The sequence below is a fragment of the Castanea sativa genome, chromosome 1 (genome assembly GCF_040712315.1).
Source record: "Castanea sativa cultivar Marrone di Chiusa Pesio chromosome 1, ASM4071231v1".
Classification (NCBI taxonomy): Eukaryota; Viridiplantae; Streptophyta; class Magnoliopsida; order Fagales; family Fagaceae; genus Castanea; species Castanea sativa.
The window spans coordinates 73,912,078-73,984,166 of NC_134013.1; the positions used below are offsets into that span (position 1 = coordinate 73,912,078).

The 72,089-nt window shown below is 34.2% G+C and overlaps 5 protein-coding genes and 1 long non-coding RNA gene across 7 annotated transcripts; 2 read left to right on the forward strand and 4 right to left on the reverse strand.

Annotated features, from left to right (window-relative positions):
• Nucleotides 1-15,754: 15,754 nt before the first annotated feature.
• LOC142642451 (uncharacterized) lies at nucleotides 15,755-20,484 on the reverse strand. 2 transcript variants are annotated; one of them, XM_075816816.1, is made up of 7 exons: nucleotides 20,080-20,484; nucleotides 19,719-19,813; nucleotides 18,683-18,800; nucleotides 18,444-18,562; nucleotides 17,088-17,274; nucleotides 16,781-16,924; nucleotides 15,755-16,332 (listed from the first exon to the last, which is right to left on the reverse strand). In XM_075816816.1, the coding sequence occupies exons 1-7, from the start codon at nucleotides 20,368-20,370 to the stop codon at nucleotides 16,042-16,044; spliced, it is 1,245 nt and encodes a 414-aa protein (XP_075672931.1). In that variant the 5' UTR covers nucleotides 20,371-20,484; the 3' UTR covers nucleotides 15,755-16,041. The 2 variants fall into 2 exon arrangements, with proteins under 2 accessions (XP_075672931.1, XP_075672924.1); XM_075816809.1 differs by having other exon boundaries at nucleotides 16,781-16,930; nucleotides 20,080-20,482.
• An 8,717-nt stretch (nucleotides 20,485-29,201) lies between these two features.
• On the forward strand, nucleotides 29,202-31,179 carry LOC142607565 (F-box/FBD/LRR-repeat protein At5g56420-like). Its single transcript, XM_075779100.1, has 2 exons — nucleotides 29,202-30,454; nucleotides 30,580-31,179. The coding sequence occupies exons 1-2, from the start codon at nucleotides 29,483-29,485 to the stop codon at nucleotides 31,012-31,014; spliced, it is 1,407 nt and encodes a 468-aa protein (XP_075635215.1). The 5' UTR covers nucleotides 29,202-29,482; the 3' UTR covers nucleotides 31,015-31,179.
• Nucleotides 31,180-34,813: 3,634 nt separating this feature from the next.
• Nucleotides 34,814-36,609, reverse strand: LOC142643120 (FBD-associated F-box protein At5g60610-like). The gene is made up of 2 exons (XM_075817659.1): nucleotides 35,507-36,609; nucleotides 34,814-35,397 (listed from the first exon to the last, which is right to left on the reverse strand). Exons 1-2 carry the CDS (start codon nucleotides 36,494-36,496, stop codon nucleotides 34,951-34,953), a joined length of 1,437 nt encoding a protein of 478 aa, XP_075673774.1. The 5' UTR covers nucleotides 36,497-36,609; the 3' UTR covers nucleotides 34,814-34,950.
• An 11,243-nt stretch (nucleotides 36,610-47,852) lies between these two features.
• Nucleotides 47,853-48,506, forward strand: LOC142634151 (uncharacterized). Its single transcript, XM_075808440.1, has one exon. It carries the CDS (start codon nucleotides 47,853-47,855, stop codon nucleotides 48,504-48,506), a length of 654 nt encoding a protein of 217 aa, XP_075664555.1.
• Nucleotides 48,507-53,585: 5,079 nt separating this feature from the next.
• LOC142622303 (uncharacterized) lies at nucleotides 53,586-57,582 on the reverse strand. Its single transcript, XR_012841889.1, has 3 exons — nucleotides 57,431-57,582; nucleotides 55,518-55,594; nucleotides 53,586-54,302 (listed from the first exon to the last, which is right to left on the reverse strand). It is a non-coding gene; the product is annotated as an uncharacterized LOC142622303 (long non-coding RNA).
• A 5,310-nt stretch (nucleotides 57,583-62,892) lies between these two features.
• LOC142616867 (ras-related protein Rab7-like) lies at nucleotides 62,893-67,689 on the reverse strand. The gene is made up of 7 exons (XM_075789627.1): nucleotides 67,462-67,689; nucleotides 66,739-66,765; nucleotides 66,520-66,619; nucleotides 65,856-66,002; nucleotides 65,699-65,779; nucleotides 65,149-65,294; nucleotides 62,893-63,264 (listed from the first exon to the last, which is right to left on the reverse strand). The coding sequence occupies exons 1-7, from the start codon at nucleotides 67,512-67,514 to the stop codon at nucleotides 63,198-63,200; spliced, it is 621 nt and encodes a 206-aa protein (XP_075645742.1). The 5' UTR covers nucleotides 67,515-67,689; the 3' UTR covers nucleotides 62,893-63,197.
• Between the last annotated feature and the right edge of the window lie 4,400 nt (nucleotides 67,690-72,089).

Below are 72,089 nucleotides of genomic sequence, written 5' to 3' on the forward strand. Positions count from 1 at the left end.
ATTCGTGTAATATGCATCAATCCATCTCACAGTCTTAGATTGTTTCCGACCTCTCTAAGAAAAAATAAGTTTAGGATTACAACAATTTTCACAACTTTGTCATGTGGAAACTCGTGAGTTGTGGAATTATGGACCCATTATATTATTTCCACCACTCACGAGTTGGCACGTGACAAAGTTATGGTAAAGTTGTAGAAATGATTGTGGTGCTAAATTTACTCTTTTCTTTTCTTTTTTGTCTTTTCCATTTTTTTCTTAATTATAGACATAGCTTGTATCTAGTGCATTAATGCATTATATACGTTAAGATACATGTATCCAAAACTAGACATGTGTCTACAAATTAACATAGTGAATAGACACCATCTCAACCCTTTAATTATTAAGGATTGCAGGTATCCCAAGACTTTAGCACATGTTAGGGTGGGTTAAAATAGAGAGGTTAGCATCTATGTTTGAGATTTTCACGTTTCAGGCCTTTTTTTTTTTTTTTCCTGTGCGCAGATTTCAATCAGGAGATATGGCGCATTGTTCACCACTGTGCGTGAACAGTAACCGCACAGTGGTGCACTGTTCATGCACTTTTCATTTTTTTTTAATTAAAAATGGGACCTGCAACACTATTCACACATTTAAAAATTATTTTGTTACAGTGTTTTCAGTTTTCAATTTTCAGTTTTCAACTGTATCCAAATGGACCCTTAATATCCTAACGACTTATGTAAGACGTTTCATACCTACGCAAACAATGATAACTACGAAAAAGTCGAACCTCTTAGAAACATACCAAAGACCTAACCAACTCAACTAACTCCTCGTAATGGTTTAAACTTAATGAGAACGTACCAAATGTGACGACTTGCACCTTGAGCAAGTCATAGAAAAATTTGTGGTTTTAGCATTTTTATTTTTATTTGAATATTTTCATTTCAATTTCATTTTTTAAAAATGTTTTTTTTATAGTTAATTTTGCATAGTACCATTTTACTATTTTCAGAAGATATTATTGTGGTCCTTTTCACCTTTTTTCGGGGCCGTTTACAAATCGATTGACATGACAATTTTTCGATGACTTGCCTTAATTTAAATATTAAAAATATATATTATTTATGACCAGTAAACATTAAGAATATAGTTCACTCGCAATCCATTCTGAGTCGCAACATGTGCTGTAGTTGTTTTTTTTTTTTTTTTTGATGGGATGTGCTGTAGTTGTTGATTAGGTATTATGTAGGAAAAGAAAAGTGTCAAATCAACAAAGTTTGTTACTTGATGCAAAAGGGAAAAAAAAAATGGCCATTGATCCTCGTAGGATCAATTTGATGCACAATGCATTTTTAATAACTTCAACTTTGAGTGATTTTTCATTAACGAAAGTATGATACGTATCATTTAATATTAAACAACATAATGCAGCAAGCCCTCGACTTTTTCTATATGTGTGTTATCAATAAATTCAACTATGTTAATTAAAAGTGAAGTTATGGTTTATTCTTCTCCCCTTCCTTTTTCTTCTAGAACTATAGTTTACTTTTTCATTTTGGTGTTGTTATTGTTTTCTATTTTGGAAATGAATAAGGACTTCGGGTGTCAATAGCGGAGTTAAGATTTTAGTCTAGAGGAGGCAAAATTAGAAGACGATATTAAAAGTGAAATTTATCTAAAAAACATTAATCAACAATAATAACAAAATAAATAAACGATTGTAAGCAAATATGAATATATTTCATATTATTAAAATAAATAAACAAAAACAACCAATTCATAGCTACTAAAAAACTTACAAACTGATGGAGTAAAAATATGATTAGAGTTACTTAAAAAATATAATGAATAAATGTTTGAAATTATTTTTTGTGATTGATAACATACCAATTTGTAAGACATAAGTAGTAAAATTTGTAATATCTCTAGCATCATTCAAAGATAAAATGCTGTGAAAAGTATCATAAATAGTAAAAATTATGTAAATAATGATATAAAATAAAAATAAAAAAAATAGTGAAATAGGTGGTTTGGTCACTTTCAAGTTTCAACAAGTAGAAGTCTTTTTCTTTTTCTTTTTCTTTTTTCTTCCATGTGATTACTAATACAAAAAAAAAAAAAAAAAATTAGGAGTCAAGGGGGGCAGGTGCCCTCCTCACCCCCCCCCCCCCCCTCTGGCTCCGCCAGCGTCGGGTGTCTAGAAGGCACATATTGATGAAAATCATCTCAACTTTTGTTAAGTTGTTCTTTACCTATTTAAGAAATTTTGAGCTCCTAATCTCTGCATACATCATAGGTTACACACTTCATTCATATATAAATAAGTATATATATATATATATATATATATATATATATATATAAAAGTTAAATTACTAATTATACCCTCTAAAATTCAATCTGTTTTCTATTCTATTTTGCAAGTTCCATTTTTTTAATTCAATATTACTTTAATCAATTACTAAATTAGTTATTCCATCTAATTTTGTCTATTTGCACCATTAATTTTTTATTTTCTTTTTTCCAAAAATAACGTCATTTTAGTGGACTTAATGGTGTAAATTGGACGGAAAGAATACATTGAAAACAAATTAAAGTCAAAAGACAATATTAATAAAAAATGAAATGAAAAAATATTAAAATTATAGAGTATAATTTGTAATTTAATCTATTTTTATTTCATTGGTTAAATAATAAGAGTGAAAATCAACCCATACTAAGTATTAAAATGATCCACAACTTAATGAAATGGAAAAGAAGATAACATTATAGAATGTCATGCATAATTATAGTCTCAAGGATGGTGTCTTGTTACCAAGGCACAATTCCAAAATTATAACAACTTACTTTTTAGTGTTTGGCTTCTGATCATAGTTTTAAAAGTTGGATCGGACCGGTCTGTTCAATTGGTTCAACTAGGAACTAGGCACCAATTTGGTCTAGTAAAAACCCCTAAAATCGATTATAAACTGAGTAAAACTGAGAATTGGGACCAAAATCGGTTCTTTGACCATACCAATTTTTAAAACCATGCTTATGATAGCTTGATAGTTGAGGAATGAGCAATATATTTCAAATATTAATATATTGCACAATACAAAATATCTACATTAAAATTTGATTTAAGATCCAATTCATGATTTTTAACAATTATGCATAACATGATTATAGTAGGTAAACAACTAGTTACATTACTTTAATTAGAGAGTTTTTTGGTATATGAGGGATACAAACTCACATTCCTTATTCATTGACAAAAAACTTTAAGTGGTTTTCTTGCAAATAAAAATATAAGATTGAGCCCGCCTAACATATAACGTCAATACATTGTCTTTTCGTCGGTTTTAGTTAACTCAATTAGTGAAGTTTTTATCATCAAATAAGAGATTTAGGGTTCAAACTCCACATACACCAAAAACCAATTACTATTTTGGTACAATGTGAAATAAATGTCATAAATTGAAATTTTTTATATATTCTTTTCTATTTGAAAAATTGATAGACTAGAACGTAATAACATGATAATGATTTAATGACCCTAGAAAATACCATGTTAAAGTATTTTTGTTACTCACATTTTGAAAATACCACTTGTTGGTCCCTAGGAGAGACTAAAACTTCATAAAAATTAAAATGGAAAACTAAAGGGAACAAAAGATAATAATAGAAAAACTAATGGTGGCGTCTTCTATTTTATTCTTTTCTTTTGCATATTTTTCAAGTTTTTATTCAAATTTATTCTTGGTTTAAGTGATAGTGAAATTATTTATGGCATCTATGACTCAAACCCTACCTCTCACTTTCTTAATTCTTTATCTAAAAAATAAATAAATTTTAAACAACTAATGACTGCGCGCGCGCACGTGTTTTACAAACCATTATTATCTCCTATTTAAACATGATTGCAAAAATCAAAGAAAATGCTACCCACATTAATTACAGGAAACTCACTTTAAAAAGGAAAGGAAGAAGAAGAACAAGGAAGGGAAGATGTATGTGACAAATTATATCTACTTTTAATTCAAATATCAAGTAATTGCTCATCAAAAAAAAAAAAAAAAAGTAATTAACTTAAGCATCATCGCTTAACACCTCGCTAGTGTCTTTTTTTTTTTTTCTCTATCTAATATATATATATATATATATATATATATATATATATATAATATAGAATAACACATTAAGCTAGGTTTTTACACGAGCTCAGTTATAACACTTTATGATCTACAATTCACAATTTATTAATTACCTGTTGTCAATGTTTATAAAAAGAAGAAGAAGAGCAATATGAACATGTGATTGTGAGCTGAGTAAAAAAAAATGGTATAATATTAATGTTAGGGTAGTGTGTTAAAAAAAAAAACTAAAGCAATTGCAAACAAAAGACATGTTGGCAAATTGGCAACAGAAAGAAAAGAATAAAATAGAAATGAGCTGCGTGTATGAAGTGCAAGCCACAAAGTTAACCAAACAAAACTAGTAACAACTATCCACTACCACTAGGAATTGAAAATGAGAGAAATGATAAGGATTGGTTAGTACATGTTGAAGATGACCCACCCGCAATGACAATGGGAAAAAAAGTAAAACCTTAGCTCACTCATCACGGTGCCGTGTACGTCCCTCAACTCACACACATCTCAGTTCAGTCTCATCCATTATCATTGCCATTGGGTCATCCATCAGGACCCACTCATTAATATCCATTACAAACTTATTTGCCTTCTAAATTTTCTTCCAAAATAAAAATAACTTAGCCTTGAAAATAGGTTTTATTTTGCTCTAAAAGTTTGGTTTTTGCATTATTTAATTATGTAGTTTCTTTTAGGACTCAATTTTGGCAAAATCGAGTTCAGAGTAGAGTTTGAATTTCATATCGGTTGTGCCACATCAGTGTTACTTGCATATAACTCGATTTTGACAAAATCGAGTTTCAAAAGAGATTATATAACTAAATAGTTTGTTGAAGAGGCTTTTTAATTATATAATTAAGGAACTTTTCAAAAAAAAAATATATATATATATATAATTAAGGAAAAAACTATTACAATACTTAGCAAAATAGGCCTTATCGGTTGTGCCACATCAGTGTTACTTACATATAACTCGATTTTGACAAAATCGAGTTTCAAAAGAGATTATATAACTAAATAGTTTGTCAAAGAGGCTTTTTAATTATATAATTAAGGAAAAAACTATTACAATACTTAGCGAAATAGGCCCTTGAAAATATCATCAACTGATAAAATATCTGATGGTTGAATAAAAGATTTGAGATCCAGTCCCCATTTACATCAAATACCGATTGGTGTTTTGGTTTAATAATAAAAAGTTATCATCAGGAGAAAACACCATAAGTTAAAACTCTCTAAAAAAAAAAATACTGGTTCAAGTTTGGATAGCAAAATAGACGTCTGACTCATTAAAAAAACAAAAACAATAAAAATCCTAAGTCGTGTGGATGGCTCAAGTTCGTAAGCTTTTGGTTCTAGTTTTTCTTTCTTCTATTTTTTTTTTTTTATCAAGGAGATTAAACAAACAATAATTTTGTTAAGAAGTGTTGTAATTGTACAAGTTTTCAATTATTTTATTTATAGTGTTTTAAAAGTACAAGTAATGTTTGGTTTCAAAAAAAAGTACAAATAATATTTATTTAATATATATTATTATTTGACTTGCAAAATGTTTGTATGGGTTTATTAATAAAAATTTGTAAAATAAAGGAAAATTTTATCAAACTTATATAATTGAAAATATTTATAACAAAGTATATAATAAAAAGATCACCCTAGGTTGCGTTGTAAAATATATTGTTGAAGTTGCCTTCTCAAAAAAAAAAAAAAATCATACATTTCTTGAAATTGCCAGAGCAACCTTTTAAAATTAATTTTCCCTATTTTTAAAGAGTTAGTGGTTAGCAAAAAGATTAGAATGCAAATCTATGGAAAGCTCAATGTACTCTCCAATGCATTTTTCAAAACAATTTGTCAATTTGAACCCTAAAAAATCGAAGTGTATGTATGGACCACTAAACCCTGTAGTTCATGTGATATGGCTGTCTTTTCACTGCAAGTACATAAAAGTATACGGATTTAATCTAACAAGGACCAAGTTTTTTTTTTTTTTTTTGCTAACCACCAAGGACCAAGTTATATATATATATATATATATATATATATATATATATATATATATATATATATAAATTTGAGAACATGCAGCAACACATGAGTAATATCCGAATTGACATTCCAGGCACTACTATTTATTTATTTATTTAAAGGCTGAGATTCAACATTAAACAATTAACTTTCTCCCTCACTTCTTGGATCATAAAAGTTTGGGATAATTACACTTTGCTCACATGTGCTTTCCACCGTTAGTCTCCTGTTATTCACCTCTGTTAAAAAAAAGGATAAATATGTATTTTTGCACTATTTTTATGTCTCTCTCCTCCAAAACATAAAAAACATAAAAATTCAAGAGAAAACAAGATCAAAATGTGCTATTGGTAAAAAAAAATTATGCAATTTCTTAGAACTTCAACTTGTATTTGAACCTATCATCTCAACCACAAGCAAACAACAAATTTTAAATCTAAAAGCATGATAAAGGCGTATGAGAAAAGAAAAATAACAACTTATATAAATCCAAATTTAGATCCAATTTCTACAGAGCAATGAACTATTCATATACAATTGCTCTAGCGAACAAAAAAAAAATCCTGCCAACAAAAATTAGAACCCAAAAAATTTTAAAAACTAAAAACCCAAAAAAGTTCAAAAAATCCCAGAAAAATTAACAACCCCCAGTCTTGCCGTAAAAATAAATAAAAAGTAAAAACCTAATCTTGTTTTGGAGTGCATTGCAACAAAAAACCCAAATAAAACCAACACAATTTCCAAACCCACCCTTCACTCTCTTCCACCTCAAACCAAAACCAAGACCAGACGGTGGTGGAGGATACGATTAGTTTCTTTGCGGTGCATCAGATGGCGTCGCATGAGTCTTAGATAGTGGTGGTTGGTGGGACTGGGAAGTATGAGAATGCAAAAGGGTACGCCACGTTAGGGTCGCTTCATCAGGAGGATCAGCACACCACGGACGGCGTGGATACCATCTTGCAGTTCAGTGTTTACCTTTCATTTTAGCAGTTTGTAAGTTTGTGGTTGTTGTTGATTGGTGTGGTTGTTTCTGTGTCTGTGTCTAAATTTCAAGTATCTGTATTTGTATGAGAATGTTGTTGTTTATATATTAAAAGAAAGTTTGGATCATTTTGGGTATCGATTTGAATGAGTCTGAACAATGCAGTAATGCTTGCTTACATTTTTTTTAAAAGGTTAATGCTGTACTTGTTGAAAATTCCTAATCTTTTTGATAAAGTACAAGTGTACAACATAAAATGTTTTTATCAATGGAATCAAAATTTGAAACAGCCAGGTCAATTCCTTTATGGGTTCTCTCCCTCTCTCCAAACCACTCACTCAAACAAAATTAGAAAGAAAAATCCCACCCTCAACTACCATAACTATGCCAGATCAGGATCTCATGCCTTTGAAACTAACCTTCTTGAGTTTTCTCCTCCTTATCCTCCTCTCCCATGTGGATCCAAATCCAGCCCCTTAGTGGACCTCCAATTCTAATTCAAAATGGTCTAGAGCCATTGCTCTATTCAAGTTTCTGGATTTGATGCCCACTGGTGGAGCTCCATCGCCATCGATTTCACAAACCTCATCTCCAACATCTTCATCATTTCAGACCAAACCCCAAACGACATGTACAAGAACTCCACCTTTGTCATGCACTTGAAAACATCTCCTGAGATCTTCGTTTGGTGAGCAAGTTGGGTTGAATGGGAGTGAGTGAGTTTTGGGAGTAAGTGTGTTTTGATCTGTTTGGGCTTTGGTTTTTTACATTTTCTGTGTTAGAGTAACAGCTGGGGGAGAGGTGGGTTACGGTAGAGTAATGGTGGAAAGTACAGGTGGGCAAAGTGTCAAAATTTAAACCACGGGTAGGTACATCAAATTAGAGGCAAACCACATGTGAACAAAGTGTAATTATCCCTAAAAGTTTTTAACTTTCCAAGAATCCAACTTCAAAATCAATTCAAGGCTTCGTTGTACTGCTTTGTTTTTCACATATTAAGGATTTTCATCAAAGTGACTTCATTTATAATTGTGCTTTCTTTAATATCTTTACAATATGATTTATATTGCCTTTTTTTTAATAAGTTGATTTAAAAATTGCAGCATCAGTATTCCATGGTGAAACATACCACATTTTAAAAACTATAAAATTGAACTTGTGAGTTCTGATGCACAGGAGTAGGTACCTACTTCAAAATCAGTTTTAACTTTTAAGGCTTTATTGGGATTTTTTTTTCATATATTAAGGGTTTTCTTCAAAGTGACTTTATTTATAATAATTCTTCTTTCTTTAATATCTTCACAAAATGATTGCATTTTTTTTTAATGCCAGCATTAACTAAAAAAAGATGATGGTGCACTTCATTGAGAAAATAGCACAAGTTGTGCGCAGTTACATTTCTTGATAGGACATTGGTTCAAGGTCAATGGATGCCAAATCTAATTGGTCATCGCATTTGCATATTCAACATTATATTATCTCACCACAGACCAAATGATAGAGCAAAAGGCATCTATATATCAAAATTGCACTAAGCCACTCCATCTTTTACATGTCTATCAGAATCAAAATTCATGTTAGCACATACACCTTGTACCACATTAACCCATCCTAGGTGGCTAGGCAGCAAAGATATCATATTGCTAAAGGGAAATCCAACTCAATTTGGGAGCATTTTTGCGGTCGGCCAAACAAACAGAATTTCAAGATACCAAACCCACAAAACCAGAAAGAAAATGTGCAAATAGAATTAAGAAACAGGAAACAGATACCGAAAATTTTAATAAGGCCACCAACCATACTGTTCTATTATAGAAGACAAAAAAAAAAAAAGGTGTGTGTCTGTTAGTTATGTTTGCATTCTCCAATCCAGAGAATCTACTTTTCATGTGTTTGGTGGTTGAGGACATATATTAAAATAAAAAATTGATCCTCTAAATTTCTTCAGATTTCATTTTAATCTTCTAACTTTGCTTTTGTTCATTTCAGTCCTCTAACTTCTAAGTTTATTTAATTAAGGCTTGTCTATCAACTTTTGTTATATGTTTTAGTTAATTTTTCAATTTTATAAATTTTTCTTCAAATTTTTTAAATTAAAAAAATTCAATTAATAATTGAAAAATATTTTCCAATTTTCTTTTTCAAAAAATTTTAACAAAAGTTAATGGAAATACCTTAATTGAATAAATCTAAAACTTAGAGGACTGAAATGAGCGAAAACAAAGTTAGAGGACTGAAATGAATTTGAAGAAAGTTAGAGAGTCAGTTTTACATTTTAGCCTACTACTTTTTTTTTTTTTTTTGATAAGTAAGAAAGATATATATACGAAAGGCTACTCTATGCATGAAAACATAGTGTAGACCCAGAAAATACAAGAAGAAACAGAGAAACAGAAGAGAAAACCAAACAACAAAGAAATTATAAGAGAAAAATGGAGCAAAGAAAAGAAGGGAGGGAATCACTAGACGTGAGTCCCCATGCCCGAGACCAATCAAAAAGAGTTCCACTAAAAGAAGCAAGCAACTGATCACTGGAGCTATCCAAATCCTCAAAAGTCCTCTGATTCCGTTCCTTCTAAATACACCATAGGATGCACAACGGGACTAAATTCCAGATCTGAGACGAATGCTTCCCCAGCCAATTCCACCAACCAAAAAGTAAGTCTGGGATCGATCTAGGAATAACCCAAGACAAGCCAAAGGTTATAAAAACAAAGCTCCATAACCAATAAGCCATCTCACAATGTAGAAGTAAGTGGTTAATCGTTGTCCACAATGACGGCACATAATGCACCAATCCACGAAATTCAATCTCCTCAATCTCAGATTATCTCCCGTTAGGATCTTATTCCAAGCAACACACCAATAAAAAAAAAGAAACTCGCCTAGGGGCCTTTACTCTCCAAATAGCTTTCCAAGGAAAGACAGTTAAGGGAGGATCCCTTAATTTGTTATAATACGACCGGATGTCAAAAGCCCCATTAGGCTTCAATTTCCATCTCATCTGGTTTCCAACCTCCATTGGAGGGTTAATGGAACCCATTAAGCGAAGAAACTATAGCCCTTCATCCATCTCTCAATCATTAAAAAATCTACTAAAACGAACATTCCAAAATCTTCTCTCCTCCGCCTCTTGCCTAAGCAAAGAAGCTTCAACAGAAGTCTCCTTATCAATAGCAATACCATACAGCCTTGGAAATGCCAATTGAAAAGGTTGATCCCCATACCACCCATCCTGCCAAAACCTCACTCTATTCCCCAACCCTACAACAAATTGACAATTTTTGCGGAAATCCTCCCATCCCATGCGAATACTTCTCCACACACCACACCCATGAACTCCCCTACCCAGCTTTGAAGTCCATCCCCCCCCCCCCCATTCTTCCCCATATTTTGAAGCTACCACCCTCCTCCATAACCTACCCTCTTCCTTCCTAAACCGCCACAACCATTTCCCCAATAAAGCCTTATTAAAGGTAGTAAGTTTCCTTATCCCTAATCCACCTTTGGCTATAGGCGCACAAACTTTATCTCATCCTACCAAATGAATCTTGCTATCACCCCATAAGAAATCCCTTTGCAACTTTTCAATTTTATTAGCCACATGAGTAGGAATAGTGAATAACGAAAGAAAGTAAGTCGGAAGACTAGATAGCGTACTCTTGAGTAACATCAATCGACCCCCTTAGACAGGTACAACTTCTTCCACCCAGCTAACTTCCGCTCAATTCTTTCCAAAATTGGATTTCAAATTGAAGGGGAGTTATGAGAAGCCCCCAACGGCATGCCAAGATACGACATAGGCAAAGTTCCAACTCTACAGCCCAAGATATCAGCCAAAGCATGCACATCAACAACCTCCCCTATTAGAACCATTTCACTTTTATGCACATTGACCTTCAAACCTGTTACCACCTGAAAACTAAGCAACAACAACCGAATATGAAGAATTTGCTCCACATCCGCATCACAAAAAAGGATAGTATCGTCTGCATATAATAGATGAGAAACACTTTCCCCTCCATCCCTCCTACCCTCAAGATTAAAACCACGGATCAAACCAACTCCCTCCACTCTTCTCAACATCCTACTAAACACCTCCATCATGATCAAAAACAGCATTGGAGATAGCGGATCTCCTTGTCTTAAACCCCTTGAACTACCAAAGAAATCGGCTGGAGACCCATTAATCAAAACAGAAAACTGAATAGTGGATATACAAGTACGGATCCACTTGCACCACTTCACTCCAAAGCCCATCTTATTCAACAAATACAGCAAAGCCTCCCAATTCACATGATCGTAGGCTTTCTCCATATAGAGCTTACAAATGACTCCAGGAACCCTACTCTTCCTTCGGCTATCCACACACTCATTCGCAATAAGAACCGATTCAAGGATTTGTCTCACACCCACAAAGCTATTTTGATTCTCAAAAATCAACTGATCTAAAACCACTCTCAAGCGATTTGCCAAGACCTTAGCTAAGATTTTATACACACTCCCCACCAAACTAATAGGTAAAAAATCTCTAATATTAGATGCATCATTCTTTTTAGGAATTAATGCGATGAAAGTAGCATTAAGGGATTTTTTGAACTTGCAATGTTGGAAAAACTCTTCAAAGACCGCGAAGACATCTTTCTCCACTACCCTCCAGCAATGATGATAGAATGCCATAGTAAACCCATCCGAACCTAGAGCTTTGTCCCCTTCCAAGTCACCTACAACTTGAAGAATCTCTTCTCTTTCAAACTTCCTTTCAAGCCAAACCCTCTCCATATTCTCAATACAATCAAATTCCAAACCCTCCACAAAAGGCCTCCACTCCTCAGTCTCCTTTTACAAATTTTTAAAAATTGTACAACTTGATTATTTACCTCGGAGGCCTCCTCAAAAACCACCCCATCCACCTCCAAGGTCCTTAGATGATTAAACCTTCTATGGGAGTTAGCCATTTTGTGAAAAAACTTGGTGTTATTATCCCCTTCCTTGATACATAACATCCTAGATTTTTGTCTCCAGGAGATTTCTTCCAAGGAGAGAAAATGCTCCACTTGGGACCTCAACTTAGCCCTATGACATTTTTCCCCATCGGAGAGACCAAAATCCCCTTCCTTTGCGTCTAAAGATATCAACTCCTCTAATAATTGCTTCTTTTGACGCGCTACATTACCAAACTCTCGGCGATTCTATTGCACAATGTCCTCTTTCAGAGCCTTTAGCTTTTTTGCAAGCACGAAACTAAGTGTACCTACAAAGGAATGCTGATTCCACCAGGTTTGGACTTTATCCACAAATCCCTCCGACTTCAACCACATATTTTCAAATCTGAACGGACTTTTCCCCCTTGCCATTCCCCTTGCCTCCAAGAGGATTGGACTGTGGTCAGAGATAGGACGGGGTAAAATCCTTTGAGTAACATCTGGAAAATGGTCCTCCCAATTTGGAGTGACCAAAGCTCTATCAATCTTAGACATCGCTGGATGATCAGAACCACTAGACCAAGTATAGCTACCTCCCTCCAAAGGCAAATCAACCAAGTTAAGATCCTCAACAAATTCAAAGAATTTTTCCATAGCCAGGGTCAAACGAATCTCGCCCCTACGCTCGCTAGGAAAGCGAACAATATTAAAATCCCCAAAGCAACACCATGGAATCCTCCAATATTGCTGAATAACTAACTCATTCCACATGTGGCCCCTCTCAATATTCTCATTTGGGCCATAAATGCCTAAGCAAGCCCATATAAACCCGTCCCCCACCCCTTTCCACTTTACCGACACTGAGAAAGTACCAACCATAACCTCTACCTTCTCCAAAACTCTTTTATCCCACATAAGCAATATACCACCGGCAGTCCGATCAACCTCCAAAACAACCCAGTCCACATATGGACAGCTCCACAAACTACAAACCAACTGTCTATTCATGCTAGCAATTTTTGTCTCTTGTAAACAAACAACATCACACTTCCACTCTCAAAACAAGTTCTTCACCACGAGACGTTTTCGAGGATCATTTAAACCTCTAACATTCCACGAAATCATTTTTATCTTCATAAACACTAAAACATCCCCAACTACAGACACCGTCACAAGACCAACCTCTATCTCCTGTCATAATTCACCGAAGAGATCAAATTTTGCAACTCTCTACGTCCCTTATTTTTGGACTTAGCCACTTTCTTACTACCCGTTGCTTTCCTGTGTAACACATTGGCTGCCTCCATCACTGATTCAAGTCTCTGTAAGAGAGCAATGCACAAATTCTCATGTCAAGTCATAGATAACCTAACCAGTTTACTAAAACCAGGAATTCTGTGTTTCACCCACCCAGAAATATCTAACTTAGTCTCAATGCTTAAAACCTCATTGACCTCCTCCAACTCTGCCAAGGTTGTCGACGCACTTGGATTAACGATTTGCAGAGGAAAGCCCACTGACAAATCAGATTCACCAACACCCTCAGAAAAATCAACTGCTTCCTCCCCAGGCAAGACCTCCCTAGGAAGGCAAAACTCCTTACTATAGGAAGAATTAACCTCCTAACCCAATACCTCCAAACCCAGTGATCCAACTTGCACCAACTCCACAAAGAGATCAGGGAAAAAAAGTCCTAACGATCGTGGCACTAAATTAAGAGTCACCGTCCTCTTACCTTCAAAAACCAACCCACCTGGCAACAAATTGGAGCCCAAAATATTGTTCCGGTAAGATGTAAGCCTGAAGACCATGATCGAGGGAGACTCGGTACACCTCGACACTCCTACCAGCGAAACCACCTTAAGCCCGGTACGGCACATCTCCTGTAACGGCACAACAGGGCACCTCGGAGGCACCAGAGGCACCGAGATGCTCGAATCACCCATCTCAGTTTGAATCCGTGCCGTCAGTGTCTACTTGTGACCTCCAGCCACCTGTATCGACATCTCGGAGCCCGTCGAACTTAGCCCGGAGCGACACACCTCCTGTAACGGCAGAATAAGGCACATCAAAGGCACCAGAGACACCGAGAAACTTGAACCACCCATCTCGGCCTGAACTCGTGCCGTCGGTGTCCTCACAAGACCTCCGGCCACCTGTGTCGGCACCTCAGAGCACATTGTGCTCACCTATGGGCTCTCCCTTTCCTTCCTGTGAGTATTGGTTGAGACTTTAAGCCCTTCACAATAGTCAGAACATTCCCCAGGCTCTAATGTTTTTGGGCTTGTGAGATCTGGACCTAAACTTGAGCTACTGACTGGCAGTTGGGCTGCCAACTTGTTAGGGCCCAAGCCCAGCTTGCCTTTGCTCAAAACCTTCCCAGCTCGTGATACCCATTTAAACTTCTGAACACCCCTTTTCTTTCTATCCCAGGAAACCCGCCTCCTCCCTTTCACGTCAACCTCCACGATTAGACCACTCCCTCTCCAGCATAGTCTCCTCACATCACTCGTCTTCCCATGTGCATTGGCTTTTGAGAATGATGGGAAGCGTATCCTAATTCCTGCCGGATTGTGCTCATCAAACTCTGACTCCTCATTAATGCACTGCTCTCCCCTTTCTCCTTCTCCCACCACCATCTTCTCAGGCTTACCCACCGGAAAATCCCCCCCCCCCCCCTTGGCACTTGTAGAACTCAAATTCACCACCATCTTCCCCACCATCGTCTCCTCTCCTAACTGTGTCCTCTTCCCCTTGTCTGTGGTACCTGATTGCTTTAGCTGCTGTCTATCCTCTGCTTGTCCATGATAGCCTTGCACAGCATCAGCAAAAGTTCTAGAATTTTTAGCCTCCAAGAAATGCCTATGCACCTGAGGAATAAACATTAGATGACCATTCCCGCCCACATATTGGGAAGGATTCAACATCTTTCTTAGTTCAAGGCCAAAAGCCCTCCAACCACTTTTCTCTTTGCCTTCCAGGATAATAATCGACCTCCTAGACCCGCCAACTTTGAATTCAGTCAATAGAAAGAACTAACCAAAAGAATTGGTACTTCGTGGGAGAGTATAGGCAGTGTCACCATCTCTGAAAGTGAAAAACTGTTTGGAATTAGCCCCAACAACAAAGTGTTCTATATTGTTCATCAGCCATTGTGCTGCATTCTTGCCCATGAAGACTGATCTCATGGAATATTTGCCCCTCCCAAAAATCCGTAACAAGAAATAACGTCCCCCTTCCTCTACAACTAATTGAAAAAACTTGGATTCAATGAAAAAACTACGAAATCCCCCCATGTCTGATCAGAAAAAACGAAGAGCTACTTATTAGCAGCAACAGACGTGGTTCAGAGTTCTGCACCACTTGTGCAATGCTAATTTCAACATGAAGTGTGGAAACCAAGCTTAGCAAGTTGATATATCTATATATATATAACATGTTCTGCTATGTTAAACTGTCAATCTAGAGGAGAAGTAAGCAAGGTCGGCAACGATCGATACTCTAAAAAAAAACATCTACAAATCACTCCAAGAAGCATTTTGCTACATTTTTACTAGCAGCAAATCATGATATTAAGTTGTTCATAACATACTTCATAAATATTTGAGATAATTAATGCTTTTATTCACAAAACTCCCTGCCTCAAGAGCAGTCATTTTGATTTTATGTCAAGAGAAAAGTTGGTGATTGATTCCATGTGAAAAACAGCAATGCTCATTTATAAAATAATGGAAATCCTTATTCCCTGGGCTTTCCACATAGTGGACCATTTACAATGATAAAATTATACACCTTGTCTTACAACAATTGAATAGAAGCAATTGTAAATTAATACAAAATCTCATCCTGACTGCTGAGAGTAATAGAAGCAAGCGTAAATCGATACATCATTTGGGTCTTTTTCCGAAACATATGCAAGCAAATATGGGTAAAAGGATCATTCTCTATTCAATTCAAAAGTACGTGTACATTAAAATTGGGCTACTCACAATTTAATCTCAGAAAAATAAGTTGACGAGACAGCCAAGCCTTCAACATCATAAGTACGAACTAGCCTCTGTCTCTTGCCGGGTGCTTCAAGCCAACAGAACTCCAAATGGAATGACTTGTATTCTGCCACACTTTTTGCCACATCACATGGGCATCCCATATACATGCCACCAGGCAAGAGTGTAATCTGGTAACCCCCATCAAATATAACTAAATTGCCTAACTGGGTACCCGTCCATGGAACATTAGTGGTAACTTCACCCCCAGTAGATGTTGAAGTAATATCCTTATTTTTTGTGTGGAGGAAAAAGAGAAAAGTGACTTAGTACATAACTTTACATAAACAGATCATAATATTATTATTTCCATTTTTATCCTGTTTTAACAAACAGCTGTAACGAGTAGTATCACAATACAGCACGGCAGTATTTTACTACTTGATCATATTCCAGAGCATGATTTGAGTTGCTGAAGTACTTTATTATCCCAAAACAGAGGGAAATGAGCATGTCAGACAGACTGGGAAGCAATAATCGGCAGTTTAGAGTATGTAAAACCTGTTTGTTGCATGCTTTACAGAGAGACAATAATAATGTCAAATGCTTTATATCTTCATTTTTATTAGTGAAGCAGCTCATATTTCTGCTGTTTACATGTTATTAATAATAATAACCAGCTCATATTTATTATTTTCAGATTCATGAGGAAGTAATTTGCCTATGAGGGTAGGATACCTGAATGAGCTGACCCTTGTCATTTATTTCAAGCGATGAAACTGTATCAGCTTCAGCAATTGTTGCTCCATAAACACCACTGCGTTTTGTGATAGAGTGACCTTTCCACTTACCAAGATATGGAAGAATCCTATTTGAGTTTCCCTGCAACTGAAGAAAGATATCTAATGTGACCACAATCACACTGAACATGTTTCCTTGTAGTGGAAATATTTATTAAAAAATAAAAAGAAAATAAAAATAATGATGAAAACCCAGAAGCTACTTGCTATCTGCTGCTCAACAAAAAATTGGGTATTAAACTCACCGTGGTATTGTCAAGGGAAGGAGGAAAAGGCACCCCATCTCCTCTTTCCTCAAGGAAGACGAGAAGCATTTCTAGGATGCCCTTTGGGTCCATAATATGGAATGCTCTTGCTCGCATATCTTTCTCCAGTGAATAGAGGCAGTTCTCGCATACAATAGAGGGACGACGAGAGGGAAGCTTAAGATTTCTGCATGGTGAGGGGCATTGGAAAGAACAAGGAAGTAAGCATATTCATTGAGAAACAATGATTGTTAGAAAGGTTTATAGGTCCTCCACATAAAGGTATCAAGGTCACATAGTAGCAATCTACAACTTGTAGATCCTCAATTGTGAAACTTTGTGCAAATGAAGGAGGTCCAAAATAATTAAATTGATAAGTTCCCATCTGGGAGAGAAGTTCAAAATCGCATTTTTTTCAAGTTTCTCAAAACCTCACATTTCTCTAGGTACAATTTTTTGAAACAACATTTTCAAAAAGTTGAAAAAATAAGTTGTAGCAAACAAATACTAACCAAATCTCCAAATAGGACATTAACTGATTAATTATTATAATGTTTTAAACAAAAAGAAGTGTTCAAATTATTAATTTTCCAGTAACTGGACAATTGCTCAACTAATTGCTCTTTTTGTTATTGCCCACTAAGCATACACAGGTTCATCCTATGGGCAGTCTGGATGGTTAAATAGATGACATACAAGTGAGAGCTTGACACTATGGAGACAATCATATACCATAAGCATTTGCAAGCATCTACTCTTTCCACGTTGAAAGTGTACAGCATCTGGCCTATGTGCATACCATATTTATATGGAACTATCCATTTCAGTTTTCCACATTTGATAGTGAAGAACCAGCACTTCAAAGGGAGCAACAGCCACTATTACAATTTATAGAATTTCATAATAATCCTTAAGATGATAATTTTGAAAGTCATTTTGCACAAAAGAAAAAATTAAGAAAAACAGAACATTTAATCCATAGGCTAGCTACAGAAACCTGTTAAAATGAATTGTATGGAATAATTACATATCGATGGAAAGATTGAGCAAATGCAATAAAAAATATAAACAATAAAAGCTAATACATAGAATACTGGCTACCTATTGGCCAATATTCATTTTGTTTAATGTGTTGTTACAAAGAAAATAGACATTCAAATATGACAACATAAACTTTGTAAAAATCTCCATCAATTGCAGCCTTAGTTTCGCCAAATAATGGGCAAAAAAAAATTCTATTCATTTTTTTTCCTCATCAATTTTAACAGGCATGAACCATATTACTAATGTGACAGCATAGTCCCACTATTAATTGCCAATAACGCATAAAAAACATTATTAGAAGAAGTAACTTACTTTGGCGATTCTTCACCAGTGTCATCTTCCCCTAGAACCCCTTGCCTTAATACAGTCTCTAACATGCCAGCTGTCTGGTATCTTAAAGCAAACGCTCTCTCCTTTGGGAAAAAACCAATCTGCAGACTAGTTCGAATGGATATTCAATAGAAACACTGGGATCACAAAAACCTATTCCACGGGAAAGCTGATAAGTAAACTCAAAACCTATTTAATGTAAAAAATGCTAGAATACTTACCTGTTGATATTTGTCCACAGTGAACATGTTGGTTTCTTTAATTTTGTACTCTGCCCATTCTGGCTCATCATCATATCCCGAAATTGAAGTGCTTGAAGGAGGCTGTTTTATGTATAACCTACATAGTAGATGATAATTAGTACAATAGAATCATACAGCAACAAGAAGTGCAAGATACACTGCTATTATTATTTGAAATGATATTAAGGTCAATGCCCTCTAGAGCAAATGGCATGTCCTCCCCCATTCATAAGTAAAAGGTAAGTTTATAGGTTCAAAACTATGCAGGAACGTGAGTTGTAATCACCCATTTTAAGGAGAAAAAAATACTTGATATCAACAAGTACCATAAACTCCTTGTTCCGGTTACATTTCCTTCAAAAAAACCAGAACCTCAATGAACTGCCATTTTTTCTTTCATTTCTTTTTTCCAAGTATAAAAAATGTTGTACCCAATACACAAAGCTCCCACTTTTGTGGAGTCTAGGAGAGGTGATTGGTATCAAAAATGAAAATGAAAGTTACCCAAACTTGCTCATCAAAAGACTTGTTCGTCTACTCCCAAATTCATTACAAAATTCAGTATAATCATATATAACTGGCCACCATCATTAGAGACTGTAGCAACAATATTGCAATGCCAATCATTTCATGATAAAAGCCGATCATGTACAATTACCAATGGAGATAGACCCTGCTTTGAAGCCCTATTCTGGGATGAACTCTCAAAAATGTCCTTAATAAACATAACAATCACTTCTGATCAACAAATGTCCAATGCACTGCAATTTCTCAAGCAAATGGATCATGTTATACTTAAGCAATCTTAAATCCTTACATAGACTTGTGTCCTGTAAGTCCTGACATGGTTCACTAGACTTCCCCTTTCATTTCAAAATATTTTAACCATCATTATTATATCAATCTCAGAATTACAAACAGCGTTTTTCATCCAGTTTATTGCTCAGTGAACAACAATTAATCAATAAAAAAAGTTTTTGATCAACAACTAATGCTCATTAAGAGTGACACTTACGTCTGAATGAGACTAATGAGTTCATCTTCTCCATAGGAGCTCACGGCAAGCTTTGTACTCACTTTTTGCAAAAAATTCCCGTAAGCATCAAATTGCTGCCAAAAATAATTTTTATATCAGTACCCCCAGAAAACAAACAAAACACTTTTTTTTCTCTGTTTGGCCTGGCAATGAAAGATATTTAAAACATAACTAGACACAAAACTTCATATTTGGAAATTGGAATCAAATATAAATAAAACGTAAGACCCAGAATTCATTTTCTCAGAAACCAAACAAAGAGCTCAGAAATAGAAGAAGAAAATATATATACAAAAAGTAGTTAAAAGCAAATGAGCAGTAAATGACTGAATAGACTTACAAAGAAAGAACCTTTCCACTTGCCCAGGTTGAGTTTGAAGAAGCTGTGAAGATTATCAATGCTCATGGAGTCTTCTTCGCTTGGTTTTTGAGCGTCTCCTTGTTGTTGGACAGTGGTGGACGAAGGTGAGTCATTGGCCCGGGTTACGGAGCTCCGGAATGTGTGAATGGAGCGGAGAAATGGGTTTGGGATGGAGATGGAGAGACACGTGGAGAAGGGTCGAGTTGTATGGGAGTTCGGTGGTTTGGGAATGGGAGGGAGTGAAAGTGAGTAGTAGCAAATGGAAGCCATTGAAGTTCTGTGGAGGAGTGGAGTTAGTGTTGTCTCTTCACTCTTGTCTGATATACCATATCCTTATTTTCTGAAATGGGTTGGAGAGTTTGGGAGAGTTCAAAGCCCAATTTCAAATGGCTTAATATAGGGTTCTGGCCTTATGTCTGGATTATCTCCCATTCTTCTTTTTTATATATATATTATATTATATACTAGTCTCACTGCGCATTCTGTGTGCAATGGCCTTTTTTTTTTTTTTTTTTTATTTGGTCTAGTGACATAATTATTCTTTTATTATTTTGGATAAATTTGTTTTAAAGACATAGATTAGTAGGAGGGGGTTCTATTTTGTAGGTACTTTACGTAAAGTTGGAGATATATTTTTATTAAAGTGTCCTTATTAAATCTAGGGTAACCACATAAAAATCCAGTTCAAAGAGAAAAATCCTCTCTCTCTCTCTATATATATGTGTGTGTGTGTGTGTGTGTGTTTTAATATCATTTTTTTAAGATTTATATGGTAAAAAATTGAGTTTTTTTTTTTCATGTGAGAAACAATTTATTTGAAATATGGTATTTCTACTAAAATTTAAATTTTTTTGCAACAATTGAAACAATGTCCAACGAAAAGGAAAAAATATAATTGAAGGATATATGCATTTTTTAGTAGGCTTGAAGGATATATGCATTTCTACTAAAGATTAAATTTATTTACTAGGAAATTTATTGAATTTTTTTTTTATATATCAATATTTGGGGGTGAAAATCTGAATCCTAAATGTCTCTATTGGAAATTAAAGTGCTAACTAATTAAGTTATAAGATTCTTGGTAAAATTTATTAAAATATTGGAGAAAACTAATAACAAGTTACACCACACTCAACTATTTGCGTAACATTGAGCCAACTTGCACTCAAATTTGAGTTGTGTTGCTTTGAGAAATGTTGCTCATATTCGGGGTAAGGATTTTCCCTTCTTAATGAATTTGAGTATGTTTGGTTAAAAAAATCTTGATTTTTGCAAGGAAGTATATGCTTTCCTAGTAATTGCTTCAGGGCTCAGAAAAAAGAAACAAACCAAGAATAAGAACCTAGCTCCTCCTACTCTTAAATATTTGAGCGCAGGAAAGGGTTATCCAATTTTAGTGGAAATTAAGGGCAAGCTATACGCCTTTACTGGATTACCATATGAACCCATTGGGGACTTGCCTAAACCCAGTTGTGAAGTATATAATCCTTCAGTTTAAGAGTAGCTACCCTTCCCTCCCCTCCTTTTTTTCATACCTCAAATAGTATTTTATCCATAATTTTTTGGCTTCAAAATATATGGGTTCGAATAGATGGACAGTTTTGTAGTTTAGGGTTTTGATTCTCTTTCATCTATAAAAACTTTCGATATTATAATGACAATTTAATGCTTCAATATCTTACAGCAATAGGCTATTACTTCAAAAATTTTATTGTAATAGATTACAAATGATTGACATCTTATCGCAATAGGCTATTATTTCAAAAATTTTATTGTAGTCGATTGCAAATAATTGACAAAAATAATTCGACGTAAGTTATTGCAAACAATATCTTTGTTGTTTTTCATATCGAATAATATCTTCAACTTCATGTTTTTCATAGATATCTTCATTGCAATAAGCTATGACTTTGAAATTTTCATTGTAATAGATTACAAAAATAATTGATATCAAGTTATTACAATGATTTCTTTAATTTAATTTATTGCAACAAATTTTCCTAATGCAATTTTGTACTAAAACCTCTATTGCAACAAAAAATTATAATTTATTGCAATGAATATGTGATATTATATTTAATATTACTATACTAATGGACCAAAGTAGACGATATGATATTGTGTTTATTACTAGAAAACTTGTTGCAAAAGAAATTCATTGTGTAAAACGTAATTGACACCGTACAAAATATGCTAGGATTGGATTTGAAGGGAAAAGAGGACAAGATTTAGGAGAGAGGGACATGAATTAGAGAGTTTAGAGCATTGGCAATAAAGGTGTTAAAAAGCTATAAAGCTATTTTTAACACCTCAAACTGGGGATGACAATTTTTCTCCACCCCGCTTGACTTGCCCCTTCCCGCTTTGCCCTGCGCAAGTTTACCCTACTCTATAAAGGTGGTGGGGCAGGGATGGGGCAAGATTTTAGCCCCACACTAGGAGGCGGAGATGGGTTTAGACTTTTTAGACCCACCCCGCCCCGCGTTGCTAAGAGTTATAATTGTAAATTTTTCATATTCTAAAACCCTAGTATTTAAACAAACATATCAATATTAGCTTATTTTATTCTATCTAATATGGTTCTTTGCCTTTATTTTGTTATGTGTTATACTATAAGATTTTTTTTTTTTTTTTAATGATTGTCTTGTTCAACACTTGGATGTATTATTCAATTTTTTCTAAAAATTCATTTGATTTGATGGGATAAATTTAGTTGTAATTTCAAGTATATTTTTATTAATGAAATAGGTTTCAATAAAAAAATTGTATTAGTTGTAAGGTAAATTAATAAAAAGTAAAGTTTTACAAGGTGGGGTGGGGATGGGGTAAGAAAGTTTTCCTCGTCATGTGGACTAGGACGGGAATGAGGTAAGACAAAACCATGCAGGGCGAAGACGAAGACTCCATCCTTCGACCCCGCCTCGCCCCATTGCCATCCCTACCCTAAACTACAAAAAATGTCCAACATCAGTGGTGCTAAAACTTTTTTTTTTTTTTTTTTATAATTTGCTACAGTGAACTACCAAGACTAGTAGTTCACTGTAGTAAAAAGGGATAAAAAAAAATATATTACTTTATTATATTTCTCTCTCCTCTTCTCATTATAAAAAAATTCTCTCTTTTTTCTCTCCCCTCTCTCTTTTTTCTCTACCAAAGGTCTCTTCTTCTTAAAATTTTATTTCTTCTTCTCTCATTTTTTTCTCTAACCCTCCACTAAAATTAATTGGCTTGTGGAGGTGGTGGGTGTGTGGTGTTTCATGGGTGTGGGGGTCATGCCATGGGTGTGGGTGTGGTGGGTCACGTTGTGGGTTGTTGTGGATTTATCGATGGGTTGCTATGGGTTGGGTTGATCGATGGGTTGTCATGGGTTGATCAGCCTGTGGTGGTTGGGTTAGTGATAGAGGTGTTAAAAAGCTATAAAACTATTTTTAACACCTCAAACTAAGGATGACAATTTTTTCCCGCCCCGCTTAACCCGCTCTTTCCCGCTTTGTCCCGTGCAAGTTTTCCCTGCCCTGTAAAGGTAGTGGGGCAGGGATGGGGCAAGATTTTAGCCCTACACCACGAGGCAGGGCGGAGATGGGTTTAGAATATTTAGACCCCCCTCACCCTGCGTTGCTAAGGGTTATAACTGTAATTTTTTCATATTCTAAAACCCTACTATTTAAACAAACATATTAATATTAGCTTATTTTATTGTACTTAATGTAGTTCTTTGCCTTTATTTTGTTATGTGTTATATTATAAGATTTTTATTTTTATTTTTTATGATTGTCTTGTTCAACACTTGGATGTATTATTCAATTTTTTCTAAAAATTCATTTGATTTGATGATATAAATTTAGTTGTAATTTCAAGTATATTTTTATTAATGAAATAGGTTTCATTAAAAAAATTGTACTAGTTGTAAGGCAAATTAATAAAAAGTAGAGTTTTACAAGGTGTGGCAGGGCTTCGCAGGGCCCAAGGGGCGGGGATGAGGTGAGAAAGTTTTCCTTGTCATGCGGGCCAAGACGGGGATGGGGTAAGACAAAACCATGCAGGACGGGAACAAAGACCCCATCCTTTGGCTCCGCCTCACCCCATTGTCATCCCTGCCCCAAACTACAAAAAATGCCAACATCAATGGTGCTAAAACTTTTTTTTTTTTTTTACATTTTGCTACAGTGAATTGCCGTAGTAAAAAGGGATAATATATATATATATATATATATATATATATATATATATATATATATATATTACTTTATTACATTGCTCTCTCATCTTCTCATTATAAAAAAATTCTCTCTTTTTTCTCTACCAAAGGTCTCTTCTTCTCAAAATTGTATTTCTTCTTCTCTCATTTTTTCTCTAACCCCGGTGCCTCCATCTTCTTTCTCCCTTGAAATTAATTGGCTTGTGGAGGTGGTGGGTGTGTGGTGGTTCATGGGTGTGGGTGTGGTGGGTCACGCTGTGGGTTGTTGTGGGTTTATCGGTGGGTTGCTATGGGTTGGGTTGATCAGCCCGTGGTGGTTGGGTTAGTGGGTTGCTATGGGTTGTTTTGCTAGATGGCAGTTGTGTGTTGTTAGTTTTTTTTTGGGTTGTTTGGTAGTGGCAATGTGGGTTGTTGTTGGGTTTTGTGAGGGGCAGTGGTGGTGGCTTGTTGGTTTTTGTGAGTGGTGGTGATGGTGATGGTGGGTTGTGGAAGCGGGTGTTGGTGGTGTGGGTTGTGGAAGTGGGTGTTGGTGGTGTGGGATGTTTCTCCAGGCAGCAGTTGTGCTTGTGGTTTTGGGATTTGGATCAGATGCAATACCTAGGGTATTGCACTTGGTGCAATTCACCCATTTCCTCTCACAATTTTTTTTACTTTTTAATTTTAACTCTTTAACTCTCTTTTAATATATTTTATTTAATGGTTGAGATTGAAAGTTATTTTTTTTAACCTTCAATCTTAGCCCTTGATTACAATTGCACCAGGTGCAATACCCTAGGTATTGCACCTGATCTGAATCCGTGGTTTTGTGCCTTTTGTTGGGTTTTGGTGGCAGGGAGGAAAAGAGCGAAGTGAGAAAGAAATTAATAAAAAAATAAATAGTGTTTGACAAATGGAAAAAATAAATAAATTGATATAGGATTTGTTGTGAAATTGTGCGTTAAAATAGATAAAATAGCTTTTTAAGACGTTAAATACTAAAATTGTTAGCTCCACGCATTGATGCTTTTAGGAATTTAATTTGATAGGAGTTTTTGAAATAAAAAGTTGCTTAAAACCAAGCCCAACCCGTGGGTCCACAAACTCTAAACACAACTTCCCAAAATTACAAACCAACCCCAAATCTTTTTATTTCCTAAAAAACCCCAAATCTTTTTAAAATTACCATTTTGACCCAAAACATTCCAAATCATATTTTCAACCCCAAATATTTTCTGAAATACCTTTTTGATCCAAAAATTTTCCAATTATACCCTTTCATCCCAAACTTCCCAAAATTTCATTTTTGAACCCAAAACTTCTTGAAATTGCATTTTGACCCTAAAATCTAAAAAATTGCACAAAGGCCCTTGAGGTCACAAAAATTATTTTTCTTGTTTTGCAAAAAATAAAAAGTCTTCAAGATCAATAATTTGTCAAATGGCACTGTTTCCACATCTTCTAGAAATTTTACCTTCATATTCCTTGTTATTTCTTGGTGTCCCTATTTGCTTGAGATAAAATGCTTTGGAAAAAGGAATTGCAAGATTACACTTGGTATGTTATATTATGGCTATGCAATGAGATAAGCCTCATTAAATTTATCATTCAATTTATTTTCTTAGTAAATGCCATGCAATTACTTGATTAGCTATACCTTTTAATCATGCTTCCTAAAATATACTAGGAGAAGACAATTTGTGGACGATGCTATCATCTCACATGTTATTGCTACTTCTATAGACCTTGAATATTTTTATTTGTCATGAATTATAATTTCTTAGAATTTTGGTGGCTTAAAAGAGATGTAATTTTCTTTTTTCTACTTTTATATATATATATATATATATATATATATATATATGGGTTCAAGTTACACCAGACAAGAGTTACACCATTTGTAGACCATAGATTTGTAATTGATCTAATGGTTAAAAAAATAGCATTAAATATTAATTGACTTACACCTCATTTACTTAATTAATAGTAATTTTGTTTCCTCTCCTTATTTATTATTTAAAATCTTTTACATATATTCCTTTTTTTGCCAATGACTTTACAAATATATTTGCAATACTTTTTTTTTTTTGTTGAGTTCGTACTACTCTTTTTTTTTTTTTCTTCTTTTAAGCCGGTCATACTCTTATAGTCTTATAAATTATGAATATATATCCTATCTCTTTAAAAATAAATAAATGACTAAGTGTTGTTTAATGACTGACCAAGCTTGTAATTTTTTGATCTGAGATAGAATTTAATCTTCACAGAGACAATGCGAGACCAAGGTACTCTGTATTTCCCTTAGCAGTTTTAATCTAATGACTGACCAAGCTTGTAATTTATCTGATGCCACTAGTACTAATCTAATTTCTGTTAGATTTCTTTGTCCCTTCAAAAGATGTGTCTATCATCCGCAATTGTAAATGGGACATGGCTGGGTTCCTGGAGCTATTTGGATACCTTTAACTAGGCTTTCCATCTAATGTCTTGCAAAAGTTTGAAGAGAACTTTCATGACTGAAATTAATTGGGCTTCTGACTTGGATTTAGTTCGAGAAGTAAAATATGCTACTCGCATCCATTTTCTATTTCGTGCACTCAGGAACTCATGGAAATATTTTGAACCATCTGCTGATGTATTTGAAGATTTATGAGAGTATAAGAGACACTAGTGCAAATAGGCTACACAGTCAACCCGTGTGCTCTTTTTAAACACCAAAATAAATTTTCTCTTTTGTCTAGCACACAACAATTTTCGTATCAAAGCTAAATTTCTATTCCTATAAGCTTGAACCATAAACTTTGTCAGCAAGTTCAAGTGAATCTACTTTCAACTATACCCAAAACAAGGTTCCTATCCTCATGAGTGAGAGCTATGTTTGAAGTTCACAATTGATAGATTTTTCATTTTACAAAATTTGTGGAATATAATTGAAGAATATAATTTAAATCGGTCTAACTAAAATTACCTGATTAAAGAGAATGAGAAATAAAAAAATCACAGGGTGATTGCAATACTAATGAGAAGAATAGTAACACCAACGAACCTGTGTTTGTGGCAAAACAACCACTTATTTGGGCTGAAACAATGAGCAGCACACTAGAGGAGACAACTTGTCAACTACAAACATGTGAAAGTAATACCATGAAGTTTCTTTTACGTGAAAAAATAAGCCCATTGTGTCCCAACAGCAACAATACCGTGGAGTTTCTTATATTTGTAAAGTCATTGGCAAACAAAAGAAATATATGTAAAAGATTTTAAATAACAAATAAGGAGAGAGAAATAAAATTGCTATTGATTAAGTGAATGAGTTGTAAGTCAATTAGCATTTAATGCTATTTTTTTTAACTTTTTAACCATTAGATCAATTACAAATCTACAGTGGTGTAACTGTTGTCAAGTTACACCAAGTGTAACTTTTGTCAAGTTACACCAAGTGTAACTTGAACTCATCTCTTCGGATAATAATTTTAATAGCTAATCACATTCAAAGTTATGGTAGCTATTTTACTATGATAGTTTCTTAGTACTTATTTGTTAAATGCAATATTCACTCATTAAAAACTTCTAAGAATGATAACGAATATCATCATCTTCCAAAATAAGCAATTGAGTTTTGTTATAACGAAACTCAGTTGCTTATTATGACAATTTAAATATTGTGACAGTGTCTTAGCTAATTCATTGTCACAATATTTAAATTTTTGTAATAAATGATGTCATATGCTACAATTGAAGTTTTTCATCAAATACCTTCAACCATACACAATAAAAAAAAAAATTCATTCATACTTTCTTCTTTATCAGTCTACATGAGTCTAGATGCAATATTTAACTTATTTAGTTTTTAATGAACACCCATTTTAGGCAAGAACAAAAAAAGATAACAAAAGACATGTATCATTGAATTTCCCATTAGATAAATTATAAGTTTCAAAAATTTAAACCTAGAAAATCAATGTTTTTTAGGTAATAAATAAAACACCTTATATCACCATTCCAATTTTCTAAGCATTACTACCATTTAAAACTCAAAATATGCAAAGAGATTTTCGGAATGTTAAAATTTAGTGGGAGTATTTTAGACATTACACAATGTAATATTTTAAGAATCATAAGTTTTGATTATGATTTAACTGAGAGAATAATAATATGACGTATTTGCTTTTTTCCAAAATATTAAGGGGAAAATTGCTTGATTTTAAAGTTTAAGCAGAAATTGTGAACTACCCCAAACATAAAGGATGAAAAGTGTTTTTATCCTAAGTTTTTTTTTTTTTTTTTTATTTTTTTTGTGCGTAAAAATGTGTGTTTTTACTTAAAATTATCCATAAATATAAAAATACAATAAAAAAACAAAAAGTCAACCAAAAAAAAATGTATGTGAAATAGTAAATTTTGGTTTGACAAAGTTGAATAAACCAAAAGAAAAAAAAAAATCTAGAAACACAACATAATGGTACAACATTTTCGTAATACCTTTATAATTTTGTTATATTTTATTTTGACGGGTAAAGAATTAACATTTTAATAATTGTGAAGATATTATGATGATAACAAAATGTCTTAATATTTTCATAACAAATCCTAAAGTACTGGGTTGTTACAGTTGTTAATGGGAGGCAAAAAAGTCATCAAAATAATTAAAACTGAAACAACAAAAAATGAAAAAATGAAAAATAAAAGAGAAAATAAATTTGAGAGGGCGAGAGGAGAGACCCGGTAGCCACCAGTGGTGGTGACACTGGTAATAAGCACCGCCAACGGCAGTGGTGTGGGTGCAATGAGAAGAGAGAGAGCTACGAGAAAACCTTGAAAGAAGAGAAGACTAGACCAGGAAGCATCACTGGTGGCGGTGGTGTGGGACGATTTGAAGCCCACAGAGATTCAGCCATGAATTTACAATCTCCAAGAGAGATTTTTTTTTCCTGAAATTCAAATTTGGGAAAGCTGAACTGCTGAAGTGTAAAGAGAAGAGATAAGAGAGAAATTGAAGTATGCGGATTGCCAGCGTGAAGATATGACGTGTCAATTTTTTGAGCATTAGATTTAATCAATGGCTGATATTAAAGCTATTGCACCGTGCAATAGCTAGGGTAATGCACGGGATATGAATCCGAAAGTTGAAACCCTTCAGCCATCTACTCACTCAAAGCGAAACACAGACTGAATCGGAAGCAGATTGACGCTAGCATATGTGATTATATGAATATGAGCGGGCAGAGACGTAGAATTGAAAGAGCAGAGAGTTGCCTATCTTCTGTTCGACAAAAGTCCCTAATGAACACTGATGCTGACATTATCAGCACACTACCCGACTCTCTCCTCAGCCATATCGTCTCCTTGCTCCCAACCAAAGACGCTGTCGTCACAAGCATTTTGTCGAGCAGGTGGAGGCCTCTCTGGACTCTCGTCCCAGTTCTTGACTTGGATGAGGACCAACTTTTTAGAACACAAAATCAAACTTTTAGATTCCCGGAAATAGTTTCCAGGATCTTTATTCTTCGCAATACAGTTCCCGATCCCACACCCATACACAAGTTGCGCATCCGTTGTTTAAACAATTGTGTTCCGCTCCATATAGACACATGGGTCCGTGCCACCTTTCGGCATCGTGTGGAAGAGCTCAATCTCTCCATATTTACTGGTCCTGATGAATTTTTGGAGTTGCCCCGTAGTGTCTTCTTTTGTTCAACATTAGTGGTTCTCAAATTGGAGGGTAACTTTAACATTCTTATCAATCCTCCTTCTGCTTGTGAGTTCCCAAGTCTAAGGATTCTAGAACTTAGAAATGTTAAGTTTGCAAACTCTGACTCTCTCTCCACCCTCCTCAATGCCTGCACTGTCCTCCAAGATTTGACCCTCAATGCAAATTTCACAAATTTGGACAATTTCAATCTAATTGTACTCGTGGGCACGCTGAAAACGTTAAATTTACTTGTTGAGTCTTCGTCATACAAAGTTTACATAAACACCCCAGCTCTCGAGTACTTTTCTTTCAGTGGTCCTTTGGGCGAGGATGTTGTGTTGGAAAACCTTCCCAATCTGGATGATACACTAATTGACATTGACATACAACATGGTGTGAGCATTCAAGATTATGCAAAGAGGGTACGGGACTTCATGAGACCACTTTCTAACATTGTAGACATGGAACTATGCATAGAAGTTGTAGAGGTAAGGGCACTTTACCATTTTTCATACTCTTAACTCTATATCATTACTTAATTTGCTAATTACTTAATAATATTGTTGCGAGTGAGTTGTGACCTTGTGAAAGTGTCATTGTTGCTTTCATGCAGATCCTTTACAATGCTTCTAGTCATGATGATATTCCCATGTTTCCTAATTTGAATTCCTTGAGCCTTTATGGTTTTCATTATTTTGAGTGGCGTGTAGTACAAGTCTTGCTTCATCGGACTCCAAAGCTTCAAGTACTTGTCTTTGATTTGGGTGTTGATCATACTGGTAGATCTGCAATTGATGGTTGCTTAGAGAAGCTGCAAGATGTTCCTGAATGTTTGTCATCACACCTTACAGCCTGTCATTATAGAGAACTTTCAGGGAATGAGATTGAGATGGAACTTGTTAGACAGATCCTGAAGGCAGCAAGAGTGTTAAAGACTATGAGCATATCTGTTGATGATACTCTAGACTCAGAGGTGAAGCTCCGAGTTTGCGAGGAAATAAGCAATTACCAAAGGACCTCTCATTCTTGTCAAATTGCATTTGACTAAGGATATTTTATTTTTTACTCTCTCTCTCTCTCTCTCTCTCTCTCTCTCTCTCTCTCTCTCTTTTATTGGCGAGAAGCAACAACATTATGGTAATGCCCATTGTTCTTTGCATCTTTCATTTGATTTTAATGGATTCAAGATTAGAAATATTTGTTTATTGGTGAACTCTCTCTCTCTCTCTCTCTCTCTCTCACTTGTGTTTTCTTTATAAAAAAAATGCATATGATATATAGTGCTTGCTATATATCCACTAACATTCATATAAGTTGGGGACCTCATTTAGCCTATAGTTGTACACTTTGTTTATGCTGAAGCGAGTCCAACCATCATGGTCCCATCAATTTTGCTCTGAGGGTTATTGATGGTGGACCTGGTGGTAGAGCTAGCTTCTCTGTTGTTAAGATTTCAATCTTTATTTCTTTAGCTATTTTCAGTTTGAGTGATTTGGTGGGAAAAATGTAGCTCCTCATGCCCATGGCATATGCTTCTCTTTGATTGTAAAAGTTTTGTTTTACCTTTCCCAAAAAAAAAAAAGTTTTGTTTTAAATGTGTCAAAGGTGGAACAACTTTTGTGGATGCCTCTACTGATGGCTTCTATTGTTATTTTGTTTATAATTTTTACCCTATTCATGTCTTAGTTCACTTGTGATTAGAATCTTAGTGCTTTGGCTTCTCTAGAAGTTAGTCACTACAATCTTTGTTGTAGATTATGTTTCTTCAAATGATATGGGGAACTTGTTCAGAAATCATTTCATGATTCTCAATGATAGTATTCAGAGGATGTGGCATTTGGTTTGTTCCTCTTGGATATTACATGTCACCTGTTTTGATTTAATATCTTGTGGTGTGGCTATATGCACGTGTAATTAGGTACATGCTTGTGTAATTCATTTTCCATTTTTGCTATTTTGGAGTTTATTAATATGCTATTGAGGCAAAATGCTTGAAGATTTAATTTTAGTAAGCAAGTTTTCAATTTGGGGAACACCCCCCCCCCCCCCGACATAGCATATAGTTGTTGAGTTATTGTCTGAGCTTTTTAATCCTAGTTCTCCTGAATATCCAAGAGATAAAAGTTTCTTGTATTCTTGCTGAGGTGAGAAATGTGAAAATAGGTTCTAAATTTTCATTGGTGTTCTTTGACTATGCATGCTATGCTTCTCATAGCTGCTCTTCTTTTATGAATTTGGGGAAGAAAAAAAAAATGTCTAGCTATATAAATAATATTTTGTCATTGTTTTCAAATGACAGCTAGTCATTAACAATCACAGGTTGATGCAGAGAGCTTACTAGATGCACTTACTAATCTTAGTTAATTTCAAATTATGTTGTTAATTTTGTTGGGCATTGAGCACCCCTGCAATCAATGGGAAGAGTTTGACTGGGCTCTTCTTTTGAAGCACTATTAAAGCTTGGAATTTCTATGCTCTTATTATGTTGCAACTATTTTTCCATACATTATCCAGGTTCTTTGTTTTATTTTCCTCTGCAAATCAATTGCCATTTCATCATTGAACAGAACATATCCCAAAATCAGAAGCAAAACCTTTCAAGATTAATGCTAATGTCTGTAGCTTATGACATCAAAAGCAATATTTATCTTTGTAAACATGCATTCATTTCAGAATAATGTATGGAAAAGCAAAAAAAAATACACAAACTCCAATATTTTTACGAGTGTATCACAGAATGAATAAAAGGAAAAGTAAGCCAGTTGCTATCTAATGATTCAGCCACAAGCTTTTTGTAAGCACAAGGAACACCATTTACAATCATGAAATGCATAATAGTACCACTTTCAATGATTTAACAGTGAAAGAAGTCAAGACTGGACCATTAGAGCATTATGCACGAGCCTTTGGAAGAGTAGGTCCCGATTTTCTAATAAACTCACACACACGGATTGATTAACCCCCCTGCAATGAAAAAGGTATATATCAAAGCATGGGTTATTATCTAGAAAAGAAATTCCTTTAATTTTGTTTGGTTGGGGGATAAGAGTATAAAGTTGAAAATTTCATGAACAATGGAGAAGTTGTGAAATTTCTGGCAACTAACCCACCGGCCTAGTGATCAGTGTGATAACATTGTGTGGTGACAGATTCTGTACCAAAACCACAAAACAAGTAGCTTTTAATCTAAAATTTTCAAGCATAACATTCAACATTGACAAAGAAATAGATATCAAAGCTCAGCTTCAATAAATGCTAGGACCACCTTAAGCCATAGTTATCAAAATCATACTGAGCATCAACCTGAGCAAGGGTCAGTTTTCTATACGACCAGTTTAACAGTTGCATCACCAATTGAGCCACTGATTTCTTAATATAACAAATATCTAGTACATAATAACTACAATTATTAACGTAGGTAAAAACTAATTAGTATAGAAAGATAACTTTTACTAAGAAAGTTCTTATGACTTAGAGATACTGCCTGTTCTGATTCAAACTTTAGGTTCCAAGTTTGAATCACCATGATAATTGCTACATACAATTTGCCCACTTCAAGTAGAGTGTAAAGAAAGAGGAGCCCTTTACTCTTATCTGCTTTATTTTCTTCCCAGCCAATTTATAATTTTTGATGTTGTCAGTTCAATCCAGTTCAACAACCGATTTTTGAGATCTGCCAGTTAATACTTCAGCTGGTTCAACCACCAGCACAGTACATTCCTGATAATTTTGCTTTAAGCTCATCCTAAAATCAAGTTCAGACCTCAAATCTGAAATAGATTTAACTACACTAGATAAAGCATAGTCTGCTTAAATTTAGACAAAGAGGCTGTATTCTGGCTAGCCTAAATTAAGTAAATCAAGAACATGAACCTTCAGCCAAAGCCATACCTTCAGTAAATCACCTATTACAGATCATGGCTTATTGTAGTTCCAACATCAGTTATAAATGACAATTCTTTTGGCTTGCAAATTTGTAGCAAATGCTTTTCCCCAAATTTATATACGAATGGAATGATTTGCTTCTACATATTATCAAACACTTATTTGTTCCAAGCATAGGAATAAACTCCAACATAGCAAAGACTAAATTACATTTGAATATAGGCATGCCACAGCATATTAAATCAAAGCAGGTGACATGTAATATCTAAGAGGAATGAACTAAATGCCACATCATTTGAATAGTATGATTGAGAATCATGAAATAATTAGTGAACCAATTACCTGTATCATTTGAAGAAACATAATCTGCAACAAAGATTGTAATGATAAAACTTATAGAGAAGCCAGAGCACCAAGTCTCCAGACACAAGTGAACTAAGACATGAGCATGGTAAAAATTGTAAATGAAATAACAATAGCCACCAGTAGAAGAACACTAGCCCTCAAAAGTTGCTCAGACCTTTGAGGCCATTAGAAACAAAACTTTATAGTGAAGGAGAAGCATATGCCATGGGCTTAGGAAGTAAAATTTGCCCACCAATTGCTTGAACTAGAAACAACCAAAGAAGTAAAGAGTGAAATCTACACAAAAGAAGCCCCCACTACCATCATCAACAACTCATATAGCAAAATTGAGTTCCCACCATGCCAACTGGACTCAGTGACTCACTTTAGCATCAACAAAGTATAGAACAATAAGTTGAATGAGAATAAAGAAAAATTATCAGGAGCAGACGCTATAAATTAAAACTATCTCTCCAACAAAAAAAAAAAAAGTATATAACAATAAGTTGAATGAGGCATCCATTATAAAACAGGTTAGCGGATATAGTAAGCATTATATTTTCTATGCATCTTTTTAAAAAAGAATATACAAGTAGAGACAGAGACAGAGACAGAGAGGCCATTAAACAAGTATTTCTAATTTAAAATTCATTAAAGTTTCATATTAAAGATGCCAAGAACAATATCGGCATTCCCATAAAACTCCTGCTTCGGGACAATTAAGAGAGAGAGAGACTAAAAATGGAAGTATGCTTTAGTCAAATACAAATTGACAAGTTTGAGAGCTCCTTGGGAACGTCAATAACTCCTCGTGAATATGAAGCTTCGCCTGTGAGTCAAGATCACTTCCAACAATGATATTCATTGTCTTTAACACTCTAGCCGCCTTTAGAATCTGTCTAACAAGTTGCATCTCAATGTCATTCCCTGAAAAGCCTTTGTGATAACAGGTTGTAAGGTGTGATGACAGACATTCAGGAACATCTAACGCCTCCTCCAAGCAATCAACAGGTGCACAACAACCATAGCCTGGCCAATTTGTCAATTCAAAGGCAAGTGTTTGTAGCTTTGGAGCCCGACAAAGGAATGGTCGAACTGCATTCCACACACATGATTTACACCACAGCTCACCATAAAACTTCAAGGAAGACAAATTATGAAACATGGGGACATCATCAATTTTAGAAGCATGGTTGAGGAACTGCACCACAACATAACAATTACAAATTTCACATAGTCACAACAATATTATTAACTAGTATATAGAGAGTCAGAGCAATGAAAAACGTAACATGTCCTTGGTTACCTACCTGTGCAGCTTTTATGTGAAATTCCATGGATTTAACGTTATAGAGTGGTCGCATGAAGTCCAATACCCTATTTGAATATTCTTTGAAACTCGTAAATATATGTTTCTCTGCATGAAGGAACAATTTAACCAAGTTGGGGAGGTTTTCCAACACAACATCCTCACCCATCCAACCTAGGAATTGAAAGGACTTGAGAGCTGGGGTGTTTATTTGGATTTTGTGTGAGTACCATAAATCCTGAAGATGTAAGAGAAATGTTTCCAGCGTAGGTACGAGTACAATGATATTGAACTTGGCTGCTGCTGCTGCTGCTGCATTATTATTGTCCAAACGTTCCAAATCAGAACCAAACACAATGAGGGTCAAATCTTGGAGGACCGGGCAGGCAGCGAGGAGCGTGGAGAGAGAGTTGGGGTTTGCATAATGAACACGTTGAAGCAGCAGAGTCTTGAGACTTGGGAGCGTAGAAGCCGAAGGAACAGGATTGAGAAGAAACTGACCCTTCAATTTGAGAAGAACTAATGTTGTACAGAAGAAGAGACAACGGGGCAACTCCAAAGGAGTAGATATGGAGAGATCGAGGTCTTGCAAACCGTGCAGAATGTTGGCGCGGATCCAAGTGTGGGCATGGAGTGGAAAACAGTGGGTGAACCAATGGATGCGCAACTTCTGTATGGGCGTGGAATTGGGAACTGTATTGCGAAGCATCCAGAGATTGGAGAGTATGTCCCCCAAAGTAGTACAACTGCTCTGATCTACTAATGTTTTGGAGAGCTTTCTCTGGTCCAGGTCGAGGGTAGGGACGAGAGTCCAGACAGTCCTCCATCTGCTTGACAAAATGCTTGTGAGGACGGCCTCTCGGGTTGGGAGAAAAGAGAGGATATAGGAGAGTATGGAGTCTGGTACACGGCTGATAAAGTCAAGCCTCTCCTCTTCTGACTCTGAGAGGCTCTCCTCTTTCTCTTTCGTTTCTCTCATGTGCTCCTTCATGCTTTCAATCTTTCTTCCGATTCCAACCAAGCTCTGAGACCTGAGTCTTGTGGCTGTCTACAGATTACAGTGATGGTAAAGGAATGATAATTTGAGTCGTACTTAAAGAAAAAATAAATATATTAGCTGTTACTTTCAATCTAAATAAAACCTAACGTTCTCAAAGGAGGGTTGAATCTTGGAATCTTTTAAAATATCTCAGTGGCATCTCCACTTTTCCATGATGGTTATAGGTGATTTTAATGAACTAATTAACTTATTTGGAAAGGAAGGGGGGTGCAAATAGACTAGCTTAACAGATGCTGAGGTTTGTGGATGTTCTCAACTAGCGCCGTAAACAAGTCGAGTTTTGTCGAGTAGTGAATGTTTAAGCTCGGCTTGACAATAAAAGTAGAATGTTCAAACTTGGTTTGAGCTTGATACAAGCCTACAAATAATGTTCACATTTGAGCTCGTTATAAAGTATAAAAGCTTGAGTTCGTTATAAAGAATAAAAGCTTGAGCTCGGCTTGGCTTGGGTTGGCTTGGCTTAGCTTGATTCATTAGTCAAGCCAAGTTTGAGCTCAATATCAAGCCAAAACTCAAGCTCAATATTATGCTTTTGAGCTTGAGATCCAACACAAATATATTATTAAGCCTATATCAAGTTTATTATTTAGCCTATTTGGTTTAGATGAGTGGTCTAAGCTTATAATTAATTAAAGTCTTAGAAGGATATGAGCTTACTTGTCAAGCTCATATCAATTTTATTATCAAACTCATAAATAAGCCTTAGGCTGAACTTGTTTTGTTACTTTTGTAACGAGTTTTGGTGTTCATGAGCTTGTTCATGAACAAATATTTTTATTTGGGCTCAGCTTGTTTGTTAAACAAGCCTAAAACTAAAACTTAAGCTTGGCTTGTTTATAAACCAACAAACATAAACGAGCTTTTTATCAAGCCAAACTTGAGCTGTTTATGAACGGTTTGGTTCATTTATAGTCCTATTCTCAATTGGTATGGCCTATGTGACTTGGGTTTTGTAGAACCAAAATTTACTTGGCTTTATCAAAAATCGGATGGATCTCAAATTAGGGAACGATTGGACAGGGCTGTTGCTACGGTGGATTGGTTGATAAAATTTCCCAAAGCTAAGTTGTTTCATAAAAGTTATTTAGTCTCTAATCATTGTCCTTTGTCTCTCCAATTAGTAGGTAAGCAAAACGTGAAGGGCAAAGAAAATTTTCAGGTTTGAAGCAATGTGGTTGAAAGAGGCTAGTTGTGAGGAAGTTGTCAACTCTGCATGGCAGGAGGGTGTACATATGGGAACTGAATTTCCGTTACAGCAATGTTTGGATAATTGTCGCTCTAAATTGGAGGTATGGAACAAGAAAGTCTTTGGTCATGTTGGTAATAATATTGCTAGACTGAAAAGGAAATTAGAGTGGTTGGAGATGCAAGTTGGAACTCCTGAAAATATTCTCTGAGGGAAACACAGATTGAACTTAATTGTTGGCTGGATAAGCAAGACTCAATGTGGTATCAGAGGTCTAGGCTGAATTGGTTCCAAGGTGGAGATCAAAACACTGCTTACTTCCATTCAAAGGCCACTAGTTTTTAGAAGAATAATATTAATGGATTGCTAGACCAAAATGATGTTTGGAAGGAGGATTTGAGAGATATTGAGAATTTGAGACTATAGCGCTGGACTATTATTCTAATCTATTTAAATCATCAAACCCAGTGGAGTTTACAGAGTTGCTACAAACTGTCCAACTGAAGGTAACCGTGGAAATGAATACCATGCTTACGGATGAGTTCAAAGAATTTGAAGTGACTAGGTCGCTGAAACAAATGTATCCACTGAAGTCTCCCGGTTTTGAAGGTATGTCTTCTTTATTTTTTCAACATTTTTGGCCTACTATTGCTAGTGTGGTGACTAAAACTGTTTTGGATTTCCTAATCTTGGCATTATTCCTCCTAAATTTAATGGAACTCATTGTCTTAATACCTAAGATTAAGAATAAAAAAGGGTCATAAATTATCATCCTATTAGCTTGTGTAATGTAATTTATAAATTAGCCTAAAAAACTCTTGCCAATAGACTCAAAAAAATCCTACAAAAAATTATTAGTGATACTTAAAGTGCTTTTGTGCATGGTAGATTAATCACGGATAATGTCTTAGTAGCATTTGAAATTATGCATCACATAAATCAAAAGAAAAATGGAAAAATTGGGGAGATGGCTCTTAAATTGGATATGAGTAAGGCTTATAATAGGGTTGAATGGGTGTGTTTGGAAAAAATAATGGAAAAATTGGGCTTTAATTCCAAATGGAGGGGTCTTATGATGCAATGTATATCCTCTGTTTCCTATTCTATTCATATTAATGGGTGTCCTCAAGGCAATATCATCCCTACAAGGGGCTTACGCCAAGGGAATCCTCTTTCTCCTTATCTTTTTTTGATTTGTGTAGAAGGTATCTTTGCTTTAATCAAAAAATCAGTTCAGGATGGTGACATGGAAGGGGGGGCTGTTTGTTGGGATGCTCTTAGTCTTTCCCATTTATTCTTTGCAGATGATAGCTTAATCTTCTATAAAGCTTCTTTGGAGGAATGTAATTCTTTATAGAGTGTTTTGAAAGTGTATAAAGAAGCATCTGGTCAGCAGTTGAATAGGGCAAAGACATCATTATTTTTCAACAACAATATTGATAGAAGTATTCAAAATGAAATTAAGACAAGGTTTGGAACTCAAATTATCAAACAGCATGAGAATTATCTTAGTCTTCCTTCACTGGTTGGACGGAATAGGAGAAATACTTTTAATGAAGTTAAGGAAAAATTGGCTAAAAAGCTTTCTGGGTGGAAGGAGAAACTACTATCAAAGGCTGGCAAAGAGATTTTGATTAAGGTAGTTGCACAAGCTGTTCTAACGGATACTATGAGCTGTTTTAAAATTCCTGATTCCCTTTGTGATGAATTGACTAGCATGAAAAGAAAATGACATGGTTGAGTTAGGAAAAATTGTGTGTGTGCCTAAATCATGTGGTGGGATGGGTTTTAAACTTCTAAAACCTTTTAATTTGGCTTTGTTAGCGAAGCAAGGATGGCGATTACAACAGGGTCAAAATTCTTGCATATAGGGTCTTCAAGGCAAGATGTTTTCCTAAATGTGATTTCGTTAATGCTTCACTGGGTTTAAAACCATCATATGTTTGGAGGAGTCTGATTGCTGTTCAAGAAGCTGTGAGGAAAGGGATGAGGTGGTGTGTGGGAATGGACAAAGTATACGGGTTTGGGATGATAAATGGATTCCAAAATCACCTTAATATATGGTTATTTCTTCTAGAGTTTCTCACTGTTGGATATTTTTATAAAAAATATCATATTTATTTTAAAACTCATTTATGTAAATTGAGGAAATCAATTATCCCTTAATGTCAGATGCGTTAATTGCTAAATTTTGAAAATTCAAAATTTGAATAGCTATTGTCAATGGTTTTAATACCATATATTGCCAACTTTTAGTATACTTTCCTTTGTAAACTTTTGCTTTAAAACGTTTCTTTTAATATATTTAATAGTAACGTTATAGATAGAAAGTATCAGATATTGTACAACTATATATTTATATAATTCACCGTTGATGGATTATAGCATTATATAGTACTTTCCATTCTTGGTTGCAATTATTGTGTATAGTCAAAATTTCAAAGGAAATTATTACTTAGTGTTTAAAGGACAGCCACGTAGGGGCTGTCATTTTTAAAAGGCATCTTGACACTAAAAAGACAAACTTGTTTTGTCTATTAACTTGTCTCAACGTACAAACTTTGAAAAAAAAAAAAGTTTTGACTGGTTTATATATAATATATATATTTATATATAAAAAGAAAGCTATTAACTCAGGCATTGATTTCAATATTTTTATAATCATTTAAAGCTTTAAAGATAGCAAACGTTTTTATTTTTTGGCTAAGGACAAGCAACGTGTCTAGCTATATATATATATATATATATATATATGAAAAGAAATAAAAGTCTTAGATACTTTTTTATTTTTTTTTAATTACAAAGCTGCAAACTTTTCAAAAACAATTTTTTTCTAAACACTTACCATCTTTTGCTTCTTACTACTCACAAAAAATATTTTACCTTTTACAAAATTTTCTGGGAAAAGAAAGTACTATAGAGAGCTTATATCCTACGAGCAGTGTAGGCTCGCAAGGATAATCAGCAAAGGTGGCTGGGCTGTTGTATCATGGGGACAACGTGTAGAAACTATTTGTCTAACTACATCGGATATACCGTAGACGGCACGATTTGTCTCAAGACAGTGACTTGGTCCACGCCTCATCTCTGCCACCTCTTTTTGGTAAAATCAAATTGTGTAATTTCCAAGGAAAATTCAGGTATTATCTCTCCTTTATTTCCAACAATTTGAGACAAAACGATATGGAGAACACAAAATCATCCTTGGAAAATGGTAATGTTATGTCTAATTCCTCTGGAGCGGGTGATCTTAATAAGCCATTCCACTTCCATGGTGTTAACTTTAAGAGGTGGAGACAAAAGACTTTATTTTATCTTACTCTCTTGAATGTGGCTTATGTGTTAACTGAGAAAAAACCAAAGAAAAAGAAATCTGAACAATTGACTGAAGAAGATCTTTCTCAACATGAAAAAGATGTTAAGAAATGGGATAAGGGTCATCTTTACTGTAGAAATTATTTACTTAATTTTCTTTCTGATGATTTGTATGATTATTATGATCAAGCTTACAAATCAGCCAAAAAGATATGGAAGGCATTATATCAAAAATATGATACAGAGGAAGCTGGATCCAAGAAATATGCATGTAGCCGATTTTTCAGATTTCAGATGGTTGAAGGCAAGTCCGTGGTGGAACAATCCTATGAACTCCAAATGATTGCACAAGATGTTCGATCTGAAGGCATTTATGTAGATGAACAAATGCAAGTTTCAGCCATCATTGACAAGCTGCCTGAATCTTGGAAGGAGTTTGCCAAAGTTCTGAGACACAAGCAAAAGGAACTCTCCATTGAATCCCTTATCACCTGTTTGAGAGTGGAGGAAGAGGCAAGAAACCAAGACAAAACTGTTAAACTTCATGGAGCAAATGGTCCTAAGGTAAATTTTATCTCTTCAAATGAAAACATGCCAAAAGCCAATGCAAAAAATAATGACTATGTAAGGCCTAAGAAAAGGAACTTCAAACGTAGGCCAAATGGAAATCAGCCTTAACATAAGACCCACTCTAATCAAAGAAAGAACCAAGCACACTATCCTAAGCATGCTCCAAATAATGGCAACCACACTAATAATAGCAATTATGCATGTTTTGTATGTGGAAAACCTGGACATTCGGCTAGAAATTGTCGTTTTCGAAAACATGGGCCTATGGCTCAAACCAATGTCATTGAAGAGCCTCTTGTGGCTATGGTTACCGAGATTAATATTCTCGAAGGCTTAGGAGGGTGGTGGATTGTTCTGGGGCAACCAGACATGTTTGTTATGATAAAAACTGGTTCAAGACCTACACCATCTTGGATGAGAAAAAGAAAATTATGCTTGGTGATTCTCATACCATTGATGTTATGGGTATTGGAGAGGTGCTTCTCAAATTTACTTCTGGGAGAGAAGTCACTCTCAAAGATGTCTTTCATGTTCCTAACATTAGAAAGAATCTAGTTTCTAGTTTTTTGTTGAATAAGGCTGGTTTCAAACAAGTCTTTGAGGCTGATCAATATGTACTCTCTAAAAAGGGAATGTTTGTTGGCAAAGGCTATGCTTGTGATGACATATTTAAACTTAATGTTGAGATGAATGAAAATTCAAGTTTTGCTTATATTGTTTCTTGTGTGAATGTTTGGCATGGTAGATTATGTCATATCAATAATAAATATATGAAAAATATGAGTGGTTTAGGTTTAATTCCTAAACTTGAAAATGAACTTGAAAAATGTGAAATTTGTAGCATGACTAAAATTACTCAAAAGCCTCATAAATCAATTGAAAGAAATACTGAATTACTAGAGCTTATCCATAGTGATATTTGTGAATTTGAAGGACACTTGACTCGTGGAGGTAATCGGTATTTTATAACCTTTATAGATGATTTTTCAAAATATTCATATGTTTATCTTATGAAAAATAAAAGTAATTCTTTTGAAAAATTATCAATTTTCTTAAAAGAAGTTGAGAATACTTTTGATAAAAAGGTTAAAAGGTTTAGAACTGATAGAGGAAAAGAATATGATACTCTTGATCTTAATATTATATTCAATCTCTTGGTGTTGTTCATGAGACTACTGCCCCTTATTCTCCATCTTCAAATGGAGTAGTTGAACGTAAAAATAAGACTCTTATAAATTTAACTAATGCTATGCTTGTTAGTTCTGGGGCTCCTAAATATTTTTGGGGTGAAGCTGTTTTAACTGCAAATTTTGTTTTGAATAGAGTACCTCATAAAAAGACTTTTTTAACTCCTTTTGAATTATGGAAAAAATATAAACTAAATCTGAATTTTTTCAAAGTTTGGGGTTGCTTAGCATATGTGAGGCTACCTGACCCTAAAAGACCTAAACTAGGGGTAAAGGCTTCTACATGTGTATTTTTAGGTTATTCTTTAAATAGTACAACTTATAGATTTTTTGATATTGATAATAATACAATAATTGAATCTAGAGATGCAACTTTTCATGAAAATAAATTTCCATTTAAATATAAAAATAGTGGGGATTTTGAACAACAAGAGAATTTTGAATGTTCAACATCTAAGTCAAAAGATGTTAATGAATATGAGTTTGAACCTAGGAGGAGTAAAAGACCTAGAATTGAAAAGGTTTTTGGTCCTGAATATTATGTGTATAATTTACAAGGTGACCCTACTTCCTTAGAGGAAGCTTTATCTTATTCTGATTCAGGTTTTTGAAAAGAAGCCATCAATGATGAGATGGATTCTATTATCTCTAATAATACTTGGAAACTTGTAGATTTACCTCCAGGTTGTAAAACAATTGGATGTAAATGGGTACTTAGAAGAAAATTAAAACCTGATGGATCTATTGAAAAATTCAAAGCAAGGCTTGTAGCTAAAGGTTTTAAACAAAAAGAAGTTATTGATTTTTTCGATACTTTTTCTCCTGTTACTAAAGTTACATCTATTGGATTATTGATTGCTATTGCAGCTATTCATAATTTGATGATACATCAAATGGATGTAAATACGACATTTCTAAATGGAGATTTAGAAGAAGAAATCTACATGGACCAACCAGAAGGTTTTACAATGCCAGGTAATGAGCATAAGGTATGTAAATTATTAAAATCTCTATATGGTTTAAAACAAGCACCTAGACAGTGGCATGAGAAATTTGATCAATGTTTGTTTTCTAATGGTTCTAAAACAAATGAAAGTGACAAATGTATATATTATAAAACTTTTGATGATGCTCATGTTATAATTTGTTTATATGTTGATGATCTTCTAATTTTTGGTACTAATATGGATATTATAAATGCTACCAAAATGCTTCTTAAAAATAACTTTGATATGAAAGATTTAGGAGAAGCTAATGTGATTCTTGGCATGAAAATTTCTAGAACTTCAAATGGCATATTTATAGATCAATCTCATTATATAGAAAAAATTTTGAAAAAATATAATTACTTTGATTGTAAACCTGCAAGTATTCCTTTTGACTCTAGTGTGCATCTTTTTCCTACTAAAGATGAAAATGATATTTACAATCAAAAGGAATATGCTAGTATTATTGGAAGTCTTAGATATGCTACTGATTGTACTAGACCTGATATTGCTATGCCGTAGGAGTTCTAGCAAGATTTACTAGCAAAACTAATTTTGAGCATTGGAATGCCATGACTCAATTAATGAGATATTTAAAAAGAACTGCGCATTATGGTTTGCTATATCAAAGATATCCCGTTGTTCTTGAAGGATATAGTGATGCTAGTTGGAACACCTTATCAAGTGATTCTTTGTCTACCACTGGCTATGTATTTACTATAGGTGGTGGAGCAATAAGTTGGAAATCTAAAAAAACAACAAATTATTGCTAAATCCACCATGGAGGCAGAATTAATTGCCTTATCTTCAGCTAGTGAAGAAGCAGGTTGGTTACGAGATTTATTATCTGAAATTTCCATGTGGGAGAAACCTATTTCACATGTCTTAATTCATTGTGATAGTACTGCCACTATTGGTAGAGTGCGCAACAAATACTATAATGGTAAATCCAGATCTATTAGAAGAAAACACAGTACTGTGAGATCATACATAAACAATGGTACCATAAATGTTGATTATATTAGTACAAATGATAATATTGCGGATCCATTAACTAAAGCTCTAGCTAGAGAAAAGATCTGGATAGCATCGAAGGGGATGGGACTTAAGCCCAAAGAAGAATAAACTACCTATAAGGATACCCAACCTAGGGATTGGAGATCCCAAGAACTAGGTTCAAAGGGAAAAACTAATCATTGAGTAGTTTGATTAACATGCACTAAATATATGTATGAGTAATAATACTCATGTCCCTCCCTATGGTGTGCGTCCATGTATCTTGTAACGTTATATAGGATAAGTTTTTATTTTTATTTATTAAAAACTCTTAATGTGGACTATAGCTCTTATGAGTGGGATGTTAGAGTTACAAGAACATCTTTGATAGCCACACCTAAGTAAGCATGGAAGTGAGGCCGCTTCCTTTGAGAATGGGGCTAGTTCTCTAGATAGCTCATGAATACTGGGATAAAGCACAAGGCCGTAATGTGCTAGCTTAAAAGCTTGTAGTACAGTACTGGAATATTATGTGTGTGATGTAATGTTTTGTATCCATAGAAAAAGTTATAGTTCAAGACTTAGATCACTATTAACTTTGAAACAATGTTGCTGAAACACTAAATGAGGGTTCAAGCCATTGGCACTCTCATTATGCATAATGTTCTACTTAACCCAGAAAAAATTTGTTCTTACCATCTATTTATTTTTTATAAAAATAAGTGGGGGATTGTTGGATATTTTTATAAAAAAATATCGTATTTATTTTAATACTCATTTATGTGAATTGAGGAAATCAATTATCCCTTAATGTCAGATGCGTTAATTGCTAAATTTTGAAAATTCAAAATTTGAATAACTATTGTCAATGGTTTTAATACCATATATTGCCAACTTTTAGTATACTTTCCTTTATAAACTTTTGCTTTAAAACGTTTCTTTTAATATGATGATGCCAAGAAGATCAGTAGGCTGGATGCTTCGGACTTCAAAGGACCACTGGTTCTCTCTGCAGCCTGAAAAAGAAAGAAAAGCGAATCAAAGGCGACCGGGGCTGCCGGCCAAAAACCCTCTAATGGCAAAGTTAGTTTTTCTCTCTACGTTTTCTGAGTTCCAACTTTTTTGGAGTAACAAATGAACATACCTTGGGTTTGTCTGAAACAGCCTTTATATAGTGTTCCCATAGGCGATTATCAAAATTGGAACTTCTCCTGGCTTCAAGGAAAGATAGAAATCAAACGTAACTTGCATAACCGTTTGGAAGTTATGCTCTTGTTTCACAACAGATACCTGACGGTTATGCGTGGGATAAGGGATTATCACATCTTATTCGGAGATTTTCCTAAGTGTGATACCCTCGTCCTGGAGTTCCTCAATTGGGTATGCTTTGGTACACGCGCAGGGGCTGCCTCTTCTAACGGGGAAATTCCTTCAGGACGAGGCTGTCGGCACTCTGGACGAGTGCATTACTGGTGGTGCTTACCTCATCCAGAGATCTTCTTCCCTGGACGAGGTAATTGTGGGCAAGTTTCTGAGGATGTTTGCAGTGGTAGGTGGGTCATGGACGACCTGTATGGACGACTCGAAGATAGGCTAAATCAGTTCCCTATCATAATATATTTAATAGTAACTTTATAGATAGAAAGTATCAGATATTGTACAACTATATATTTATATAATTCACCGTTGATGGATTATAGCATTATATAGTACTTTCCATTCTTGGTTGTAATTATTGTGTATAGTCAAAATTTCAAAGGAAATTATTACTTAGTATTTAAAGGACAGCCACGTAGGGGCTGTCATTTTTAAAAGGCATCTTGACACTAAAAAGACAAACTTGTTTTGTCTATTAACTTGCCTCAACGTACAAAGTTTAAAAAAAAAAAAAGTTTTGACCAGTTTATATATAATATATATATTTATATATAAAAAGAAAGCTATTAACTCAGGCATTGATTTCAATATTTTTATGATCATTTAAAGCTTTAAAGATAGCAAACGTTTTTATTTTTTGGCTAAGGACAAGCAACGTGTCTAGCTATATATATATATATATATATATATATATATATATATATATATATATATATATGAAAAGAAATAAAAGTCTCAGATACTTTTTTTTTTTTTTTGAATTACAAAGCTGCAAACTTTTCAAAAACAATTTTTTTCTAAACACTTACCATCTTTTGCTTCTTACTACTCACAAAAAATATTTTATCTTTTACAAAATTTTCTGGGAAAAGAAAGTACTATAGAGAGCTTATATCCTACGAGCAGTGTAGACTCGCAGGGATAATCAGCAAAGGTGGCTGGGCTGTTGTATCCTGGGAACAACGTGCAGAAACTATTTGTCTAACTACATCGGATATACCGTAGACGGCACGATTTGTCTCAAGACAGTGACTTGGTCCATGCCTCATCTCTGCCACCTCTTTTTGGTAAAATCAAATTGTATAATTTCCAAGGAAAATTAAGGTATTATCTCTCCTTTATTTCCAACAACACCCACAGATTTCTTCGGTGAGTGATCTTATTGATGTGGATAGAAAATCTTGGACTATGGATTTGCTCAAGCAGGTTTTTCTACCGTTTGAAGTGGAGAGTATTGGAAGAATTCCACTGAGTATTTGGTTACCTGAAGACAAACAGATATGGGCTGAAACGTTTAATGGATATTTTTCTGTTAGGAGTGCTTATAAGATTGCTTTAGAGTTAAATAAACATGATGATAGGGGCTCTATATGTGATGAAAGTCACTTGAGATCTTTTTGGAAAAAACTTTAGAAGGTGAGAGTCCCTCATAAAGTCAAACATTTTGCGTGGAGAGCTGCAAATGATATTTTACCAACAAAAGCAAATTTAGTTCAAAGGCATGCATTGGGGGATGGCACATGTGAGGAGTGTGGCATAAATTCTGAATCTTTGTTTCACCTGTCTTGAGAATGCCCAAAAACCCGTGAGACTTGGCTAGCTTCAAAACTCTTTCATTCTGTGTCATCATTACATTTTCGAGCTTCATGAATTTATTATGGTTTGTTTTAATGGAGGAAAGGTGGCAAGAAAAAGATTCAGCTTTGGCCATTACTATTGTGTGGGCTCTTTGGACTAACAAGAATGATATTTGCCATGGTGGTTTGAGAAAGAATGGAAAACAGATTTTTCATTGGTGTACACAGTATCTTGATGAGTATTGGGCTGCCACAGCTATTCCAATTAAATATAATTTGCCTTTGGAGTCGAGATGGGTGCCTCCATTTGATTTATTCTACAAGGTTAATGTGGATGGGGCAGTTTTCTCAAGTCAGAAACAAGCTGGGATCGGTGTGATTATAAGAGATAGTCAAGGAAATTTAATTGTTGGTTTAAGCAAGAAGCTGAACGCACCTTTGGGAGCCATTGAAGCCGAAGCCAAAGCTTTTGAAGAGGGTATAGTTTTTGCATGTGATGTTGGCATTCAGAACTTTGTAGTGGAGGGTGACTGTTTGGCTATTGTCCAGGCTCTTTGTGATGTTTCTCCAGCACCTTTGTCAGTTGCTCCTCTAGTATATGGAACGATGCCTGCAACCTATGGATCACAATGTGTAAATTTTTCCCATGTTCAATGGCAAGGCAATAGGTCTGCCCTTCTTTTAGCTAAAAATGCTTTAGGCATTGATGATTATGTTGCTTCGATTGAAGAGTCCTTGTTTTCTTGAATAAGCTCTTCTCCATAATGTATTATCGTTATCTATTTGTGCTTAATGACGTTTATGTCTTTTATAAGAAATAAATAAATAAAACCTGATGTAATTCTAATTTAAAATTTCTTTATTAATTATCTATTAATCTTCAATCCATTTGGTATTGCAATAGTTAAGGAAGTATGCTTCTGTTGCAAAACTTTCTTCCTCTTTTTTGTGAGCACAAGTACTAAAACTTGTACGATGCATTTGACACTGCAATGAACAAATCTTTTTAAGTTTTGGATTTATAAAATATGATAAATAATTTCTAAAACTTTTTCTTAAGAGCTATAAATTCGAGGTCAAGAGTTTTGCAATTTAACTTATTAACACTTTTTGTTGTTTCCAAAATATATGTTTAGGGTTCAAATCAACCCTCCTCCAATTATTAATTTATCAAAATAAAAACTTCACATAAGAGAAAATTCTTTAGTGAAATTATCAAATATTTAACAATTTCTATTAAAAGAAATTATTTTTAGAAAATATTAAAAGAACTTCAAAGCTCTTAAAGCATTTTTTTAAAAAAATATTGACACACTACTCAACAATTTAATTGAAGGATTTTACTAATTTCCATATATAATATTATAGGAATCAAAAGATTCTGTTAACCGTTAATAGCAAAATTGATAGTAGGGATACTTGCTTCCAATAGTTGAGGGAGGACATTGGTCGAGGGGAATTGTGAATTGTCCAATTAATAAAGGGGAATTTGTAATTTATTCTTTTTTTTTTTCATGCAAACAAAGAGATATATTAGATTAAACTAAAAATAGGTCATAACCTCCTTTAAAAAAAGCAAAGCACCTAACAAGAGTTTCAAACACACATGTACATAGTATATACAGACCAGGTAGTGAATTTTGTTCACAAAATTAAGATTATTTGTAAATTTAATAGGTTTTGAGTAATAACTTCTAACCTCCCTCCTCCCTCCCCACCCCCCCCCCCCCCACACACACACAAATAACAATAATCTCAAAATCATATGCTAATATTAGGGAGAAAATGGGATTTTGCCCTTATTTTTTAAAATATCTAACAATATGTCTCTGTTTTAAAACTATTTAGGTCCGTGTCCCTATTTTGAAACTCGATTTTCTCAAAATCGAGTTTCAATGTAAAACTTGATTTATAGAAAATCGAGTTATAGACAATCCAACTAAAAAAAAAATTACGTTTGAAGGGACTCAAGTTCCATGAAGTTGAGTTCCACAAATTTTTTTGTTTTTTTAAGTTTGATCTGGCATAACTCAATTTTCTAAAAATCGAGTTTTACATTGAAACTCGATTCTGAGAAAATCGAGTTTCAAAACAGGGGCATGGACCTATCTAGTTTCAAAACAGGGACATATTGCTAATTTTTTGCAAAATAAGGCCAAAAGCCCAATTTCCCCCTAATATCAGCTGGTACAAAAATATGCTCGAGTACAACATTGACAACTACAGTTGCAACAATACTAAATAAACCCTAAATATCAATGGAAGATAATTACTAAAGAAATTTTTATCAATTGAATTTAAATTAATAATTATAGACTAATACCATACAATACAAGCTTACCTTGCGAAATGGATGGGCTTTCGGTTAGATCTTTTTTCAAATGATGTCCTTTTAATTATGCCAATTTGTACCAAACTCACCACCATGCGCATCTTATTGTCACTTATAGCTTGTTTGGATGGATGAGGAGTAGAGAGGAGTAGAGTAGAGGGAGAGAGAGTAAGTTAAATTATCTTGTTTGAATGTTTTTTAAGGGAGGAGGGGGAATATGGAGGGGTTTGGAGGGCTTCTAATTACTTCTAACCCCTCATTTTTAATTCCCCCAAATTGAAAAGATTTGGAGGGAGAGAAAAACATAAAAATGCTTGACGAAATGAATTACCAAATTTATCCTTACCATATTAACAAAATTACAAACTATGAAAATGCTAATTATTCCCTTTCCCCTTACTTAATTTTAAAAACATCCAAACAAGGTGGATGATAACCATTCTCATTTACTCTCTTCCTCAGTACCTTCCTCCCCTCACTCCCCTCTACTCTCCTCTCCCTCCAAACTTCCAAACATAAGATTAAAGTTACACCAACTGACATTGATTTAGGCATTTAATTTGATTCGATTTCAATCTATCTTGAGTTTTATGAAGCTTCTTCAATAATCTTCTTGTTGAATTTGCTATTTAGATTCTCAAATCTATATTATTATTACCTATGGTTGTGTTTTGTTGTTGTTTTGAGCATTTTTTTTTTAGTGCTTTTGGAACAATGCTACAAATACAATAATTTTCACAAGTTGGGTTGGAAAATTTAATTTAGTTCTTATCTAGATCCACCATTAAGATCATTTTATCATCTGCTAAGTCACAAATGTCTTATGTCTCTATTAATTTTTTTTTTAATTGTAAAATTGGTGTAACTTTATACCAATTGGCTCTTTTTTGCTTGAAACATTGCATAATCACAATGGGAATTGTATGATCATACTTTCCTTTTAAAAGGGATAAAATAATGATGTTATATGTGAAAGAATCATTAAATGGAGAATAGATAAATTTGACATAAATGCAGGTTTTATACTATACATCACTACTTGTTTAAAAAATATATATTAACCACCGCGCACTTTTGGTGCGATGATCACTCCACAAGTATTAAGTGCTTGTGAGGTGTGGGGAGCAAAGTCTGGTGTTCAAGTCTCTAGGAGGAAGCTTCACACACATATACACTTAGATTGGACTAGAGTAGAATTTCTATCTTGTATAAAAAAAATATAAATATATATATATATATATATATAGATTATATTTGTCAATAAATAATTACTTAATAAATATATAATAAAAACTAAATTTCAAATTAACACTATGTGACCAAATTCTAAGGGTGTATTGGTTCCTAAGCCTAAAGGGTAAAGGATCTAAGCCAAAAGAGCCCAAGACAACGAATTTGTAGAGAGTGGGTTGGAAAACTAGGCTCTAATGAATCAGATAATAATTGTAGTGAGCTCAGATGAAAAGAAAACAAAAATAAAATGGTTTTGCTCAAAGTAACTCGTCCTCAGCACAATTCGAGGAGACTAGATTTTATATATGTTTCTTTTGAATTTAGTTACAAATTCGATTCTTAGTATTATAGTCTTTTTCTCTCTCTTTTCAGATACCCCCTCTATAAGGGGATTCCCCCTCCATTATATACCCCTCTTTCCTTCATCTCCACCATCCTTGTGTAGGTCAAGCTATTGGCTTTGATCCTTGTTCCATCAGCACCTTCCTAAAGTCTTTGGGAGTAACTGTAAGGCTGCTTACTACTGTTTAGGTATCACTTCCACATTAATGCAACTAGGGGGTTAGTTGCAGAGTATTCAATGTGGTGGTATCAGCTTTTCTCCAAATATTCCTTTAGCTTCCCTGTCCTAGGCTTCCCTGATGTTTGTTCTTATCAGTAGAACCTTTCGGGGTATTGCCCTCCCTATCAGACCAAACCTTCTGATCTCTACTTTGCTTAACCGAGGAGGTTTTCCTCCTCGGACCACCTTCCCTAGCCTTTGTAGCCGTAGCCTATTCAAGGCACTTTAATTCTCATGTCTTCCTTAGCGTCCATCTGTCCTCGGACCACTAAGAGTCATCGGACAAAGCCCATGACCCAACATATACTTTTGGGCCTTTTATCCCTACAAAGGGTATGTTTGGTAGCCTTTTTTTTTCTATGTTTTCTGCTTTCAAAAACAATTTTCTGTTTCCTAAGGCAAAAAACTTGTTTGGTAACTTATTTTAGGCAAAAATAAAAAACTATTTTCAATTTCCATATTGTGAAGGAAACTGAAAACTGGTCTTGAGCTGTTTTTATTTTTCAGTTTCCACCCCCTTAGAAAACACACTAAAACACACTATTACACTACCTATTAATGAACCAGTGCCCTGGTTCGATCCACATGACTGACAAAATCTTTTTCCGCGCTTCCACTTTTTTTCACTCAATATATGGTGCCTAACGTATTTGATGAACCCTTTATATCTTCCTCTGCGCCTCCACTTCCTCCATCTTCCTTGCAGAGAAAACCTTGATTGAGAGAACCACTTGTAAGGTAAGTGATTGGTCTTCACCGGATTGTCCTTCACGACTGCTTTTTGTTTCTCATTAGATTCTACTATTCCTTTTCTATAAGAGGTATACCATTGATGAAGTTAGTAGCGGTATTGCACCTACAAATGACTTCTTCTTAGGCAATTGCATTAATGATGAAATATTTATGAAGGCTGTTGAGAAATTCAAGTAGGATCCTGATGATAGAGAGATCTTTGTTAACATGAGTTTCACCAGGAGGATGGTTTGGTTGGGTAGGTTGTAGGGGACTATGTCAAAACAATAATTTCCTATTAGATTATGTTTATTTTAATGTCTTTGAACTATGATTTGGTACTGTTCTGTTGTTATTTAATGTTGTTAAATGATGGTTTATTATTATTTTATAGTAATCTTTTTTTATTTATGTTGAGTTTGTTTTATTTATGTTAATAAAAAGCACTAGTTGAGAACAAATTTGCTGTTTAATTCTCTAGGATGAATGTTAAACCAAATTATTATAGCATTTTATCCTCTTCAGATGAAGAAGAGGACGATGATATGTTCTTCCTCTAATGTTTGTTGAGAATAAAAACAACTATATTCCTAAGGAGCCTTAATGTATCTCTATGTTGACTGGTGATGTATTTATAAAGGAGATATTGAATGGCAATCCTCGAACATGTTATGAGTTATTCTGCATAGATAGGCTAGCATTTACAAGTTTCTGTAACTATTTGAGAACACATAAGTTTTTAACAAACTCACGCTAGATCACAGTGGAGGAGGCAGTTGGTGTCACGCCCCAAACCCCAAATGGTCCAAAGCATGAGAAAGGCGTCTCAAGTACCTGTAAATTTTTCCTTTTTGACAATTCAATCCACATAAATCCTATCAAGTACCAACATTAAGAATTTCATAATAATTTCATTGAATATACTCTCAAAGTAAGTCAGAACTCTAAGCATTAATTACAAGGGTCATTGGCCATAAAATAATAGAGGTCTAAATAAACAATTACATATCAACAGCTTGTCCCATCAATGGGCAGGGCCGGTCCAAGCATTTCGGAGGCCTAAGGCGAAATCTTCAAATATGGCCTTTATTTTATCACTTAAATAATTTTTAACTAGCATTTTATATAATAATTTTTTTAACTAGCATTTTATCACTTAGAGTAGAATTTTTATCTTGTATAAAAATAACTAAATAAAGAAAATTTATGTAGTAAAATTTATAGTATTTTTAACATTTTCCTATTTGAATTACTTATGATTAGTAACACGTCTATTTGTAAGACTTATTTATTTAAATTTGTTTTATCTCTACCTCTAGCATTACTTAATTCTTTGAGCCTTCTTAAATGTTTTAATATCTCCCAAAAATGTAAACTAAAATTTTTTAATATCTCTCAAAAATATTTATATATAAAAAATAAATAAATAGATAAAAAATTTGCTCCCAAATTTGGGGCCTTCTCTAGTAAAGGGGTCCTAGGCAATGGCCTAATTGGCCTAAGCCTAGGGCCGGCCCTGTCAGTGGGAATAAAGACACAACCACTATAATATACAAAAATGAGTCAAGCCTATTCTAAGATGTACATCATCTAATGTCTCCATTACAAAAGTTCAGCCTCCATCAGTAGCTAGTCTAACTACTGTTAGCCACCAAAAAGTTGTCTCAAAAGATTGTTGCATACTCTGAAAAGTTTATAAAATAATGAAATGAGATAGAGCCCAGTAAGTAGCACAATTAATGGGGGTGGGGGAAATACAAGTTCCATTTTCAACAATAATAATAATATGATATGACAAAAATGATTAGATAATGAAACACAAAATTTCTCAAAGTAAATACCTTGAAACTATATACTATAATCTGTGAGCACTAACAATATAATTTTCAAAATCATAAAATCTAACATATGGTAGTTTATCATAGATATACCACACTACCACATAGACCGGTCAAGGGATCTATTCATTCACAACTGGCATGATATTGTCCTCTCTGGTATGCAGGCTATTGGCCACATGGACTGCAGCCTTACCCATACCCTCAAGGTTTTTCTCTCCCTCCATGGACAGCAGAGAGAGCGCATCAAATAGAACCTCTCTTGTATATGGTCTCTTGGCCCAATGGACAGCAGCCTCACCCATACACAATCAAAGAACCTCTTCTCCCCATGGGCAGCAGGGAAGATCGCGTCATCCAAAGTGAAATGATACTAACCTGGATTTGATTCCATTATCACAAAGACTACGGAAACCAAATCGGTTGATTACTGGGAAATCACACATGGCATAGGGCTAAAACAGCATAAAGCTCACAGGTTACATATACTTTGAAACACATAATTTATATCCAGGTAATTTCAGGAAATTAAAAAAAAAAAACCTAAAAATAGTCTAACTTCCACAAAGTTTGTAAGGTTTTCAACTTCATTCTTGTCAAAAGAATTCTATCAATTTCTCACATAACAAGACAAGATAAGCATCTTTAAATTTTCTAATATACCATAAAATCCATGATTTTCTTATCAAAGATTAAATAAAAGATACTCATTTTTCCATATCAACAATTCATGCATTTCCCCAAATGCAATACCAAATATGATGCATTTTCATATATATAATCATATACATACATACATACATATATATATATATATATATATATATATATATATATATATATGAGATGGGTTCAAGTTACACCTGATGTAACTCTAAAGGGTTACACCTTTTTCAAACCATTGGATTTAAGTAGATCCAACGGTCAAAAAAAGACCTTCATTAATGCTAATATTCTGATTATGATCTCATTAATTATTCCTTATTTATTATCTTTTATATCTATCTCTAAACCCAAAAAAAGTGTTATATTTGACTCTTTCTCTACGTTTCTCTCTCTACCTCTTTCTCCTCCACCATTGTTCCACCTCCATGGATAGATTGCTGGCAGACGGTTGTGAAGCAATGGTCTCTCATCCCTGCAAATCATACATTCAAAAAAGAAATGTATATATTATGTACGCACTTTTCAACACAAACCAGCAATAGCCGCTACCATAGACGCAAGAAAGCATGAAAACATCATACAAAAAAATATGTAGACTCCACCTAAAATCGTTACCCAAAGCTTGCAACAAATAATTTACAAGTAAATGATCAAAATCCGTCTATCATTTTAGCTCCAAAAAAAATTGATCAAAACCGAAAAGTCTATAGAATATGTCAAAATATTACAATAGGTCTAACAAACCCACAACACTATCAATTCATAGTATCTATAGGCTATCGGGAGAAGAGAGTGACATAGTCTGGACTCAAAACTGGTACACAACTTCCTTATAAATATATAAAATATAAAATATATTTTAGAAAAACAATTGATAGATTCAATTCAAATATCTAGCAAACCTCTAAAGCACAGCTTGTGTTGAAGAACTGTTTGGCAACATTCTGGGCATGAAAATATAAGGAATCTTCAAAGGTTCCAAGGGAAAAATCATGAAAAGCTACACATTTGTCAGAATCTGTTGAAACTTTTCTATTGATTAATGCAAGTTCTTGCTTTTGGTTTGCATTTACTTGTTTTCCTTCTCTATCTCTTTCTCTTTGTTTTCATTTTTGTTTTCCTTCTCACAAACCTCTAATGTCAGTGTTTCGCAGTTATTTTTTTTTTTTTTTTTTTCCTTCTTCGGCCGGCAATCTATCCATGGAGGTGGAACAATGTTGGAGGAGAAAGAGATAGAAAGAAACTTAGAGAGAAAGTCAAATATAACACTTTTTTAGGTTTAGAAATAGATATAAAATATAATAAATGAGGAATAATTAATGAGATCTTAATCAGAATATTAGCATTAATGAGGGTCTTTTTTTACCGTTTGATCTACTTAAATCCAATGGTTTAAAAAATGTGTAACTCTTTAGAGTTACACTAGGTGTAACTTGAACCCATCTCTCTCTCTCTCTCTCTCTCTCTCTCTCTCTCTCTCTCTCTATATATATATATATATATATATATATATATATATATATATAAAGGTTGCGACACAATAGTTTTTAGGAAATTAGTTTCCATAGTTAATTTCCAAAAGTGTGTCTAACCCAAAAACAACATTTATGTAACATGGTTATTTTCAAAAATCCCATTAAAGAAGCTACTTACCTTACAACCGCAAAAGCCTAACTCTCCAAGCTCCAAGGAGATTAGCTAGAACCTAAACAATATCAAGTAAACCTATCACAATAAGCATAGAGCTTGAAATTGTATCTAGCTACAATTTAGGCATTGCCAAATGAGCACTTAATTAGGCAAGCCTAATATTTAACCTCATCAATAATAATATATTCCACTTTCAAAGTTTCTCAACAAATTGATTCACAAGGCATAAACTCCAATTTATAAAGTTAACCCATTTAATATCATTTCCAACATTATGACTAGCTTCCATAAAATTTACACTACATCATTAAGAGACCCATGAAAGCAAAATCAAAATATCCTCCAAGACAAGAAATTTAGAACTTCAACTAACTCCAAATGAACCTAATGGCAATGGAAAAATTAAATTTACCAACCATCACATGTTATAACTTAAAACCCCTAAATTTTCCACCATACATAAACCTTAAGTAGTCACCATTAGCACAAATTATATACCCACTCATCAAATAATTCCACCAATACAAAACCCATACATAAAAATACATAAATATCACTTACAATGCTCATAAATCACATGAATATCATTATTAAAGCTTAGATAAAAATAACCTCAAGCAAAAGTATAAAACCCACCAAAAAGATTAGAAATTTTTACCTCAAAAAAAAAGATATGAAAGTGCTTATGGGTTCTCAAGAATTTTCCGGTGATCTTGCCGGAAAATGATGGTGAGATGGTGGTTTGGAGTGAAGTCCGATGGGTGAGTGTGGAAGTGAGTGAGTGTGTGTGTGTGTGTGTGTGTGTGTTTAAGTAAAGAGAAAAGAAAAAAAAATGAAAGGAAGAAAAGAGATGGCCAGATATGAGAGGGTGAGATAGATTGAAATGAGTGGTGGAGAGTGGTGTTAGGTGGGGCATGTGTGGTCCATAGAAATCAGGCTTTCTCCTTTTTTTTTTTGGGTCAGACTAGGACGTTACAGTTGGTATGTTCCTATTAATTGTGGGACATAATGTGAGATTAAGGCTAATAGTAGATCATTTTCAACACTCAACTGAGACATTGGACAGACAATTTAAGGAAATTGTAAGAGCAATATGCCACCTAGGAAAATTCATTATACGTCCTTATCAAAGCAATGAAGTGCATCCACGTATTGCTAACTATACCAAGTTTTTTCCATATTTTAAGGTAATTACAAATTACTGTTCATTTTATCATACAAATATTATTTGCTCGCATATGTTAATACTTGTGTTTATAATTTTTCTAGAAATGTACAGGCGCAATTGATGGAACATATATCAGTGCATGGGCTCCAACATCAAAGCAAGTCAGCTATAGGAATAGAAAGGCCACAATCACCCATAATATAATGTGTGTATGTGATTTTGATATGAAGTTTATGTTTGTTTACACGGGTTGGGAGGGTACAGCCAATGACTCATGGGTATTCATAGATGCACTTCAAAGGCCAGAAATTAATTTCCCATGGCCTCCATCTGGTAAGATATATTGTTGCCTCACTTACATATTTACAATTTTCAAGTTTAATCCATTCACCGTGCCATACTTCTCTCTATCTTATTATTATTTCATTAGGTATTTAGTGGATTCTGGTTATCCAAGCACCTTGGGGTTTCTACCTCCGTACCGTACTGAGAGATACCATCTACGAGACTTTCAAGGTGGGGATTGTCCTGAAGGTGCTAAAGAGCTTTTCAATTATAGAAATTCCTCTCTTCGTAATGTAATTGAAAGATGTTTTGGCGCTTTAAAGTCACGATTTTCCAATCTTAAAAATGATGCCCTATTATAAACCATGTTGACAAGGGAATGTGATGAGAGCCTGTTGCACAATTCATAACTTCATTCAAATGGCAACAGGAAACGATTGCTTTTTTACTCAATTCAATATTGATAACCTTACTGTTGAAGGTGAATGTAGGAATAATTCGGGTGAGCCATCGCACACTGTTGACTTAACTGATCAAGCCGTTGAAGCTATGACAACTTATAGAGATCAGATTGCAGGATTGATGTTGGCAAATAATAGGCATCATTGATGCCACGTTATTTTTATTTTTATTTTTTGGATGAAATTGATTCCCTGGCATTGATGCCACGTTGTAAACTTTTTAGTTATTGATTATCTTTTATAACACTTGATAATTGTTATAGTTTTAGTCTTATTTATATGATTAAAGTTTTAGGCTTGAATTTTATATACCAAACAATTGATTTTATAATTTCTTTAGGTGTAAGGATTTTAGATACTTTGAAGCAAACGTGTTTTTGAATTAGAATAAATATAATTTTTTTTTTTTTAAATTAACCAAAGAAAACAAAATTCAACTTTTTCAAAAACAACTACCAAACAAATTTCCTGAATTATGTTTTTAGAAAATGTGTTTTTCCTTTCAACTAACCAAACGTTTTGTTTTTTTTTAACAAAAAGAATTTTTCTTTTTCTTTTTCTTTTTCCCTTGAAAAAAAAAAAAAATGAAAACAGTTACCAAACATACCTTAAGGCTTGCCAACTTCTAAGCCAGTTTGGTGCATGGTTACCGATTTGTTGTTACCATGAAATTTCCTTCCCCTGGTTTCTTAATTCAGGGCATTTTTTTTCCTTCACTTACCCTAGAAGTCACTCTTTTATTTATTTTATTTTTTATAAGAGAAGTCACTCTTTAATTGATGAAACTAAAATGGATTTTTTTTTTTTTTTTGAATTGGTAGAATTTGGTTAAATGCATAAAACATAAACAGGAACAAGGAGCCTACAAGGCCCTGCAACCAACAAAATGTAGCTACAGCCTACTTCTACTCTGCAGAGCTAAACAACAGAACAATCTCCTCAGAACATCTGTGCCCCATTTCCAACTTGAACCATACTGTATGGGCTCTATACAGAGAATAGACTGAGCTAACCCAATTACAACACACTGCCTTCTGTTACTCTGCAGAATTACACATCAGAACTATCCAGGTTCTTTACACAACATGGAGGGATGGACTTACGGAGCATTGAACCTGTCAAATTGATGTAGAAGTGTAATATTTATACTGAGTGCTAGTCTGCTAGTGATGATCGTGTCCTTTCAATCTAACACAATCCCTTTTGGTTCTTCTTTTTACAACGTGAAGGAAAATGATAGCAGAAAGTGTAATTCAAATAAAACTATTAATTAACAAGAGAAAGTATTTGGTTTTGCTTTTGTGCATAGTAGTGGTTCTTGTTTACGTTGCAATTTTACTAAATCAAAGTCTTGTACCAACTTAATAACGCAAACCAAAGTCTTTAACTGGCTATAATACTAAATTATTTAATCCAAATCTTTATACACAAATCGTTTAACAGGGAAAAAAAAAATTCTCGAAGTATTGAACAATCCATTAAGATAAAGTAAATAAACGAAATTTCAAATTGTTCCAATGGTAATTTTTTAATTATAAAAAATTTATTTTAATAAATATATTTGAAGGGGGCAACCAAAATCGAAAGAGGAAGTTAAAAAATAAAAATAAAAATAAAAAAAAGAAGAAGAAGAAGAGAGAGAGAGAGTAAAACCTTTGAACGTGAATTTACAAAATGAATAATTTTCCAACATGTTATATAATGTGGGTGCCCCATTCAGGTTATTGTTTGAAACTTTGTTATAGTTCTAAACTTTTTTCATGCAGAAGTGAATCCAACTGTCGAGGACTCAAATTTGCTCTGTGTTGTTGGTGGTGGTAGTCTGGTAGAGGGGCTTTTTTTTGTTAAGAATGTCAATAACATACAACACGAAAGGCTGTTTAGGAGAACACTATTTTCTGTTTACATTGAAGCTTTCACATTAGGAAGCTCAACATGTTGGGCAATATGATCTTTCTCCTTTGGGCAGACAAATAAATCAACACCGATTGGAGTATATATGGACTGTAATTTGGAGTGGGTGACCTCCGCTTATCTCTACATGGTATATCATCAGACAATTAGGGGCTGTTTGGATTTTGATGTTTACATCACTCATCACCCAATTTTCGTCACTCATCACTCAAAAATAATGAGATCCACAAAGATGCAGCTTGTTTGGATTTGTTTTCAAGTTTTGTTTCCATCTCTCAATTCTCACATTTTTGAATAATGAGATATAAAAACTGAAAACAAATTTTAAGTGTTTTTGAGTTATGAAAACTAAGTTATGATGACATTTTTGTAATTCTACGTGGACTCACCCACATGTTAAGTCCCATCCGTGGCAGAGGAATAATGCCTAGCCAACGGCTACAGTACTTTTCATTCTCAGCCTCCATTGTTGTTGTTTCTGAAAGATGATATTGCTCTCTAAAATCTATTGCTTCAGTGTATTTTTTTTTTCTTTTCTTTAAAAAAAAAAAAAAAAACTCTCACCTGTGGCCACTCTCAAAGAAGAAGACACTGACAGGGAGAAAGAGTCAATTTTTTATTTATTAAAAAATTGAATAAAGAAGAAGACATAGCTGTGGAACAATGGTAGCATGGTCAGAGTGTGGGTTCCACGTTTGTGAGTTTTTAAAGTTGAAAACAAAATTGAGTTTTAGGTGCCAAACCAGGTTTTGGAAATATTTGGGAATTATTGAGTTATAGAAAATGAGTTATAGAGTGATGAGTGATGATATTTGGATGATGAGTAAACATTTTTTTCAACCAGACAACCCCTTATATTCCTATTGATGAAAACACAAACGCACTACAATAACTACTTGTTGCAAGTGTTTACACATGCAGTTAAGGGTGGTTGGACAAAACCAACAGCATACTTTGATTCCTTCCTACTGGATATTGCGTGCGATCTTGTCCTAAGGCCTTGTGCATATGTAATTAGGTCCATATTTGTGTATTTCATTTTCTGTATTTGTTATGTTGGAGTTTTATTCTATGCTACCGGGGCAAAATGCTTGAAGATTTAATTTGTATTGCCTGTCTTCTTTAATTATGTTAACGATATTTTCAATTTGGGATTTTTTTTCCCTGATATAGTTCTCCTTTAGCTTTTTAGTCTTCTTTTTTTCTCCTCAACTATTTGATTGGTAAAAATAATTCTATCCTCGCAGAGGTGATAAATGAGAAAATAGGTTATAAATTTTCATAGGTGGTATTTGTCTATTTATACTATGCTGTCATCTTTTATGTATTTGAAACATTAAAAGAAACTCTGACAATATAAATAGTCATTTTTTTCAAAGCTTATACATGCATTTACTACTCTCTCTCTCTCTCTCTCTCTCTCTCTCTCTCTCTCTCTCTCTCTCTATATATATATATATATATATATTTATATATAAAAGCTAAAACATAGCATTTGATGTTGTTACGCTACTATTGAGCCACATCAACAACATATCACCAACTTATTTTCAATATTTTCTCTCTCCTTTTTAATTATTTTTCTCTCCACTACTTTATACTTTAACCTTACAATTTCTTCATCCTTTTATCTTCATTTTATTTTGACTCTTCTTCTCCCCACTTTTCATCCCTCCACTTTTTCACCCCCAACTAAACTGCATGAAAAAAACTTTAAAAAAAAACTAAAATTTTTTCTATCTTCCCACTCCTCTATCCCCTCCCAATTTTCTATCTTCTCACTTTTCAATCACCCCAACTAAACAGACCCATAGGGACCATAGCACAATGCAATAGTCCTAACAATTACTTCAAATCTCAATCCTTATTTTTCCAGATTTGCTTTGGACTAAATAAAAGTTGACAAGTTTGGCTTGCCTGCCTGTCCCTGGTTTAGATCCTAAAAGAAAAGGAAAAAAAACAAACATCATGCTATATAGAAACATCTTTCCTGTTTACTTGCATTTGTGCACGCTGATTTGAGGTAAAGAGATGGAGGATAGGGATCTCAGCCCGTTCACCTGTTCGTACTCCAAGCAGATGGCACTTCGCCACCTCCACCTTCCTGCATGAGCTTGTAGCAGAACTCCATAATGGCATGTTTTTTGTCATTCTGTTTCAATATGTTCCCATGCATCATACTTTTAAGTTAAGTAGCCAAAGTCATGGCATCTATTCCACAGCACAGAATCCTCCATGAGAAGAATGGCATAAATTTGTTTAACAAACGCATCAAAGAAAAAGAAGTGTCAGTTTCCAAATGATATCAATATTTTTTTAGAGCACTGCACATCCCAGTAATACGAGAAGAGAAGGATCAAATCCCAGGGATCAGTACAAAACAATTAACTTCTATAGGTGGAACAGAGTAAAGGATTTGCATATGAGAAGGGAAAGTAAAATAAAGATAGCACTATCAAGTTCCTGTCTTTAAGCACTTAATAATATATATGGAACCTTAAAGAAACTTTGTGAATTATTAATTCATGGTGACTGGAGAAGGGGAATCATGGTCGCCTATTACCCTTGCTTGACTCAGAAACTTCTTCAATATTCTTCTAACATTCACAACCTGAAGATCTTTGTTGTTGTCGACCCACCACATCAATGGTGTCAGGGAGGTAACTTCATCATCAACAGAAAAAATTGATAGTTAGCATCCCCCATGATATTAACATGTCTCATCATTGAATGAAGAAATATTAAAAGTAAACTAAGGACTAGAATCAGACAGGGGGTTTGACAAATTCAAATAACTAAGTATTTGGAATAAAAATAATGACCTGCTTTTATCTTAGGAAACTTCTTTCTAAATTCTGCCAAACATGGTGATTTTAGAATGATGCATTAGAAATCCAAACAAAATTCTGCTGGAAATGAAAATAAGACAATTGTAACATTTGAAACATGCAATGGGGTAGAACTAAGAGAAGCGCCATACATAACCATCAATCAGGAAATATGATACTGCTTGTTCAAAAAAAAAAAAAAAAAAAAAAAGCACACAAAATATTTTTGGTCCAACAGGTCCAACAGTTATTCAATTACTGGAGGTGTTTCAGGGGAGAAGAGGCGCTTACAAGCAGATCCATTAAACACAACTATGCAATGTGGTTCAACTTTGTTATTTGATCACAATGAGCCATCAATTAAAAAAATTGGCACTTCAACTCTCATGTAGTACATGATACAAATTGTTACAAACTCATGGGTAGAACTCACCCTTGAAAACCGGCTTACAAGGAGAAGGTGACCAAGACCTTATAAACACATAGTTAAACTTATACTTAATCCATGTAGGACATTAGATTCATAATATACCACCACACTCCACAGTTAACGTCCACGACGACTCACCCTAGCGACATTGACCCAATAATAGCCATTTCTCTTTTTGGTGACTCCACTCACCTATCAATAATTTTAATCTAGCCTCTAGGTCGCCCCCTCCAAGATCTGACCGCAAAACTGCAACTTATTTGATTCCATACTCAATGAGCTATGTCCAATTACTTAGTTGGCTCTGATACCAAATGTTACAAACTCATAGGTAGAACTCACCCTTGAAAACCGGCTTATAAGAAAAGGGTCACCCTTGAAAACTGGCTTACAAGGAGAGGGTGCCCAAGTGCCAATAAATACATAGTTAAGTTTATACTTAATCCATGTAGGACATTAGGATCATAACACAGAAATTTTAACATAGACAATGTGGGGGAGTAGACTGAATCTGCCCCGAAGACCTTAACCCAAAGAGAATGTTCCAAGAAGCCCCATCCACGGAATGGGTCCAGCCCATGTGTCAATATGAGATGATCGAGCCCCCCGTCAATAAGAGACCATTTGGGCCCATTACCGAGGTAATCCGAGAAATCCATATTCCCGAGGAAACAAAACTCAACCAAGAAGCAGTCATGTGCTTAGCCGAGGACACCCTTTCGCCTCCTTCCCCAAGAAACATGTAGAAGAAAACACAAAACCCAATGTAACAGTCACCTCCGCATTAATGAGTTCTCCCTACCTAATGTTAGCCACATTAAATGTTGAATGATTGGCCTTAATAGTAAAAACACCCCCAAAAATCTATTTTCATAAACAAAAAATGGCAGGAGAAGGTACTGATAGGACAAATATCCTCCTAAACCCTTATAAGAGCAGGATAGCTAGAGGAAGAGGAAGAATGGCTATAAAAGGAAGAGGAGGGCACTAAGAGGGGGGATCCAGAAAAATCTAAGGAAGAACAAGAGAGAGAAAGTGAGAAGAGTCCTAACTTGTATTTTTCCTCTAGAACTTTTGTACACACCTCGAGAAACCGATTTTTTCATCAATATAAGAGTCCTTTACAATTGTTTTCATCTCCAATCATCTATCTAATTTTCCCATTGTAGGATTTCACCCCTCCTAGTAAGAAATTAATTGTGTAGATCTTAAATCCTTAGCAAGTTTAGTTTGTTTCATGTTTTTGAACCCCACAGACAAAATTGGAATGCATTTTTAAGGAATACTTACATATCTTCTTCAGGTTCATTCTTAAGAGCATTTTTGGCTATACACTGGAAGGCAGCTTCTACATTGAAACCTTCTTTTGCAGAAGTTTCAAAGTAAGGAATATTTCCCTTGGAAGCACACCAAGCCTTTGCCTTCTTCTCAGATACCTGAAAGTTAGAATGAGAAGCCCATAATATAAAATCATAATTAGGGGAGAAATGGAGGAAAAAAGAAGAGAGGGGGGGGGGGGGGGGGAAAAAAACAGAATGCCAATATAATATACTTATCGTTATCAATTAGAGACATTCACAAAAGAGTGGCTTGACTAAATCCATAAATTTATGGTTGCATGCCCAATTATTGACCCATTGTACAAATACCTAATCAACAATTTCTAGTTTCACATATAAGAAAAGGGACATACTTAAAAAGCTTATATCATGACACCTCATTGCCCTCTAATGGAATAGATAGTATATACATTTTATTCCTAATTTATTGGCTTTGGATGACACATTCCATCTCAAAATAAAGGAGAAAATTGAATAAGAAGATAGGAAAATCATCTTACCACCCGACTATTGCCACTGTCAACATCTATCTTGTTCCCCAATACAACAAATGGGAAGTTTTCTGGATCAGAAGGGCTGGCCTGAAAATCAAACCCAATTAGGAAAGCATTCAGTCACTGATACGCATTTGTCAAATGCCGATGGTTCAATGATTACCTGAATCAGAAACTCCTCCCTCCAGTTGTTGAGGTTATCAAATGATTTCATGACATTCACATCATAGACTAGAACACAACAGTCTGCTCCACGGTAGAATGCCACACCAAGACTTTGAAACCTTTCCTGCCCAGCTGTATCCCATATCTGAAAGTATATAGGTTCACAGAGTCAGTCTAAAATGAGAAAGGGAATGTAGTTTGGGTAGAGGGTGGTTCTAGACGTTTTCTTTCCCAGGATTAAAAAAAAAATCTCTAAATTTTCAAGCCCCAAACTTTGCAGAAGTAGTCCAACCTTCACTATAAAATTTTCATATTGAAGTCAACAACACCCAGGAAACCAAAAATGTTTTCACCAAGAACTATCTGTAAATCTATTAAAATTTCATCAACACCATTCTAAGCTTGCAAAGCACAGTAGTATTGGTAGTTGGTGCAAAGGCTGGACCACTGAAGTTCCCAGTTATTTCAAACATTTATCATATACAATAAAAACACAGAAGAATCATTCTATCTGATTGACTAAGCCACAGAACACATTCTTCACTGATTGCTCCCACTGATATCCACAAAATGATTCTATTTCTGTAGAAACTGACAAAGCACCAACTAAAAAAGTGGGGCTTACTTACACATAAGATTTGAGAATTGAGATGATAGCTAACCTGCAATGTAAATTGTCTATCCTCAAACTGCACTTCTTTTGTCAAGAAATCAGCTCCAATGGTTGCTTTGTACTGATTACTGAACTTACGATTCACATATCTAAATAACGAGTATAAGGCTAATCACAACATAAATTGCAATAACACAACATAAATTGCAATAACGTGTACATGTATTATATGCGTGTGCATGTGAGCGCATAGCAAGTTACAGGATACTGATTCATCAGAGATGTCTTCCCAACCCTGCCAAAGTTCACAAACAACAAGAGGACATTTCATGAAATGGGCACCAACAAAATCACTCAAATACAATTGAAGAGACATAAAAAGCTCCTCGTAATGGAGCATAAAACAGCTCCCATATGCCATATGTTTGGTTGCTCAGAACAAAATTAAAGTAAGTGATGAAAAGCTTATTATATTGAAATTCATGTTTTATCATTTTCTTCATATATATCTAATAGATCATGAAAGTTTTTCTAATGGTATGCCTCTAGGAATTTCTGGTACTTTCAACTTCGTGATTGTATTCCAGGTTGAGCACAACATCCATATGCACCCATTTCACATGTAGCTGGTATATTTGAGCTGGAAAATTCTTTTCTCGTAGAGCAAAGAATAAAAAAAGTAATAATAAAATAAAATAAAAAGTCACAAGCATTTCTTTCCTGTACTTCATAATTTTCTGCACAACCAAACACAGACTTAACCTCTGTTACCATTATTATTAGTATGAAAATAATGCCAGCTAAGAAATGAGAATATAATTTCCAGATTTTATTCCTATTAAAACCTGTAGAAAATTATAGATTTTTGCCTCACTTATTAGAACCCCAAAAAAAATTCCAAATATTAGTTTTCAAAATTCAATTCTTTTTGTTTTTCTTGAGAACACAATGAAAAACGATGTTTTACCGAAAAAAAAAAAAAAAGACTCACCCGCTGTCTCCGAGGATTATGACCTTGAGAAGCATACGCCTCCGAGAAGCCATTAATTTGAAATTGAAACTTAGAAAATAGAAAGGCCACTAATTTTGTCTTTGAAAAACTAGAGTTTTGGAAAGTCTTTCTCTGTGAGAACAGAGAAAATTTTGTTACTTTCAGGTTTTTGTTTTTTAATTGCCGAATATGCAAGTGCAACGTGAAGGTTTTTGTTGGGAAATTAATAATTAATAATTAATTGTAATCAGATAATTATTAGGGAATTTAGCAACTACCAGTCTCCATTGTCTTAAAGTCTAAGACCTCAGATCAGAGCCACAAAACAAAAGAAGGGTACTTTGGATTGCTTTGCGTGCGTGTGTTTGTGTTTGTGTTTGTGTCTGTGTCTGTGTCTGTGTCTAACTGTCTGTGATACTATTAGTCTATTATGATCCATGAAAAACAAAAATAGCAATCTCAGTCCCTGACAGCAAATGTTTTTGGGCCTTGAATTCTAACACCAAGTTCAAGGCCCTAAGCTTTTACATATACCTATCGGTCTAGTAACCCACCGGGCTAATGGGTGTCCTGGCCTGCACTATATTAAGGCCTGTGGATAACCTGATTATAGCTCAATGTGGCAAGCCATTGGCTGATTTTTCTGCCCATAGGCCAGTTCGGTAACTCGGAATTTATAACAAAATAATGGGTTGTGTTAATCGCACACTAAGGTGCCATTAGCAACACAGTTTTTGACAGTCTTTTAGATTTTTTGGGCAATTTTTGGTAATTTTTTATTATCTCGTTTGGCAATTTTTTTGACAATTTTTTTCCTTTTTTTTAAGTGAGATCCAAAAAGGGAAATTTTAATAAGTACCGCACAATGCTTGTTAATATTTCCCCAAAATAATTGAGTAGAGAGGGAGGTTGAACTTGAGACTTGAGAGGAGAGAATAATAATTTAATAGGGGTAAAATGCTTAGACACCCCCAAAATTGTAGGGTAGTTGCTCTTACACCTTGTAAACTTTTATTTTAACCAATTTAGTACATAAACTTTAATATTGTAACAAATAGACAATCTTAACTTTTATTTTAGCTAATTTAGTATATAAACTTTGATATCGTGACACACAGACCCATAAACTTTTATGTTGTTTAAGTAAGACCCCTTCATTTTCATTTTTTAAATTATTTGGTGCAAAAAGTGGTTAAATTGATGGGGGAAAAAATTTCAAGGGGATCTTATTATTACATTATCAAAGTTTATGTACTAAATTGACAAGAAAAAGATAAAGGGGTCTATTTGCAATAGTACCAAAGTTTATATACAAATTGGTTAAAATAAAAGTTAATGAAGTCTATTTGCTATAATACCAAAGTTTATATACTAAATTGGCTAAAATAAGAGTTTAGGGGTGTAAGTGCAATTACTCTAAACATTTATTATATTTTACTGTAAAAAAATAAATGAGTTTTGAATTCTTGTCTTTCCTTAAAATATAATTTAAAAAAAAAGATTGATTCTTTCCTTTAAAATAAAAATAAATAAACAAAAAAGTAAAGGGCGGCCCAATAAAAAAGCCCATGGGTAGCTCATTTGTACCAACCCGCTAAAAACAAAATGAGATGAGCTAAGGCTTCCTTCCAATCTAGGCCAACTTAGGCTATTTATTAATCAATGGTCTGCTCGGCCTGGCCTACTAGGCCCAGCCGAGTAAAAATGAGGCAGGCCAGCTTGGCCTAACCCATTGCCAACCTTTAGGAATCCATATATTCCATATTTGAGTTAGGATTTTCTTATCCATAGCATAAAGTAACACATCTCCAAAATATGTCAAATATATATAAATATAATTATGGGTTTGAATCTAAATTTATTAATAGATTAATAAATTAATACTATGTTAAATTATTAATTGTCTCAAATATTTAAATTATTAAAAAATAGTAATTTTAATCATTAAAAAAATAACAATAAAATATATCACTTGAAAAGTGTTTTTTTTTTTAATTGATACATCAATTCATAAATTTATATTTATATAGCCTATAGCATCACCCTTGGAATGCTATAACCAAATTTTGAAGGAACGGACGAAAAAAAGTTAATTGATTAATTCAACCATTTAATTTAAGACTCTGGAACAAAAGAAGAAGTCACAAAACACAAAATTAAATTAACTAATAATTTGAATAACTAAAAGTGCATACTGCATAGTCATGTCTAAGGAAGCCTCATATCTAAAGCAAGAGGTAGCACATCTTTCATTTCAGGGCTTTTCACTTTTGCGGGCCATTTTCTGAGCTAGCTTTGACAACAAGCAGCCAAGAATGCAACTTACAAGTTACAACTTACAAGCAGAAACAAATCAATTACAACCAACATCTATCTATTAATTATTATATATGACAGCTTAGCCTTCAACTAAAAACTGACAGCTTATCCGCTATAACATAAGCAACCAAGCAGCAAATGAAGCCTTCCATAATCTAACCTTTTAAAGCCATTAATTGCTCATATCTAATACCATTACATTACAGCTTTCAAGAATTTGTTTGGTGCAGTGTTCACTCCACAAGTATAAATACTTGTGTGGTGTCGAGGTTCAAGTCTTCTAGAAGAAACTTCACATTCATATACACTTAGATTAAGCTAAAGTAGAAATTCTATCTTATATTTAAAATAATAAAAAAATCTGCTACTCAGTTTTCACTCTTCCATTATAAATTTTGTCATTTCCATTCTACAAATTAAAAAAATTTTCATTTTATCTTGGCGTATAGACGGTGGAGTACAATTGAAAAGTTTATTATTGAGCTGCTTTTGGTCCAATTAGACCTTCCCGGTGTGCTGCATATGGTGATTTTTGTTTTTGGTTATTCTCATAAGTTAATTTCCTGGCTTATCATCAGAATTTTTTTATTCTTAAGGGGATAATTTAAAGAACAGAAAGATGTTTTCTGGTCCAGCGTTGTCTGGTTTGTGAATAATGCCTAGCTATTATCTGTCCAAGGCTCAGGTAAGGTTCCAGTGAAGTACGAAATCATATGAGTAAATTTATAATCATATATAGTATACAGCACATGGATCCTGCACTTTTGTTGACATTATAGAAGTAAATAAGTAGAGCTTCCCCAAAAAAAAAAAAAAGTAAATTAGTAAACAAAAGCAGAGCCTTCCTTAAACAAAAACAAAAAAAATCACATCAAAAGAAATCATTTCTCTAAAGGCATTTCCCATAAAGACCAAGTGATGTGAGATGGAGATGCTATAAATTTTGCTACACAAGCTATACAAAATGATGTATCTCACCCAAAAAAAAAAAAACTTCTAAATAAATAACGAAAAAGTAATTAAGAAATTTCTATATAAAAAAAGTAGATAAGAAATTTATTTACAATAATGTTGATGTCTAATCAATTACATTCATTATAGAAGTTTTAAATTTTCCTAAATAATAATGCTAGACATTTTTTTACAGCTTGTTAAGTTGGTATGACACTAGTTTGTGATTGAAGTATTATTAATTTCATATGAATTCACCACTAATAAAATTTTTATTGTACGTCAATCACAATAAATTAACTCAATAATTTTGGGGAAAAAATAGAAAATACTTTGTCTCTGATGGTGTCTTAGTATGAAGATAAAGAGTTATTATCAGGAGCGAACGTTATTAGATGAAACTCTCTTATAAAAAGAATTAAAAAAAAAAAGATTTACTATACAATGAAACAAATCTATTTTCTAGGCACCCTGTTCAATAACGCATTTAAATTATGTTGTCAGTGTTGAGGAATAAAGGAGTTGGACATCATTATTCAGGGTTGGATTTAATCAAAGAAATACCTTTGTACCACCCAAGCAATGATGGGGTTAAGTATTGGCATTGGGGGGCAATCCCCCTCCCCCCACCCCACTCTCCCCCAAATTTTTTTTTTATAAAAAAATATTAGGTACTAATTTTTACAATTTGGTTCAATAAAATTACACTTGCTCTTAGGACTGTAAACAAGCTAAGTTTTTTCGAGTAGTACATGTTTGAGCTTGGATCATCAATAAAAATTAATTGTCCAAGCTTGGCTCAAGCTTGAGATAAGCCTAAAAGCAATGTTTGAACTCGAGCTCATGAAAATACCAAAAAGCTTGAGTTCGGCTTGGCTTGACTTGGCTTGATTAATTAATCAAGTCAAGCTTGAGCTCAAACTCGAGCTCAAGTCAAGCTTTTTAGCTTGGGATCCAAAAAAATTGTATCATCAAATGCTTATATCACTAAAAATCAAGTAAACAAAAAACAATAATATACTCATTTTATCATGCTTTTAATTCCACCCATGATTAGAAATTGCTCAAATTACAACTTTACATAATTAAATCCATTCATTCATCATTCATTGTCTATAGCTTGAGTAATTGTTCAAAATACAATTTTTACATCTACATTTGTCATTCATGCAACTATAATCTTCACAAATCTAAATAAAATAACATTCCAAAACATATATGAATAAACAAGTTATAAATTAACATTCTAAAACATTTGTAATGTCATAATAATGAGTTTATTTAGTAAACATATATCAAACTATAAATGAGCCTAAGCTCGGCATGTTTTTATCGAACCATATTATTCACGAGCTTGT

What these genes read in the sequence shown, in the direction of transcription:
- LOC142642451 (XM_075816809.1), bottom strand. Translation starts at nt 20,370, where the DNA reads ATGGCTTCCATTTGCTACTACTCACTTTCACTCCCTCCCATTCCCAAA. An exon ending in CTTCCCTTGACAATACCACG is followed by an intron (nt 16,931 to 17,087) that starts GTGAGTTTAATA and finishes ATCTTTCTTCAG; the next exon opens with TTGCAGGGAAACTCAAATAG. An exon ending in ACAAGGGTCAGCTCATTCAG is followed by an intron (nt 16,333 to 16,780) that starts GTATCCTACCCT and finishes ACAAAAAATAAG; the next exon opens with GATATTACTTCAACATCTAC.
- LOC142607565 (XM_075779100.1), top strand. Translation starts at nt 29,483, where the DNA reads ATGAATATGAGCGGGCAGAGACGTAGAATTGAAAGAGCAGAGAGTTGC. An exon ending in TATGCATAGAAGTTGTAGAG is followed by an intron (nt 30,455 to 30,579) that starts GTAAGGGCACTT and finishes GCTTTCATGCAG; the next exon opens with ATCCTTTACAATGCTTCTAG.
- LOC142643120 (XM_075817659.1), bottom strand. Translation starts at nt 36,496, where the DNA reads ATGAAGGAGCACATGAGAGAAACGAAAGAGAAAGAGGAGAGCCTCTCA. An exon ending in TTCACATAAAAGCTGCACAG is followed by an intron (nt 35,398 to 35,506) that starts GTAGGTAACCAA and finishes GTTGTGGTGCAG; the next exon opens with TTCCTCAACCATGCTTCTAA.
- LOC142634151 (XM_075808440.1), top strand. Translation starts at nt 47,853, where the DNA reads ATGGAGGAAAGGTGGCAAGAAAAAGATTCAGCTTTGGCCATTACTATT.
- LOC142616867 (XM_075789627.1), bottom strand. Translation starts at nt 67,514, where the DNA reads ATGGCTTCTCGGAGGCGTATGCTTCTCAAGGTCATAATCCTCGGAGAC. An exon ending in ATAGACAATTTACATTGCAG is followed by an intron (nt 66,003 to 66,519) that starts GTTAGCTATCAT and finishes ATATACTTTCAG; the next exon opens with ATATGGGATACAGCTGGGCA. An exon ending in GGGAGGAGTTTCTGATTCAG is followed by an intron (nt 65,780 to 65,855) that starts GTAATCATTGAA and finishes TTTGATTTTCAG; the next exon opens with GCCAGCCCTTCTGATCCAGA.